Consider the following 72,089-nt stretch of genomic DNA (forward strand, 5'->3'; position numbering starts at 1 on the left):
GTGCAGTGGCCCTATAGAGAGCACTGCAAGACAACCCTCTGCCATAGCCTGGGAAGGGTGGAGTGGGTGAAAGCACAACCAGGCAACAACTCTCAGGACTGATTCCCAGTAAAGGACAGTACTAGAGGACTTTCTGCCATCCTCCAGGAGGAACACATGATCCAGTGGCTGCTCTTAGGCCTTTTGTAAAGGGCAATAACTTGGGGCGTAATGACTCCCCCTGGGAGAATTGCTAAGAGCTCTCACCACAGAATTCTGCAGAGTAGAGCACACACAAAACTGAAAACTGTTTATCCCAAAGGGTTTGTCAAGGAGACGGGATTGATATCTTTCAGCTCTAGACCTGAAGATCTGGGTATGGCTATTTTTATTTTGACCTTTAAAGAGGCTAGGAGATAGGGGGACAAGATGGTGGAGGAATAGGAGACCCTGTTTCACCCAGTCCCGTGAATGGAACTAAACATCTACCAGAACACTTTGAACACCCATGAAATCAGCCTAACATGTAACTGCACACTTCTAGATCTCTACGGGAGCAGAAGATCATCAGTGGATAAGTACAGAGGAGTGGGAGTGCTCAGAGAGCTGTTGGAGGATAAACAGAAAGGGGAGGGAGCCACCAGAAATGACCCATTGGAAAGTAAAACCCCACTATGAAAGTGCCCTGTGCTTGGGGACCAGCATTAACTTAGAGACTGCTTAACAACACTCAAAAAGAGAAAAGAGTCCTAAGGGGCAAGTGGTGGTAACAGGTGACCAAAGGCAAAGAACTAAGTTCACTGTCCCAGGGCGGACAGAGCCAGTGCTTGCCAGTGCTCACCCATGCCTGAGAGAGCCCATCAGGGGCTCCAGTCAGGGGTGCTTAGGCCCACAGCTTTCCGCAGCCTGCTCCACCTGCCTCACTGAGTCAGAGCACACCCGGCATGGGCTGGGCTCCAGATAGTAGTACCGGCAATAACAGCCAAGGGGATTGGGCTCACCCAGATTATTATCGCTTCTGGTATTAGTGGCACACTGGTGCAGAGAGTAACAGAAGACTCGGGCAACCAATGGGATGGTGGCTGGGGTGCCCACGGCTGGTGGGAGGTTGCAGTGTTCAGAAGAATTTGCAGAGGTAAAATCTGTGTTTCTGAACCATTCAGAGGGGAGCAGACTGAGGATTATCTGAGACGGAGCTCTGGGTGCAGACAGTTTACTTTGCTCTGACCCTCCAAAAAGGCACAAAAAGCTGCCAAAGAACAAAAACCTCCAGAAAACAAAAGCCTGAAAAACCAGTTTCCACAGAGCCCAGCCACTTGATAGGGGCAGGGTAACTCAGCCCAAGCAAGATGGACTGAAATACAACACAGCAGGCCCCTCCCCAAGAAGACAAGCCAAAAGAACAAGAGGACAACAACCCTGGGGTCCTCATAAAACAGTAAAACCCCAACATCAGGGGAAAACGATATATTAAGCTCCTGGTATTGCCCCCAAAGCTGTGTATTTCATAGGTGAAACTTCTCTTTTTCTTTTTCTCTTTTTAAACTCATTATCACGATTCTTGTCCTTTTATTTTTAACCTGCTTACCATTACAACTAGATGCTTAATCTAGTTTTAATATCCCTGTATCTCTGGAAAGTTGAGTCCTTTAACAAAGATAACAAGATACACCCAGGAAGAACTGAAATAACCTTCCTCGCTCGCATCAAGGTTTTATAACCACCTTGCCATTGTATTCTTCTGCCAATGTTTCTGTGTATTTGTTTTATATATAAATCTTATTCATGAAGTTCATTTTGGCTGCGTTTTTCTTTTCTTTTTTTTTCTAGTCTGTTATGTTTTTCTTTAAGATTTTATTTATTTATGTGACAGAGAGAGATCACAAGTAGGCAGAGAGGCAGCAGAGAGAGAGGAGGAGGAAGCAGGCGCCCTGCTAAGCAGAGAGCCCAATGCAGGGCTCGATCCCAGGACCCTGAGATTATTACCTGAGCCAAAGACAGAGGCTTAACCCACTGAGCCACCCAGGCGCCCTAGTCTGTTACTTTTGTCGGTCCTTTTGTTTGTTTGTTTTTCGTTATGTACCTTATAAATCTTACTTTGGGGGTTCATTTTGCCTGGGTTTTTTTTTTCCTTTTTTTTTTTTCACTTTCTCTCTCTCTTTTTTTTCTTTCATTCTGGTGGGGACTGCCGATTGCTCTGAAACTTTCCAGGGTGCACCTTGCCTGGATCATGGCTGATATATTCAGCTATACATCCCTTCAACCACCTCTCACCAAAATGACTAGGAGGAGGAACACCCAATAGAGGAAAAACCAGAGACTGTGATTCCTGCCACAGAACTATTGGACATGAACATAAACAATATGTCAGAAAGGGAATTCACGGCAACAGTTATCCAGGCAATGGCTAGGTTGGAGAAGACAACATAGCCAGCTAGGTTGGAGTGGCAACATAGAATCTCTAAGGGTGGAAGTGAGGGCTGATCTGGCAGTACTAAAAAATGTTATCAGTGAGATCCAATCTAATGTAAATACTCTAACAGCGAGGGTAACCGAGGCAGAGGACAGAATTAGTGATTTGAAGACAAACTGATAGAAAAGAAGGATCAGGGGGAGGCCTGGGTCAAACAGCTTAGAAGCCATGGAAACAGAATTAAGGAAATAAGTGATGCCATGAAATGTTCCAATGTCAGGATTATTGGGATCCCTGAGGGGATGGAGAGGGGTGGCGGTGGGGGGGGGCTAGAAGATATAGTTGAACAAATCCTGGATGAAAATTTCCCTAATCTGGGGAATGGAACAACTGTTCATGTCCTAGAAGCAGAGAAGACAGCCCCCAAAATCGATGAGGGTAGAAAGACCTCCAGGCACGTGATTGTGAACTTCATGAGTCATAAATTCAAAGAACATGACTTAAGGGCAGCTAGGGGGAAGAGATCCTTACTTAAAGAGGGAGGACCATCAGAATAATGTCAGACCTTTCCACAGAAACCTAGCAAGTCAGAAAGGGTTGGCAAGACATATTTAGGGCACTAAATGAAAAGAACATGCAGAGAAGAATACTTTATCCACCAAGGCTGACATTCAGAATGGATGGAGAGATGAAGAGCTTCCAAGACAAGCAATGTTTAAAAGATTATGTGACCACCAAGCCAGCACTACAAGAAATATTAAGAGGAGTTCTATAAAAGGAGAAAGAACCCAAGAGTGACATAGAACAGAAATTTACGGAGACGATCTATAGAAACAAGGACTTCACAGCCAATATGATGCCAATAAAAGCTTATCTGTCAATAATCACTCTCAACATGAACTGCCTAAATGCTCCCAGCCCAAATGCAACAGCATTGCAGACTGGATAAAATGACAGGACCCATCCGTATGCTCTCTACAAGAGACACATTTGGTACCTAAAGATACATGCAGACTGAAAGTGAAGAGATGGAGAAGCATCTATCATGCCAATGGGTCTCAAAGAAAGCTGAGGTAGCAATCCTCATATCAGATGAATTAGATTTTAAGCTAAAGACTTTAGTCAGAGATACAGAAGGACACTACACCATTCTTAAGGGGTCTATCCACTAAGAAGATCTAACAATTGTAAATATTTATGCCCCCAGCATGGGAGCAGCCAACGACATAAGCCAACTGTTCAACAAAATAAAGCATCATAGTGATAAGAATACACAAATTATAGGGGATCTTAACACAGCACTCTTAAGCAATAGACAGATTATCTAAGCAGAAAATCAACAAAGAAACAAGAGCTTTGAAAGACACATTGGACCAGATGGACCCCATAGATATATACAGAACATTCCATGCTTTAACAACAGAATACTCATTCTTCTCGAGCGCACATGGAACTTTCTCCAGAAGAGACAATATACTGGGTCACAATTCAGGTCTCAGCAGATACCAGAAGACTGAGATTATTCCCTGCATATTCTCAGACCACAATGCTTTGAAACTGGAACTCAACCACAAGAAAAAGTTCAGAAGGAATTCAAACACTTGGTAGCTAAGGACCATCTTCCTCAAAAATGTTTGGATCAACCAAGAAATCAAAGAAGAACTTAATTCATGGGGACAAATGAGAATGAAGACACATGGGTCCAAAATCTATGGGATATGGCAAAGGTGGTCCTAGGGGAGAAATACGTAGCCATCCAAGCCTCACTCAGAAATATTGAAAAATCCAGAATACACCAACTCACTTTACACTTAAAGAGCTATAAAATCAAGAACTAATTAAACAAACCCCACACGGAAGAAGGGAAATGATTAAGATTAGAGCAGAGATCAATGAGTTAGAAATTAGAGATGAGGTAGAATACCATCAATGAAACTAGAAGCTGGTTCTTTGAAAGTATTAATAAGATCGATAAACCACTAACCAAACTAATCCAAAGGAAAAGAGAGAGGACCCAAATTAATAAAATTATGAATGAAAGGGGAGAGGTCACGACTTACACCAAGAAAATAGAAAAATTCATCTGAAATTATTAGCAGCAGTTATATGCCAATAAGTTAAGCAACCCAGAAGAAATGGATGCATGCCTGGGAAACCTATAACCTTCCAAGACTAAAACAGGAATAAATTGACAACCTGTATAGACCAATATGTAGTAACGAGATTGAAGCAGTGATCAAAAACCTCCCAAAAAACAAGAGCCCAGTACCTGATGGATTCCCTGGAGAATTCTGTGATTCAAAGAAAGAATAATACCTATTCTCCTGAAGATGTTTCAAAACACAGAAACAGAAGGAAAACTTCCAGATTCTTTCTATGAAGCCGGCATTACTTTAATCCCAAACCAGGGAAAGACCCCATCAAAAAGGAGAATTTCAGACCAATATCTATGATGAATATAGATGACAAGATTAACAACAAGATCCTAGTTAACAGGATCCAATAGTACATTAAAAACTTTATCCACCATGACTAGGTGGATTTTATCCCTGGGAAACAACAGTGGTTCAACATTCGCAAATCAAATGATGTGATAGAACAAATCAATAAGAGAAGAACAAAGAACCACATGGTTCTCTCAGTTGATGCAGAAAAAGCATTTGACAAAATACAGCAGCCTATCCTGATTAAAACTCTTCAAAGTATAGGGATAGAGGGAACATTCTTCAACTTCATAAAGTCTATCTATGAAAAACCTACAGTGAAAATTATTTTCAATGAGGAAAAGCTGACAACCTTCCCATTGAGATCAGGAACACGACAAGCATGCCCACTCACACCACTGTTGTTCAACATCGTAATAGAAGTCCTAGCAACAGCAATCAGACAACAAAAAAGAAATAAAAGTTCATTCAAATTGGCAAAGTAGAAGTCAACCTCCCTCTCTTCGCAGATGCTATGATAGTTTATATGGAAAACCCAAAAGACTCCACCCCCAAACTTCTAGAACTCATACAGCAATTCCTTGATGTGGCCGGATACAAAATCCATGCACAGAAATCAGTTGCTTTCTTATACACTAACAATGAAACTATAGAAGGGAAATTAGGGAATTGATTCTACTTACTATATCTCCAAGAACCATAAGATATCTTGGAATAAACCTAAGCACAGAGGTAAAGGATCTGTACTCGGGGAACTACAGAACAGTCGTGAAAGAAATTGAAGAAGACACAAAAAGATGGAAAAGCGTTCCATGCTCATGGATCAGAACAATAAACATTGTTAAAATGTCTATACTGCCCAGAGCAATCTATACTTTCAATGTCATCCTGATCAAAATTCCACTGGCACTTTTTAAAGTGCTGGAACAAACAATCCTAAAATGTTTATGGAACCAGAAGTGACCCCTAATCACCAAGGACACGTTGAAAAAGAAAAACAAAGCTCGGGGCATGATGTTGTCTGATTTCAAGCTTTATTACAAAGCAGTGATCACCAAGATAGCATGGTACTGGCACAAAAACAGACACTTAGTCCAATGGAACAGAGTAGAGAGTCCAGATATGGGCCTACAACTCTATGGTCAAATGATCTTCGACTAAGTAGGAAAAAATATCCAGTGGAAAAAAGACAGTCTCTTCAATAACTGGTGCTAGAAAAATTGGACAGCTATGTATAGAAAAATGAAACTTGACCATTCACTTACACCATACACAAAGATAAACTCTACATGGATGAAAGACCTCAACATGAGACAGGAATCCATCAAAATCTAGAGGATAACATAAGCAGTAACCTCTTTGAGATCGGCCACAGCAGCTTCTTTCAAGGCACGTTTCCAAAGGCAAAGGAAACAAAAGCAAAAATGAACTTTTGGGACTTCATCAAGATCAAAAGCTTCTGCACAGCAAAGGAAACAGTCAACAAAACAAAGAGACAACCCACAATGTGTAAAGATATTTGCAAATGACACTAGAGATGAAGGGCTGGTATCCAAGATCTATAAAGAACTCCTCAAACTCAACACCCCCCAAAAACCAGATAATCATGTCAAAAAATGGGCAGAAGACATGAACAGACACTTCTCCAATGAAGACATACAAATGGCTAGGAGACACATGAAAAAAATGTTCAACGTCATTAGCCATCAGGGAAATTCAAGTCAAAACAACATTGAGATACCACCTTACACCAGTTAGAATGGCAAAGATTAACAAGGCAGGAAACAACAAATTTTGGAGAAGATGTGGAGAAAGGGTAACCCTCTTACACTGTTGGTGGGAATGCAAGTTGGTGCAGCCACTTTGGAAAACAGTGTGGAGATTCCTCAAAAAAAAAAAAAAATAGAGCTACCCTACGACCCTGCGATTGCACTGCTGGGTATTTACCCCAAAGCTATGGATGTAGTGAAAAGAAGGGCCATATGTACCCCAATGTTCATAGCAGCAATGTCCACAATAGTCAAACTGTGGCACGAGCCAAGATGCCCTTCAACAGACGAATGGATAAAGAAGATATTGTCCATATATACAATAGAATATTGTGCCTCCATCAGAAAGGATGAATACCCAACTTTTATATCAACATGGTTGGGACTAGAGGAGATTATGCTGAGCAAATAATTCAATCAGAGAAAGTCAGTCATCATATGGTTTCACTTACTTGTGGTACATAAGGAATAACATGGAGGACATTAGGAGAAGGAAAGGAAAAGTGAATTGGGGGAAGCCAGAGGGGGAGACAAACCATGAGAGACTATGGACTCTGAGAAACAAACTGAGGGTTTTGGAGTGGAGGGGTGTGGCAGCATGGGTGTGGGTATTAAGGACGGCACGTATTGCATGGAACACTGGTTGTGGTACATAAAAAAATGAATCTTGGAACACTGAAAAAATAAAATAAAGTTGAAAAAATAGATTAAAATAAATTAAAGAGGGAAAGAGTCTTTGGGAAAGAAAAGCCACATGAGGACCAGCTCACACTGAGCCCAGCCCCCCTTCAAGTGGTGGTGCAACTCTGCCAAGGCAATGACACCAGAGAAGCAGTGAAGCAGGCCCCACCTCAGAAGACTAAGTGGAAGAACAGGTGCACAGCTAGTTTACTGACCCCACAGGACTTTAACATTCCAGAGCTAGGGGAAAAGAGTATATAGAATTTGAGGCTTTTTCTTATGATTCGTTTATATTTCGCTTTAAATTTTTCCATTTCTTTCTTTTCTTTTTTCCCTTTTCACTGTTTTTTATTTTATCAGCTCTCTGTTTTTAAGTATATTTTATCTTCCATTTTTTACCTTTATATTTTATAGCTATATTCTTCATTTTTGCTTCTTTTCACTCTATTCAATTTTATTTATTTATTTATTTATTTATTTATTTTAATTTTTTATTTATTTTCAGCGTAACAGTATTCATTGTTTTTTCACCACACCCAGTGCTCCATGCAATCTGTGCCCTCCCTAATACCCACCACCTGGTTCCCCCAACCTCCCACCCACCGCCCCTTCAAAACCTTCAGGTTGTTTTTCAGAGTCCATAGTCTCTCATGGTTCACCTCCCCTTCCAATTTCCCTCAACTCCCTTCTCCTCTCCATCTACTCTTGTCCTCTATATTATTTTTTATGCTCCACAAATAAGTGAAACCATATGATACTTGACTCTCTCTGTTTGACTTATTTCACTCAGCATAATCTCTTCCAGTCCTGTCCTTGTTGCTACAAAAGTTGGGTATTCGTCCTTTCTGATGGAGGCATAATACTCCATAGTGTATATGGACCACATCTTCCTTATCCATTCATCCATTAAAGGGCATCTTGGTTCTTTCCACAGTTTGGCGACCGTGGCCATTGCTGCTATAAACATTGGGGTACAGATGGCCCTTCTTTTTTCACTACATCTGTATCTTTGGGGGAAATACCCAGTAGTGCAATTGCAGGGTCATAGGGAAGCTCTATTTTTAATTTCCTGAACAGAAATATAGAGACAATCGACAGAAAGAAAGACTTCAAAGATAACACAATGTCAATAAAAACGTATCTCTCAATAATCACTCTCAATGTGAATGGCCTAAATGCTCCCATAAAACGAAACAGGATTGCAGATTGGATAAAACGACAGGACCCATCCATATGTTGTCTACAAGAGACCGATTTTGAACCTAAAGATACACCCAGACTGAAAGTGAAGGGATGGAGAAGCATCTTTCATGCCAGTGGGCCTCAAAAGAAGGCCGGGGTAACGATTCTCATATCAGATAAATTAGATTTTAAACTAAAGACGGTAGTCAGAGATACTTAAGGACACTACATAATTCTTAAAGGGACTATCCACCAAGATGATCTAACAATTGTAAATATCTACGCCCCCAATATGGGAGCAGCCAATTACATAAGAAAACTATGAATCAAGATAAAGAGTCATATTGATATGAATACATTAATAGTAGGAGATCTTAACACGCCTCTCTCAGAAATAGACAGATCATCGCAGCAGAAAATCAATAAAGAAACAAGAGCATTGAATGACACATTGGACCACATGGACCTCATAGATACATACAGAACATTCCACCCTAAAACAACAGAATACTCATTCTTCTCAAGTGCACATGGAACCATCTCCAGAATTGACCACATACTGGGTCACAAATCAGGGCTCAACCGATATCAATTTTATTTTTGTATATATGTATATGTATATCTATATCTATGTAGATATAGATACAGATATAGATAATTTTCCTTACAATTTTCCTTACAATTCTGGACTTAATGTCTTCTAACACAGAGATCAAAATATTCTCTAGACCAACTAGATCACCCAATTTTGACCACCTTGAGAAATTACACACTTTCTTCTCCTCCCATTTTTTTTACTTTTTCTGTATTTTTTTTTAATTTTGCTTCTCCTTTTATTTTTTGTTTTCTGACCTGTTCAGATTTGTCTAGTGTGTGTTTTGCTTGGGTCATGGTTGATATTGTTGATTATGCTCATGGGGAACATGACTGGAAGGAGGAATGCACAAGAAAAAGAAGAACTAGAGGTAATACCCTCTGGAACACATATAATCAATATGGATATAGTAAAATATCAGAGTTGGAATTCAGGATAGCAACTACAAAGTCACTAGCTGGACTTGAAAAAAAAAAAAAAACATGAAAGACACCAGAGAAAATATTAGAGCACAAATGAGATCTAATCAGGCTGAAATTAAAAATAACTGAGATGCAGTCTAAATTGAATGCTTAAACAAGAGGGTAAATGAGGCAGAAGAATCAGTAACATAGAGGAAAAATTGATGGAAAGGAAGGCAGCTGAGGTAAAGAAAATAAAACAATTAGCAGACCATGAAGAAAGGCTTCAAGAAATCAGTAATACTATAAAATGTACCAACATCAGAATTATTGGGGTGCTGAGGGTGAAGAGAGACAGAGGAACAGAGGTGTATTTGAGAAAATCATAGCTGGGAACTTCCCTATCTGGGGAAAGAAACAGGCATTCATGTCCAAGGGATAGAGAGGACCCCTCCCAAAATCAATCACCCTGGCATATATTAGAGAAGTTTGCAAATTCAGAGATAAAGACGAAATCCTGAAAGCAGCTTGAGACAAGGGGTTCAAAACCTGTAGACGTAGGAATATTACACTTAAATCAGACCTATTTACAGAGATCTGGCAGGGCAGAAAGCATTGGCGTGATATATTCAGGGTACTCAGTGAGAAAAAAAAAATGCATCCAAGAATACTTTATCCAGCATGGTGTCATTCAGAATGGAGGAGAGAATAAGAGCTTCTATGACAAACTGAAAGAATATGTGACCGTCAAGCCAGCCCTGCAAGAAATATTAAAGGATATCCTGTAAGTGAAGAGAAAGCCCAGGAGTCACATACACCAGAAAGAATCAGAGACAACCTACAGAAACGGTGACCTTACAGGTAATACAATTGCACTAAACTGTACTTTTCACTAGTTACTCTGAATGTAAATGGGCTAAATGCTGCAACCAAAAAAACACAGGGTATCAAATTAGAATATTTAAAAAGGGAGGGGAGGAAGGTAAGATGTAGGAGAAGTAGGGGACCCCATTTAAAGTGATTCCTTGAATTTAGCTGGATATCATTCAACCCTTTGTGAACACCCACAAAATCAACCTGAGATGTAAGAATATTTCTCTGGTCCTCTGCAAGAGAAAAGCAGCTGCTTTTTGCAAGGTGGGAAGTGCAAAGTTGTGAATCTGCAGGGAGATATTGTACAATAAACAGAAAAGGGATGGAGCTGTCATAAGCTGGGGCCTGGAAAGTCATGTAACACCTGAGTTCAAAATCGGAACCCTTAGAAATCTGCTCTAGTAAGGGACACCGGACTTCTGAGTGTTTTTGTACCTTGGGGTCTGTTCACACCACTTCAGTTGAAGTACGGTTTCCACTGAGCCCATGCCCCAGCAGAGGGTGGTACAACTCTGCACAGACAGGATTAATTGAGAAAACAGAGCAGACCCATTCCCTAGAAGACAGGCTGGAAGAACAGGTTGATGACAATCTTTTGGATCCTAAAAGACTGTAAAATCCCAACACAAGGGGAAAATTGTATATTGAGCTCCAGGTGTGGCCTCACAACTTGTTTATTTTCAGTTGTAATTTTCCTTTCCTTTCCTTTCCTTTCCTTTCCTTTCCTTTCCTTTCCTTTCCTCTCCTCTCCTTTCCTTTCCTTTCTTTTCCTTTCCTCTCCTTTCCTTTCCTTTTCCTCTTTTCTTTCTTTCTTCCTTCCTTCCTTCCTTCCTTCCTTCCTTCCTTCCTTTCTTTTCCCTTTTCTCATGTTGTTTCCCCCTGCTGTATACTTCTTTATGCTTTCTCCTCACTTCAACTAGATGTCTATTGTACCAACTCATTTTTATAGGTGCTTTTTAACTTGTATTTCTACACACCTGTATTTTTTTAGATATATGCTTTATTTTAGGCCATTATTCACTCTACTCTATTGTACCTTTTTATATATACAAATTTTACCTTCCTAGTAATTTGAGGACATAATATCCTCTAACACACAAACCAAAATACATCCAAGAACAACTGAGGCACCCTGATTTGTCCACACTGAGAGATTATAGCCCCCCTTTTGCTCCCACTCTTTTTAAATATATATATATATATATTTATTTATATATATATATTATATATATAAATATATTTATATATATTATATATATATATAATAAATATATAAATATAAATATATTTAAATATAAATTTATATAAATATATAAATAAATATATAAATATATTTATATATATAATATATATATATAAATAAATATATATATATATATTCAAAAAGAGTGGGAGCAAAAGGGGGGCTTTTATATATATATATTATATATATATATATTTATATTTATATATATATATTTATATTTATATATATATATATATATATATATTCAATCTTTAAAATTTATTCTTGTGTTTCATTTTGGCTTTTTCTTTTCTGTGGTTGTGTCTGACCACTACAGATTTTGATAGGGTGCATCTAAGTTGGGTCGTGGTTGATATTGTGGACTCTATCCGTTTGTTCAACGATCCATCCACAGAAAGACTAGGAGGAGGAACTCTCAACAAAGATAAGAACCAGAGAAAATGTCTTCCACCAAAGAAATAATGGATATGGGGGCGCCTGGGTGGCTCAGTGGGTTAAGCCTCTGCCTGCAGCTCAGGTCATGATCACAGGGTCCTGGGATCAAGCCCCGCATTGGGCTCTCTGCTCAGCAGGGAGTCTGCTTTCCCCTCTCTCTCTCTGTCTGCCTCTCTGCCTACTTGTAATCTCCATCTGTCAAATAAATAAATAAAATCTTTTAAAAAAAGAAATAATGGATATGGATATAAGCAAAGTGTCAAGAACAGACTTCAGGAGAGTGATCATGAAGTCAATAGCTAGGCTTGAAAAACGCATTAGTGACAATAGAGAATCTCTAAGGGCAGAAATGAGATAAAATTAAGATGAACTTAAAAGTGCTATAAATAAGAGGCAGTCTAAACTGGATACTCTAACAGCCAGGGTAAGTGAGGCAAAAGAATGAAGATACCTAGAAGATAAGCTGATAGAAAGGAAGTCAAAGAAAATAGGGATAGGCAGCTAGTGGCACATGAGATTAGACTTAGAGAGATTAATGATGCCACAGAACACTCCAATGTGAGAATTATTGGGATCCCTGAGGGGGTGGAGAGAAAGAGGGGACTAGAAGGTATATTTGAGCAAATCAAACTTCCCTAATCTGCAAAAGGAAAAAAGAAAAACATTCGAGTACAAGAACCAGAGAGGACCCCTTCCAAAATCAATAAAGTAGATCAACACCCCAACAAGTAATAATGAAGTTTGCAAATCTTAGAGTCAAGGAAGCTATCCTAAGAGAAGCTAGAGGGAAAAGATTCTTCAGAAACAGAGGAAGGAACGTCAGAATAATATTAGACCTATCCATAGAGACCTGGCAAGCCAAAAAGGACTGGCAGGACATATTCAGCATACTAAATAAGGAGAACATTCAGCCAAGAATACTTTACCCAGGAAGACTGTCATTCAGAATGGATGGAGAGTTAAAGAGCTTTCAGAACACGAGGAAATGAAAGAATATGTGACCACCAAGCCAGCCCTGCAAGAAATATCAACAGAAATTCTGTAAACAAAGAGAAAATCCACGAGTCACATAAACCACAAAGAAACAGAAAATCTACAGGAACAGGGAACTTACAGACAGTACCAGGACACTAAATCCATATCTCTCAATAGTTATTCTTTTTTTAAAGATTTTATTTATTTATTTGACACAGAGAGATCACAAGTAGGGAGAGAGGCAGGCAGAGAGAGGGGGAAGCAGGCTCCCCGCTGAGCGGAGAGCCCGATGTGGGGCTCGATCCCAGAACTCTGAGACCATGACCTGAGCTGAAGGCAGAGGATTAACCCACTGAACCACCCAGGCGCCCCAATTGTTATTCTTGATGTAATCTGGTTGAATGTTTCCATCAAAGACACAGGGTTTCAGATTGGATTTAAAAAAAAAAAAAAAAAAAAACAAGACACATCCATTTACTAACTACAAGAGACACATTTTGAACCTAAAGACACTTACAGATTGAAGGTAAGGGTATGGAGAACAAATTACAATGCAAATGAACCTCAAAAGAAAGCTAGGGTAGAAAAGGATGAAGTATAGTAAAGTATAATAAATAGTAAAGATAAAGGCTTGAGTATTCTTGGATGCATTTTTTTTTCCTCACTGAGTACCCTGAATATATCACGCCAGTGCTTTCTGCCCTGCCAGATCTCTGTAAATAGGTCTGATTTAAGTGTAATATTCCTACGTCTACAGGTTTTGAACCTCTTGTCTCAAGCTGCTTTCAGGATTTCGTCTTTATCTCTGAATTTGCAAACTTCTCTAATATATGCCAGGGTGATTGATTTTGGGAGGGGTCCTCTCTATCCCTTGGACATGAATGCCTGTTTCTTTCCCCAGATAGGGAAGTTCCCAGCTATGATTTTCTCAAATACACCTCTGTTCCTCTGTCTCTCTTCACCCTCAGCACCCCAATAATTCTGATGTTGGTACATTTTATAGTATTACTGATTTCTTGAAGCCTTTCTTCATGGTCTACTAATTGTTTTATTTTCTTTACCTCAGCTGCCTTCCTTTCCATCAATTTTTCCTCTATGTTACTGATTCTTCTGCCTCATTTACCCTCTTGTTTAAGCATTCAATTTAGACTGCATCTCAGTTATTTTTAATTTCAGCCTGATTAGATCTCATTTGTGCTCTAATATTTTCTCTGGTGTCTTTCATGTTTTTTTTTTCTTTTCAAGTCCAGCTAGTGACTTTGTAGTTGCTATCCTGAATTCCAACTCTGATATTTTACTATATCCATATTGATTATATGTGTTCCAGAGGGTATTACCTCTAGTTCTTCTTTTTCTTGTGCATTCCTCCTTCCAGTCATGTTCCCCATGAGCATAATCAACAATATCAACCATGACCCAAGCAAAACACACACTAGACAAATCTGAACAGGTCAGAAAACAAAAAATAAAAGGAGAAGCAAAATTAAAAAAAAATACAGAAAAAGTAAAAAAAAATGGGAGGAGAAGAAAGTGTGTAATTTCTCAAGGTGGTCAAAATTGGGTGATCTAGTTGGTCTAGAGAATATTTTGATCTCTGTGTTAGAAGACATTAAGTCCAGAATTGTAAGGAAAATTGTAAGGAAAATTATCTATATCTGTATCTATATCTACATAGATATAGATATACATATACATATATACAAAAATAAAATTGATATCGGTTGAGCCCTGATTTGTGACCCAGTATGTGGTCAATTCTGGAGATGGTTCCATGTGCACTTGAGAAGAATGAGTATTCTGTTGTTTTAGGGTGGAATGTTCTGTATGTATCTATGAGGTCCATGTGGTCCAATGTGTCATTCAATGCTCTTGTTTCTTTATTGATTTTCTGCTGCGATGATCTGTCTATTTCTGAGAGAGGCGTGTTAAGATCTCCTACTATTAATGTATTCATATCAATATGACTCTTTATCTTGATTCATAGTTTTCTTATGTAATTGGCTGCTCCCATATTGGGGGCGTAGATATTTACAATTGTTAGATCATCTTGGTGGATAGTCCCTTTAAGAATTATGTAGTGTCCTTAAGTATCTCTGACTACCGTCTTTAGTTTAAAATCTAATTTATCTGATATGAGAATCGTTACCCCGGCCTTCTTTTGAGGCCCACTGGCATGAAAGATGCTTCTCCATCCCTTCACTTTCAGTCTGGGTGTATCTTTAGGTTCAAAATCGGTCTCTTGTAGACAACATATGGATGGGTCCTGTCGTTTTATCCAATCTGCAATCCTGTTTCGTTTTATGGGAGCATTTAGGCCATTCACATTGAGAGTGATTATTGAGAGATACGTTTTTATTGACATTGTGTTATCTTTGAAGTCTTTCTTTCTGTCGATTGTCTCTATATTTCTGTTCAGGAAATTAAAAATAGAGCTTCCCTATGACCCTGCAATTGCACTACTGGGTATTTCCCCCAAAGATACAGATGTAGTGAAAAAAGAAGGGCCATCTGTACCCCAATGTTTATAGCAGCAATGGCCACGGTCGCCAAACTGTGGAAAGAACCAAGATGCCCTTTAATGGATGAATGGATAAGGAAGATGTGGTCCATATACACTATGGAGTATTATGCCTCCATCAGAAAGGACGAATACCCAACTTTTGTAGCAACAAGGACAGGACTGGAAGAGATTATGCTGAGTGAAATAAGTCAAACAGAGAGAGTCAAGTATCATATGGTTTCACTTATTTGTGGAGCATAAAAAATAATATAGAGGACAAGAGTAGATGGAGAGGAGAAGGGAGTTGAGGGAAATTGGAAGGGGAGGTGAACCATGAGAGACTATGGACTCTGAAAAACAACCTGAAGGTTTTGAAGGGGCGGTGGGTGGGAGGTTGGGGGAACCAGGTGGTGGGTATTAGGGAGGGCACAGATTGCATGGAGCACTGGGTGTGGTGAAAAAACAATGAATACTGTTACGCTGAAAATAAATAAAAAATTAAAATAAATAAATAAATAAATAAATAAATAAAATTGAATAGAGTGAAAAGAAGCAAAAATGAAGAATATAGCTATAAAATATAAAGGTAAAAAATGGAAGATAAAATATACTTAAAAACAGAGAGCTGATAAAATAAAAAACAGTGAAAAGGGAAAAAAGAAAAGAAAGAAATGGAAAAATTTAAAGCGAAATATAAACGAATCATAAGAAAAAGCCTCAAATTCTATATACTCTTTTCCCCTAGCTCTGGAATGTTAAAGTCCTGTGGGGTCAGTAAACTAGCTGTGCACCTGTTCTTCCACTTAGTCTTCTGAGGTGGGGCCTGCTTCACTGCTTCTCTGGTGTCATTGCCTTGGCAGAGTTGCACCACCACTTGAAGGGGGGCTGGGCTCAGTGTGAGCTGGTCCTCATGTGGCTTTTCTTTCCCAAAGACTCTTTCCCTCTTTAATTTATTTTAATCTATTTTTTCAACTTTATTTTATTTTTTCAGTGTTCCAAGATTCATTTTTTTATGTACCACAACCAGTGTTCCATGCAATACGTGCCGTCCTTAATACCCACACCCATGCTGCCACACCCCTCCACTCCAAAACCCTCAGTTTGTTTCTCAGAGTCCATAGTCTCTCATGGTTTGTCTCCCCCTCTGGCTTCCCCCAATTCACTTTTCCTTTCCTTCTCCTAATGTCCTCCATGTTATTCCTTATGTACCACAAGTAAGTGAAACCATATGATGACTGACTTTCTCTGATTGAATTATTTGCTCAGCATAATCTCCTCTAGTCCCAACCATGTTGATATAAAAGTTGGGTATTCATCCTTTCTGATGGAGGCACAATATTCTATTGTATATATGGACAATATCTTCTTTATCCATTCGTCTGTTGAAGGGCATCTTGGCTCGTGCCACAGTTTGACTATTGTGGACATTGCTGCTATGAACATTGGGGTACATATGGCCCTTCTTTTCACTACATCCATAGCTTTGGGGTAAATACCCAGCAGTGCAATCGCAGGGTCGTAGGGTAGCTCTATTTTTTTTTTTTTTTGAGGAATCTCCACACTGTTTTCCAAAGTGGCTGCACCAACTTGCATTCCCACCAACAGTGTAAGAGGGTTACCCTTTCTCCACATCTTCTCCAAAATTTGTTGTTTCCTGCCTTGTTAATCTTTGCCATTCTAACTGGTGTAAGGTGGTATCTCAATGTTGTTTTGACTTGAATTTCCCTGATGGCTAATGACGTTGAACATTTTTTTCATGTGTCTCCTAGCCATTTGTATGTCTTCATTGGAGAAGTGTCTGTTCATGTCTTCTGCCCATTTTTTGACATGATTATCTGGTTTTTGGGGGGTGTTGAGTTTGAGGAGTTCTTTATAGATCTTGGATACCAGCCCTTCATCTCTAGTGTCATTTGCAAATATCTTTACACATTGTGGGTTGTCTCTTTGTTTTGTTGACTGTTTCCTTTGCTGTGCAGAAGCTTTTGATCTTGATGAAGTCCCAAAAGTTCATTTTTGCTTTTGTTTCCTTTGCCTTTGGAAACGTGCCTTGAAAGAAGCTGCTGTGGCCGATCTCAAAGAGGTTACTGCTTATGTTATCCTCTAGATTTTGATGGATTCCTGTCTCATGTTGAGGTCTTTCATCCATGTAGAGTTTATCTTTGTGTATGGTGTAAGTGAATGGTCAAGTTTCATTTTTCTATACATAGCTGTCCAATTTTTCTAGCACCAGTTATTGAAGAGACTGTCTTTTTTCCACTGGATATTTTTTCCTACTTAGTCGAAGATCATTTGACCATAGAGTTGTAGGCCCATATCTGGACTCTCTACTCTGTTCCATTGGACTAAGTGTCTGTTTTTGTGCCAGTACCATGCTATCTTGGTGATCACTGCTTTGTAATAAAGCTTGAAATCAGACAACATCATGCCCCGAGCTTTGTTTTTCTTTTTCAACGTGTCCTTGGTGATTAGGGGTCACTTCTGGTTCCATAAACATTTTAGGATTGTTTGTTCCAGCACTTTAAAAAGTGCCAGTGGAATTTTGATCAGGATGACATTGAAAGTATAGATTGCTCTGGGCAGTATAGACATTTTAACAATGTTTATTGTTCTGATCCATGAGCATGGAACGCTTTTCCATCTTTTTGTGTCTTCTTCAATTTCTTTCACGACTGTTCTGTAGTTCCCCGAGTACAGATCCTTTACCTCTGTGCTTAGGTTTATTCCAAGATATCTTATGGTTCTTGGAGATATAGTAAGTAGAATCAATTCCCTAATTTCCCTTCTATAGTTTCATTGTTAGTGTATAAGAAAGCAACTGATTTCTGTGCATGGATTTTGTATCCGGCCACATCAAGGAATTGCTGTATGAGTTCTAGAAGTTTGGGGGTGGAGTCTTTTGGGTTTTCCATATAAACTATCATAGCATCTGCGAAGAGAGGGAGGTTGACTTCTACTTTGCCAATTTGAATGAACTTTTATTTCTTTTTTGTTGTCTGATTGCTGTTGCTAGGACTTCTATTACGATGTTGAACAACAGTGGTGTGAGTGGGCATGCTTGTCGTGTTCCTGATCTCAATGGGAAGGTTGTCAGCTTTTCCTCATTGAAAATAATTTTCACTGTAGGTTTTTCATAGATAGACTTTATGAAGTTGAAGAATGTTCCCTCTATCCCTATACTTTGAAGAGTTTTAATCAGGATAGGCTGCTGTATTTTGTCAAATGCTTTTTCTGCATCAACTGAGAGAACCATGTGGTTCTTTGTTCTTCTCTTATTGATTTGTTCTATCACATCATTTGATTTGCGAATGTTGAACCACTGTTGTTTCCCAGGGATAAAATCCACCTAGTCATGGTGGATAAAGTTTTTAATGTACTATTGGATCCTGTTAACTAGGATCTTGTTGTTAATCTTGTCATCTATATTCATCATAGATATTGGTCTGAAATTCTCCTTTTTGATGGGGTCTTTCCCTGGTTTGGGATTAAAGTAATGCCGGCTTCATAGAAAGAATCTGGAAGTTTTCCTTCTGTTTCTGTGTTTTGAAACATCTTCAGGAGAATAGGTATTATTCTTTCTTTGAATCACAGAATTCTCCAGGGAATCCATCAGGTACTGGGCTCTTGTTTTTTGGGAGGTTTTTGATCACTGCTTCAATCTCGTTACTACATATTGGTCTATACAGGTTGTCAATTTATTCCTGTTTTAGTCTTGGAAGGTTATAGGTTTCCCAGGCATGCATCCATTTCTTCTGGGTTGCTTAACTTATTGGCATATAACTGCTGCTAATAATTTCAGATGAATTTTTCTATTTTCTTGGTGTAAGTCGTGACCTCTCCCCTTTCATTCATAATTTTATTAATTTGGGTCCTCTCTCTTTTCCTTTGGATTAGTTTGGTTAGTGGTTTATCGATCTTATTAATACTTTCAAAGAACCAGCTTCTAGTTTCATTGATGGTATTCTACCTCATCTCTAATTTCTAACTCATTGATCTCTGCTCTAATCTTAATCATTTCCCTTCTTCCGTGTGGGGTTTGTTTAATTAGTTCTTGATTTTATAGCTCTTTAAGTGTAAAGTGAGTTGGTGTATTCTGGATTTTTCAATATTTCTGAGTGAGGCTTGGATGGCTACGTATTTCTCCCCTAGGACCACCTTTGCCATATCCCATAGATTTTGGACCCATGTGTCTTCATTCTCATTTGTCCCCATGAATTAAGTTCTTCTTTGATTTCTTGGTTGATCCAAACATTTTTGAGGAAGATGGTCCTTAGCTACCAAGTGTTTGAATTCCTTCTGAACTTTTTCTTGTGGTTGAGTTCCAGTTTCAAAGCATTGTGGTCTGAGAATATGCAGGGAATAATCTCAGTCTTCTGGTATCTGCTGAGACCTGAATTGTGACCCAGTATATTGTCTCTTCTGGAGAAAGTTCCATGTGCGCTCGAGAAGAATGAGTATTCTGTTGTTAAAGCATGGAATGTTCTGTATATATCTATGGGGTCCATCTGGTCCAATGTGTCTTTCAAAGCTCTTGTTTCTTTGTTGATTTTCTGCTTAGATAATCTGTCTATTGCTTAAGAGTGCTGTGTTAAGATCCCCTATAATTTGTGTATTCTTATCACTATGATGCTTTATTTTGTTGAACAGTTGGCTTATGTCGTTGGCTGCTCCCATGCTGGGGGCATAAATATTTACAATTGTTAGATCTTCTTAGTGGATAGACCCCTTAAGAATGGTGTAGTGTCCTTCTGTATCTCTGACTAAAGTCTTTAGCTTAAAATCTAATTCATCTGATATGAGGATTGCTACCTCAGCTTTCTTTGAGACCCATTGGCATGATAGATGCTTCTCCATCTCTTCACTTTCAGTCTGCATGTATCTTTAGGTACCAAATGTGTCTCTTGTAGAGAGCATACGGATGGGTCCTGTCATTTTATCCAGTCTGCAATGCTGTTGCATTTGGGCTGGGAGCATTTAGGCAGTTCATGTTGAGAGTGATTATTGACAGATAAGCTTTTATTGGCATCATATTGGCTGTGAAGTCCTTGTTTCTATAGATCGTCTCCGTAAATTTCTGTTCTATGTCACTCTTGGGTTCTTTCTCCTTTTATAGAACTCCTCTTAATATTTCTTGTAGTGCTGGCTTGGTGGTCACATAATCTTTTAAACATTGCTTGTCTTGGAAGCTCTTCATCTCTCCATCCATTCTGAATGTCAGCCTTGGTGGATAAAGTATTCTTCTCTGCATGTTCTTTTCATTTAGTGCCCTAAATATGTCTTGCCAACCCTTTCTGACTTGCTAGGTTTCTGTGGAAAGGTCTGACATTATTCTGATGGTCCTCCCTCTTTAAGTAAGGATCTCTTCCCCCTAGCTGCCCTTAAGTCATGTTCTTTGAATTTATGACTCATGAAGTTCACAATCACGTGCCTGGAGGTCTTTCTACCCTCATCGATTTTGGGGGCTGTCTTCTCTGCTTCTAGGACATGAACAGTTGTTCCATTCCCCAGATTAGGGAAATTTTCATCCAGGATTTGTTCAACTATATCTTCTAGCCCCCCCCCACCGCCACCCCTCTCCATCCCCTCAGGGATCCCAATAATCCTGACATTGGAACATTTCATGGCATCACTTATTTCCTTAATTCTGTTTCCATGGCTTCTAAGCTGTTTGACCCAGGCCTCCCCCTGATCCTTCTTTTCTATCAGTTTGTCTTCAAATCACTAATTCTGTCCTCTGCCTCGGTTACCCTCGCTGTTAGAGTATTTACATTAGATTGGATCTCACTGATAACATTTTTTAGTACTGCCAGATCAGCCCTCACTTCCACCCTTAGAGATTCTATGTTGCCACTCCAACCTAGCTGGCTATGTTGTCTTCTCCAACCTAGCCATTGCCTGGATAACTGTTGCCGTGAATTCCCTTTCTGACATATTGTTTATGTTCATGTCCAATAGTTCTGTGGCAGGAATCACAGTCTCTGGTTTTTCCTCTATTGGGTGTTCCTCCTCCTAGTCATTTTGGTGAGAGGTGGTTGAAGGGATGTATAGCTGAATATATCAGCCATGATCCAGGCAAGGTGCACCCTGGAAAGTTTCAGAGCAATCGGCAGTCCCCACCAGAATGAAAGAAAAAAAAGAGAGAGAGAAAGTGAAAAAAAAAAAAGGAAAAAAAAAACCCAGGCAAAATGAACCCCCAAAGTAAGATTTATAAGGTACATAACGAAAAACAAACAAACAAAAGGACCGACAAAAGTAACAGACTAGGGCGCCTGGGTGGCTCAGTGGGTTAAGCCTCTGTCTTTGGCTCAGGTAATAATCTCAGGGTCCTGGGATCGAGCCCTGCATTGGGCTCTCTGCTTAGCAGGGCGCCTGCTTCCTCCTCCTCTCTCTCTGCTGCCTCTCTGCCTACTTGTGATCTCTCTCTGTCACATAAATAAATAAAATCTTAAAGAAAAACATAACAGACTAGAAAAAAAAAGAAAAGAAAAACTCAGCCAAAATGAACTTCATGAATAAGATTTATATATAAAACAAATACACAGAAACATTGGCAGAAGAATACAATGGCAAGGTGGTTATAAAACCTTGATGCGAGCGAGGAAGGTTATTTCAGTTCTTCCTGGGTGTATCTTGTTATCTTTGTTAAAGGACTCAACTTTCCAGAGATACAGGGATATTAAAACTAGATTAAGCATCTAGTTGTAATGGTAAGCAGGTTAAAAATAAAAGGACAAGAATCGTGATAATGAGTTTAAAAAGAGAAAAAGAAAAAGAGAAGTTTCACCTATGAAATACACAGCTTTGGGGGCAATACCAGGAGCTTAATATATCGTTTTCCCCTGATGTTGGGGTTTTACTGTTTTATGAGGACCCCAGGGTTGTTGTCCTCTTGTTCTTTTGGCTTGTCTTCTTGGGGAGGGGCCTGCTGTGTTGTATTTCAGTCCATCTTGCTTGGGCTGAGTTACCCTGCCCCTATCAAGTGGCTGGGCTCTGTGGAAACTGGTTTTTCAGGCTTTTGTTTTCTGGAGGTTTTTGTTCTTTGGCAGCTTTTTGTGCCTTTTTGGAGGGTCAGAGCAAAGTAAACTGTCTGCACCCAGAGCTCCGTCTCAGATAATCCTCAGTCTGCTCCCCTCTGAATGGTTCAGAAACACAGATTTTACCTCTGCAAATTCTGCTGAACACTGCAACCTCCCACCAGCCGTGGGCACCCCAGCCACCATCCCATTGGTTGCCCGAGTCTTCTGTTACTCTCTGCACCAGTGTGCCACTAATACCAGAAGCGATAATAATCTGGGTGAGCCCAATCCCCTTGGCTGTTATTGCCGGTACTACTATCTGGAGCCCAGCCCATGCCGGGTGTGCTCTGACTCAGTGAGGCAGGTGGAGCAGGCTGCGGAAAGCTGTGGGCCTAAGCACCCCTGACTGGAGCCCCTGATGGGCTCTCTCAGGCATGGGTGAGCACTGGCAAGCACTGGCTCTGTCCGCCCTGGGACAGTGAACTTAGTTCTTTGCCTTTGGTCACCTGTTACCACCACTTGCCCCTTAGGACTCTTTTCTCTTTTTGAGTGTTGTTAAGCAGTCTCTAAGTTAATGCTGGTCCCCAAGCACAGGGCACTTTCATAGTGGGGTTTTACTTTCCAATGGGTCATTTCTGGTGGCTCCCTCCCCTTTCTGTTTATCCTCCAACAGCTCTCTGAGCACTCCCACTCCTCTGTACTTATCCACTGATGATCTTCTGCTCCCGTAGAGATCTAGAAGTGTGCAGTTACATGTTAGGCTGATTTCATGGGTGTTCAAAGTGTTCTGGTAGATGTTTAGTTCCATTCACGGGACTGGGTGAAACAGGGTCTCCTATTCCTCCACCATCTTGTCCCCCTATCTCCTAGCCTCTTTAAAGGTCAAAATAAAAATAGCCATACCCAGATCTTCAGGTCTAGAGCTGAAAGATATCAATCCCGTCTCCTTGACAAACCCTTTGGGATAAACAGTTTTCAGTTTTGTGTGTGCTCTACTCTGCAGAATTCTGTGGTGAGAGCTCTTAGCAATTCTCCCAGGGGGAGTCATTACGCCCCAAGTTATTGCCCTTTACAAAAGGCCTAAGAGCAGCCACTGGATCATGTGTTCCTCCTGGAGGATGGCAGAAAGTCCTCTAGTACTGTCCTTTACTGGGAATCAGTCCTGAGAGTTGTTGCCTGGTTGTGCTTTCACCCACTCCACCCTTCCCAGGCTATGGCAGAGGGTTGTCTTGCAGTGCTCTCTATAGGGCCACTGCACTGAAAACTTTTGCCCAGTCATGCATGTACTCATTCCATCCACCCCTCCTGCGGGATGGCAGAGTGTCCCAGCATTCCAGTGCTCTTCAGGGTTCCCAGGCAGAAAGCAGTAACCTTATCAGTTCTGGCTCACAGTTTATGGTGAAACGAGCTGAGAACCACCTTGTGGGCTCACTGGCCATAACCAGTTTCCCTGCTCCCCTTCTTGGGATCTCTATTGGCTCAGATAACCCCATTAATTCTATTATTCTGGGGTCCTGAGGCCACAGTGTCTCACCTAGAAATCTGCCTGTTTCATCCCCTGCATGCCTTTCCTGCAGGTATGTCTCTCACTGGAGCAGATTTCTAAGGATTCAGACTTTGCCCTCCAGGACTATTTATCACTTTTCAATAGCTGGTTTATGGAGGATCCCTCCCACCTCCATTTATCTTCCAACAGTTCCCCTCAAATTCACTTCTCTGAACCTCGTACCTTGCAAAAAATGGTTGTTTTTCTACTTGCATGGTTCCAGATATTCTTTTCTTATGTCTCAGGTTGAATTCATGGGTGTTCAGAATGATTTGGTAGTTATCTATCTAAATTCAAGCAACCGGATGAAATGAGGTCCCCTTCTCTTCCACCATTTTGTCTCAGAATGATGCATCCTCGTTCTTATGGCCTCCACCTTGGATTGCACCTTGGTTATAACATTTTTAATTTTAGCCTGCCTAGACTTTAGTTCTTTTATCTCTGCTGTAATTAATTCTCTAGTACCTTCTATGCTTTTTTTCAAGCCCAGGTAGTGTCTTTATAATCATTGTTTATATTCTAATTCAAACATCTTACTTACATCTTTATTGATTACATGTATGGCCACGAGTTCTACTTCCTGTTTTTTTCTTTTAGGCTCAGTTTCTCCATCTCATCATTTCTTTTTCCAGAAAATAAAAGAAAACAAAAAAGACAGAGAGAGGAGAAAAACAAAAAAACATTGGACTTTGGCGTCTTTTGGTCTGCTTGCTATAACGAGATTAAAATGTGGAAAATGCTGGGACGCCTGGGTGGCTCAGTTGGTTAAGTGGCTGCCTACAGCTCAGGTCATGATCCCAGCGTCCTGGGATTGAGTCCCGCATCAGGCTTCTTGCTCGGCGGGGAGCCTGCTTCTCCCTCTGCCTCTGCTGCCACTCTGCCTGCCTGTGCTCTCTGTCTCTTTCTCTCTCTAAAAAAAAAAAAAAAAAATGCGGAAAATGCTTCTTTTTGTCTTGTCTTTATTTGCTTTCCACGATTTTGAATTTTATTTAATCCCTCTAAGTGTTAGCAGTGTCTTATGAAACATGAATTTGCCTAAAGTTGTAACATTTTTGTGTTGAACCCAGATACCTTACTATAAAAACTTGTAAATCTGCTCCTTATTCACTAATGATCACTACAAAAATCACTAGAAATGACATTGTACATATGGATGATCAGGATATATTTTGCAAAGCTCCCAAACTTTCCTAATATTATGATGATAAAATTCAGAGTACTTTATTGTTTCCCAAGTTTGATAATTTTAGTGTTGTGTTTTTTGATGCATGGGAGGTTGGCAATATAGACAAAGTGGAATGTCTTTGTATGTGAGCACCTTGGTTCTTATGTAATATATTACCAATGATTAATTCACGAAAAAATTAAATTAAAAGTAGGCAAAAATAAAGTATATACAGTATATATAAAATATATATAAATATATATATAAAATATATATAAAATATATATATATAAAAAATATATATATATCAAAATTTCAAAAAAATAAAATATAAAAAAGAAATTAAAATAAGAAAATAAATGAAGAAATAATAATAAAACAATAAAAAATAAAAGCAAAAAGGAAACTAGATCCTATTTTCCCCTAGAGCTCAAACTTTGGAGCACCCTATGATCATTAAATTTGGTGCAAGCTGGCACTCTATGATCACTAAATTTGGTGCAAGCTAGCTGTTTGTGCTGATCTTCTCTGGGAAGGGCCTGTAGTGCTGATTTTTAGGTGGACTTGTTCTAGTGGAAATGCAACTCCAGGGTGCAGGGCAGCAGAACTTGGTGCAAAGGGCTCTGGCCTCCACTAGGTAGTGCTGTATTGCTCCCTTGAAAGTTTTCCAAGCTGATGGGTGGAGGGATATGGCAGCACCCCACTCTCTAGCTCCGGAATTGAAAGTCATTTGTCTCACTATTCAGTGGGCCTTCACTGAAGAAGAATCAATCATTCTTGTGTCCCCAGTTTCTGTCAGAACCCTGTGGTCACCCTGCCTATGTCTGAGCTTTTTTATGTCAGGCATGCAACTGAGTTTCAATACTCCAAATTTTAAGGACTCCTATGGTGTGGACCCACACTGTTCCTCTGGGGGAGTGTCTTGCCTTGCTTTTGCCATTTGCTGGCCCATCCCAGGAAAGAAGTCACAGGACTGTGCAGCAGTTCTCAGTTTATGTCAAAACAGAGCAAAAAACCAGCATTAAGACCCACTGTTCTCAGCTGGTTTCCATGTTCCTATGCCTGGGAACAGTGTAGCACTCAGTCACCAACCTTTCTTCTTGTAACCCCGGGGATCCTCAGACCATGATGTTACACCTGGAATTCCACCCTGCTTTGCCACTTGAGCACCTTTAAGCCAGGAACGTCCCCCAATGTAGCAGACTTCTAAAAGTTCTGATTTTGCACTCTGCTGCTAATAATACTTTGCAATAGCCTCTGTGAGCAGGCTCTCTCCCTGCCACCATATCCACAACTATATTGCCCCCAATTCAGCTCTCCACACTTTCTACCTTCCAAAACGTGGCTGCTTTTTTACTTCTAGACTTGCAGTTTTTGTTCTCTCCTTCCTCTGATTGTTTTTTTTGGTGCTCAGAGGGACTTGATATCTATCTAGCTGTGCCTGAGGGACTAGATAAGCTTAGGGTACTCCTAATCCTCCACCATCTTAAGTCCTCCTCTATAACATAGGTATTTTGAAGAAACTAGGTCAATTGTTTTATAAAATGTTGCACATTTCAGCTAAGAAGAAATTTAGCTAGAGAAATTTGAAATTTAGCTGAAATTTGGTAGAGGAAGAAAATAACAAAGAAAAATCAGAAACAAATAGGGACCAGAATAAACAATAATATAACATTGAAAATAATGACCAATTTTTCAAAAAGAAAGAAACAAAATTGTCAATGCTCTAACTACATTAACTAAGAAAAAAAAAAAAGAAATCTCAAAATCCAAAATGAGAAACTGAAGAGAAAACAGTACAACAGATAACCACAGAAATATATCATATAACAGATTACTATAAATAATTTTATATTAACAAATCAGGTTAATTTAGGAAAGAAATCCAGATAATTCCTAAAGACACCCAAGTTACCATGATTAAATTAGGAATCTTGAATCTAAGAAATAGGAAATCTTCTTAGACCAATAACAAGAATGAAAGTTGAATTAGGAAACAAAAACCTCCCAGCACAGAAAAGCCCAATACCACATTGTGTCATTGTTGAATTCTACCAAACAATAAAAAAAAAATCCTTAATGACAATATCTATCAAAATCTTACAAAATATCTATCAAAATCTTTTTTTAAATTTTTTATTTCTTTTCAGCGTAACAGTATTCATTGTTTTTGCACCACACCCAGTGCTCCATGCAATCCGTGCCCTCCCTAATACCCACCAACTGGTTCCTCCGACCTCCCACCCCTCGCCCCTTCAAAACCCTCAGGTTGTTTTTCAGAGTCCATAGTTTCTCATGGTTCACCTCCCCTTCCAATTTCCCTCAACTCCCTTCTCCTTTCCATCTCCCCTTGTCCTCCATGTTATTTGTTACGCTCCACAAATAAGTGAAACCATTTGATAATTGAGGGCTAGAAGGAACACATTCAAAATCATTCCATGAGGTCAGTACTACTCTGATACCAAAGCAGGATAAAAACAATACAAGAGAAATAGATAGATAAATAAATAATCCCAGAGAAGAAAAATACAGTATAGGGAATAGTAAGATTGTAATAATGTTGTTTGGTGACACCCAGTGACTACACTTATCATGGTGAACACTGAATAATGTGTAGAATTGTTGAATAATTATGTTGTCCACCTGAAACTAATATATCACTGTCTGTTAATTATACTGTGATACAAATATTTTAAAAAACAATACGTGGACAAAATTCTAGTTTGTCCCATATAACTATTGCTACTTGGACTTTTTTTTTTTTTACATCCATTTGTATGATAAATATTTCTCCATCCCCTCACTTTCAATCTGCAAGTGTCTTTAGGTATAAAATGAGTCTTTTGGAGGGAACATATAGATGGGTCTTTTTTTTTTTTTTAATTCATTTTGACACCCTATGTCTTTAGATTGGAGCTTTTAGTCCATTTACTCTCAAAGTAATTAGTGGTCTGAACCCTTTTTGTCTGGGACACTATCTCTTCTTCTCTTCTAAATGATAGTTTTGCCAGATAGAATATTCTTGGCTGAAGATTTTTCCCAATCAGCACATTGAATACATCATGCCACTCTCTTATGGCTTGACAAGTTTCTGTTTGAGAACTGCAGATTTACGGGTCTTCCCTTGAAAGTTAAGGGCTTCTTTTGTCATCCTGCTTTTAGGATTTTTTTCTTTATCACTATGTTTTGTGAAGTTAACTATGATATGTCTTGGTGTTAGCCTGCTTTTGTTGATTTTGATGGGAATTCTCTGCGCCTCCTGGATCTGGATGTCTGTTTCCTTCCCCAGATCAGAGGAGTTTTCTGTTATTATTTCTTGATATAAATTTTCTGCCCCATTTTCCCTCTATTCTTTTTCTGGAACTCCTAGAATACAAATGTTAATGGAGTCTCTGACTTCCCTCAGTCTATTCTCATGTTGCATACAGTTCTTTCTCTCCTTTGTTCAGCTTTATTATTGTCCATTATTGTAACTCTAGGTCACTAATTCATTCATCTGTTTTTTCCATCCTGTAGTTCTTTGCATCAAACCTGTTTCCAATCTTGTTTATTGCATTCTTTATCACTGATATGTTCTTTTTAAACTCATTTATCTCTGTTGTAAGGATCTCATTGATATCTTCTATTCTTTTCTCAAGCCCAGTGAATATTTTATGATTTTTGCTTTAAATTCTCCATCAAGCATGTTATGTATACCTGTTTCCCTTAGATTTCTGGTTGTGGCCTTGTCTTGTTCTTTTGTTTTTGATAAATTCCTCCCTCTTGGCACTTTGTCTAACTTTCTACCTTCTCTATTTTAGAAAAGCCAGTTATATTCCTGCTCTTGAATGTAATGGCCTTATGAAGAAGAGGTCATGTAGTGCCCGGGGTCTGGCACTTCAGGGAGTGTCTCTGATGTGTGTTGTGTGCACTCTACTGTTGTGTTTTGACTGCTCTATCCTTCAGGCCAGTCATCTGCAGAGACTCTCCTTGTCTCCTGTGGGCACTGTTTGGTCCCTGGACTAATTGTGGCAAGTTTTAAATAGGTGTGTTCTGGTCTGCTTGTGAAATGAGACTTGTCACTAACTGCAGCAAAACGGTCCCTACTGAACTCTCTAGTTGAGAGATGTGGTGTGGGCATGGGTTTGTGCTGGACTTCTGGGGGAGGGACTTACCATACTGGGTCTGAGGCAAGCTTGACTGAGAAGGGCAGTCCTGCCAGAGCACACGGGGATGGGGCTTGGAATAAGCAAGTTAGGTAGTCAGTTTCTTAGCTGAGCTTTTTCCCTCAGGTAGCTCTGTGTTTATGCTGAGGGATGGGTGAGGGAAATGGTGCCAGCCAAATCCTTTGTTCCTTGGAGAGGCATCTCTGTGAATGCTGCCTCCCAGGGACACTCTCTAAGATGAGGGAATAATCTCTCCAATGTGTGCCCCAGGTGTTCTTCAGATTGCTGTTTCCATGCTGTCTGCCCCGGGGTTGTTTGCCTGCCTTCCCTCCAGGAGCAGCACAGTGCCATCTTGGCTCTACCCCGCCCGAGTCTGTTCTTTAAAACTCCAGGTTTTAGAGACGTGGTGTGGGCAGAGGTCTGCAGTAATCTTTTGGGGGAAGGGGCATGCCAAGCTGGGACTGAGGCAAACTTGATCAACAAGGCAGTCCCTCCAGAGCACAGGGGGGCAAGAAGGGTGGTGTGGGGGCCCTTAGGCAGTGCCCTCTTGACTCTATCCCAGCCAAGCCCACTGACCTTTAAAATTCCAGGCTTTAAGTCCTGGTGGTTGCAAGAACTTGCAAAATTCAGCCCCTCTCGTTTTCTAAGTCATTGGCTTTGGGGAAAAGTTCTCCTTGTGCATTGCTCTGTGTGTTCCTCTCTTTTTCTCACCCTTCTCCATGACAATGGCTCCCTCCCCTCCATAGCATCCATGATCGGTTTCTCCCCTAAATCAATCATCTTTCTGTACTTCCTACCTTCTTCAACGTGGCATCTTCTGTCCCTTTGGTTGTGGAGTTTTTTTGGTTTCTTTTCTTTTTCTTTTCTCTCTCTCTCTCTCTTTTTTTTTTTTTTTGTCAGGCTTTAGGCTGATTTTTGTGGGTATTTAGGATGATTCGATAGTTATCTAGCTGTGTTCATGGGACACTCCTAATTTGCTGCCATCTTCCCATTGATCATTCTTGATTTTTTTGTCAAATATTTATTGAATATGCACTTGGGTATATTTCTGAGGTTTCAGTTCTGTTCCATTGATCTATTTGTTTTTCTGCCTTTGCTATACTATTTTATTTCTTTTCTTTTTTTTCTGAACTCAATTAGCAAACATATAGTACATCATTATTTTTTGATATAAAGTTCAATGATTCATTAGTTGCACATAACACCTAATGCCCATCACATCACATACCCTCCTTAATGCCCATCATCCAGTTATCCCATCCCCTCACCCTCCTCCCTATCCACAACCTTCAGTTTGTTTCCTGGAGTCAAGAGTCTCATATTGTTTGTCTCCCTCTGATTTCTTCCCATTCAGTTTTCCCTCCCTTCCGCTATGATTTTCTGTGCTATTTCTTATATTCCACATATGAGTGAAACCATATGATAACTGACCTTCTTTGACTGACTTATTTCACTTAGCATAATACCCTCTGGTTCCATCCATGCCAGTGTAAATGGCAAGCATTCATCCTTTCTGATGGCTGAGTAATATTCCATTTTACATATTAATCACATCTTCTTTATCTATTCATCTGTTGAAGGATATCTCGACTCTTTTCACCTTTTGACTATTGCGGACATGGCTGTTATGAACATTGAGGTGCATATGCCCTTCCTTTTCACTAATCTGTATCTTTGGGGTAAATACCTAGTAGTGCAGTTGCTGGGTAACTGGGTAGCCCTATTTTTAACTTTCTGAGGAACCTCCATACCGTTTACCAGAGTTCCTGTACCAGCTTGCATTCCCACCAAAAGTGTAAGAGGCTTCCCCTTTCTCCACATCCTCACCAACATTTGTTGTTCCATCTTGTGCCATACTGTTTGAATTACCATAGCTTTATAGTATCTTGAAGTCAGGAAGTGTGGTGCCTCCTACTTTGTTTTTCTTTTGCAGAAAAAAAAAAATAGCCTTGGCTACTCAGGGCTTTTTATGGGTCCATACAAATTTTAGATTTCTTTTTTCTCCCTCTGTAAAAAAATGACATTGAAATCTTGATAGAGATTGCATTGAATCTATAGATCATTTTTGTAGTATGGCTATTTTAAAAATATTAATTCTTCCAATCCACGGAAGTGGGACAGCTTCTGTTTATCTGTGTCTTTATAGAGTAGAGATTTTTCACCTTCTTGGTTAAGTTTATTCCTAAGTATTTTATCATGTTTATACTATTGTAAATGAAATCATTTTTAAATTTCATTTTTAGATGATTTGTTACTGTACAGAAACACTCTTGACTTTTTGCATGTTAATTTTTTATCTTGCAATTTTACTGACTTTGTTGATGAGATATAACAACTTTTTGATGGTATCTTTAGAATCTTCTATATATAAAATCATGCCATCTGCAAATAGTCAATTTACTTCTTCCTTTCAGATTCTGGTGGCTTTTATTTCTTTTTCTTGACATTGTTCCAACAAAGATTTCCAGTATTATGTTGAATAGGAGTGATAAGAATGGGCACCATTGTCTGCTTCCTGATCTAAGGTGAAAATTTTTCAACATTTCACTATTGAGTATATTAGCTGTGGGCTTATTATATATGCCCTTTAATATGTTGAGGGATGCTCTCTCTATATCTAATATCTTGAGAGTTTTTATTATGAACAGGTGTTGAATTTTTCCAGATGTTTTTTCTGTGTCTATTTTTTAAAAAAAAAATATTTATTTTTTAAATTTCTTTTCAGTGTTCCAATATTCCTTGTTTATATAACACACCCAGTGCTCCATGCAATACTGCCCTCCATAATACCCACCTCCAGGCTCACCCAACATCCCACCCCCTGCCACTCCAAAACCCTCAGATTGTTTTTCAGAGTCCATAGTCTCTCATGGTTCACCTCCCCTTCCAATTTCCCCCAACTCCCTTCTCCTCTCCATCTCCACATGTCCTCCATGTTATTCCTTATGCTCCACAGAGAAGAAAAACCATATGATAATTGACTCTCTCTGCTTGACTTATTTCACTCACTGTAATCTCTTCCAGTCCTGTCCATGTTGATACAAAAGCTGGATATTGGTTCCTTCCAGTTTGGGGACTGTGGCCATAGCTGCTATGAACACTGGGGTACAGATGGCCCTTCTTTTCATTACATCTGTATCTTTGGGGTAAATACCCAATAGCGCAATTGCAGGGTCATCAGGAAGCTTTATTTTTAATTTCTTAAGGAATCTCCACACTGTTTTCCAAAGTGGCTGCACCAACTTGCATTCCCACCAACAGTAAAGGAGGGTTCCCCTTTATCCACATCCTCTCCAACACACATTGTTTACTGTCTTGTTAATTTTGGCCATTTTAACTGGAGTAAGGTGGTATCTCAATGTGGTTTTGATTTGAATCTCCCTGGGCTAGTGATGATGAACATTAACTCATGTGTCTGTTACCATCGTTATGTCTTCGTTGGAGAAGTATCTGTTCATGTCTTCTGCCCATTTTTTTAAACATTTTCTTTATTTGACAGAGAAAGAGAGACATCGAGAGAGGGAACACAAGCAGGGGCAGAGGGAGAGGGAGAAGCAGGCTTCCCGCTGAGCAGGGAGCCTGACGCGGGGCTCGATACCAGGACCCGGAGATCATGACCTGAGCCGAAGGCAGACATTTAACAACTGAGCCACGGAGGTGCCCCTGTTCTGCCCATTTTTTGACAGGATTATCTGTTTTGTGTGTGTTGAGTTTGAAGAGTCCTTTATAGATCATGGATATCAGCCCTTTGTCAGTATTGTCATTTGCTAATATCTTCTCCCATTCCATGCATTGTCTCTTTGCTTTGTTGGCTGTTTCCTTCGCTGGGCAGAAGTTATTGATTTTTTTTTAAATTTTTTTATTTCTTTTCAGCATAACAGTATTCATTGTTTTTTCACCACACCCAGTGCTCCATGCAATCCGTGCCCTCCGTACTATCCACCGCCTGGTTCCCCCAACTTCCCACCCCCTGCCCCTTCAAATCCTCAGGTTGTTTTTCAGAGTCCATAGTCTCTCATGGTTCACCTCCCCTTCCAATTTCCCTCAACTCCCTTCTCCTCTGAATCTACCCTTGCCCTCCATATTATTTGTTATGCTCAACAAATAGGTAAAACCATGTGATACTTGACTCAATCAGCTTGACTTATTTCACTCAGCATAATCTCTTCCAGTCCTGTCCATGTTGCTACAAAAGGTGGGTATTCGTCCTTTCTGATGGAGGCATAATACTCCATAGTGTATATGGACCCCATCTTCCTTATCCATGCATCTGTTGAAGGGCATCTTGGTTCTTTCCACAGTTTGGCTACTGTGGCAATTGCTGCTATAAACATTGGGGTACAGATGGCCATTCTTTTCACTACATCTCTCTCTTTGGCGTAAATACCCAGTAGTGCAATTGCAGGGTCATAGGGAAGCTCTACTTTTAACTTCTTGAGGCATCTCCACACTGTTCTCCAAAGTGCCTGCACCAACTTGTAAGTGCCTGCACCCACCAACAGGGTAAGAGGGTTCCCCTTTCTCCACATCCTCTCCAACACACGTTGTTTCCTGTCTTGCTAATTTTGGCCATTCTAACTGGTGTAAGGTGGTATCTCAATGTGGTTTTGATTTGAATCTCCCTGATGGCTACTGATGATGAACATTTTTTCATGTGTCTGATCGCTATTTGTATGTCTTCATTGGAGAAGTGTCTGTTCATATCTTCTGCCCATTTTTTAACATGATTGTCTGTTTTGTGTGTGTTGAGTTGGAGGAGTTCTTTATAGATCCTGGATATCAACCTTTTGTCTGCACTGTCATTTGCAAATATCTTCTCCCATTCCGTGGGTTGCCTCTTTGTTTTGTTGACTGTATCTTTTGCTGTGCAGAAGCTTTTGATCTTGATGAAGTCCCAGAAGTTCACTTTCGCTTTTGTTTCCTTCGCCTTTGGAGACATATCTTGAAAGAAGTTGCTGTGGCTGATATCAAAGAGGTTACTGCCTATGTTCTCCTCGAGGATTCTGATGATTTCCAGTTTCATGTTGAGGTTTATTATCCATTTCGAGTTTATCTTTGTGTACAGTGTAAGAGAATGGTCGAGTTTCATTCCTCAACATATAACTGTCCAGTATTCCCAGCACCACTCATTGAAGAGACTGTCTTTTCTCATCTGGATATTTTTTCCTGTTTTGTCGAAGATTATTTGACCATAGAGTTGAGGGTCCATATCTGGGCTCTCTTCTCTGTTCCACTGGTCTATGTGTCCGTTTTTATGCCAGGACCATGCTGTCTTGGTGATCACAGCTTTGTAGTAAAGCTTGAAATCAGGTAACGTGATGCCGCCAGGTTTATTTTTGTTTTTCAACATTTCCTTAGCAATTCTGGGTCTCTTCGGATTCCATACAAATTTTAGGATTATTTGCTCCAGCTCTTTGAAAAATACCGGTGGAATTTTGATCGGAATGGCATTAAAAGTATCGAGTGCTCTGGGCAGTATAGACATTTTAACAATGTTTATTCTTCCGATCCAAGAGCATGGAATGGTCTTCCATCTTTTTGTGTCTTCTTCAATTTCTTTTAGGAGTGTTCTGTAGTTCCTCAAGTACAGATCCTTAAGCTCTTTGGTTAGGTTTACTCCGAGGTATCTTATGGTTCTCGGTGCTATAGTAAATGGAATCGATTCTCTAATTTGCCTTTCCGTATTTTCATTGTTAGTGTATAAGAGAGCCACTGATTTCTGTACATTGACTTTGTATCCTGCCACGTTACTGAATTGCTGTTTGAGTTCTCGTAGTTTGGGGGTGGAGTCTTTCGGGTTTTCCATATAAAGAATCATGTCATCTGCGAAGAGAGAGAGTTTGACTTCTTCCCTGCCAATTCGGATACCTTTTATTTCTCTTTGTTGTCTGATTGCTGTTGCTAGGACTTCTAATACTATGTTGAACAAGAGTGGAGAGAGTGGCCATCCTTGTCGTGTTCCTGATCTCAACGGGAAGGCTGCAAGCTTTTTCCCATTGAGGATGATATTTGCTGTGGGTCTTTCATAGATAGATTTGATGAAGTTCAGGAATGTTCCCTCTATCCCTATACTTTGAAGCGTTTTAATCAGGAACGGATGCTGGATTTTGTCAAATGTTTTTTCTGCATCCATGGAGAGGACCATGTGGTTCTTCTCTCTTCTCTTATTGATCTGTTCTATCACATGGATTGATTTCCGAATGCTGAACCATCCTTGTAACCCAGGGATGAATCCCACCTGGTCATGGTGGATAATCTTTTTAATGTGCTGTTGGATCCTGTTTGCTAGGATCTTGTTGAGAATCTTAGCATCCATATTCATCAGGGATATTGGTCTGAAGTTCTCGTTTTCGGTAGGGTCTTTGCCTCTCTTTGGGGATCAGGGTAATGCTGGCTTCATAAAAAGAGTCTGGGAGTTTTCCTTCTGCTTCAATTTTTTGAAACAGCTTCAGGAGAATAGGTGTTCTTTCTTCTTTGGAAGTTTGTTAGAATTCCCCAGGGAATGCGTCAGGTCCTGGGCTCTTGTTTTTTGGGAGGCTTTTGATCCCTGCTTCAATCTCGTTACTAGTTATTGGTCTGTTCCGGTTGTCAATTTCTTCCTGTTTCAATTTGGGCAGTCTATAGCTTTCCAGGAATGCATCCATTTCCTCTAGCTTGCTTAGCTTATTGACATATGACGGTTGATAATAACTGCTGATGATTGTTTCTACTTCCTTGGTTTTAGTTGGGATCTCTCCCTTTTCATTCATAATTTTATTAATTTGGGCTTTCTCTCTTTTCTTTTGGATTACTGTGGCCAATGGTTTATCGATCTTATTGATTCTTTCAAGAAACCAGCTTCTAGTTTCATTGATACGTTCTACTGTGTCTCTGGTTTCTACCTCCTTGATCTCTGCTCTAACCTTGATTATTTCCCTTCTTACGTGTGGAGTTGGTTTGATTTGTTGTTGATTCTCCAGTTCTTTAAGGTGTAGAGACAGCTGGTGTATTCTGGATTTTTCCATTTTTTGGAGGGAGGCTTCGATGGCTCTGTGTTTCCCCCTTAGGACCGCCTTTGCTGTATCTCATAAGTTTTGCACCGAACTGTCTTCATTCTCATTGGTTTCCATGAATTGCTTAAGTTCTTCTTTGCTCTCCTGGTTGATCCAAGCCTTCTTAAGCAAGGTGGTCTTTAGCCTCCAGGTGTTTGAGTTCCTTCTGAACTTTTCCTTGTGATTGAGTTCCAGTTTCAAAGCATTGTGCTCTGAGAATATGCAGGGAATAATCTCAGTCTTTTGGTATCGGTTGAGCCCTGCTTTGTGACCCAGTATGTGGTCTATTCTGGAGAAGGTTCCATGTGCACTTGAGAAGAATGAGTATTCTGTTGTTTTAGGGTGGAATGTTCTGTATATATCTACGAGGTCCATCTGGTCCAATGTGTCATTCAAAGCTCTTGTTTCTTTATCGATTTTCTGCTGCGATAATCTGTCTATTTCTGAGAGAGGCATGTTAAGATCTCCTACTATGAATGTATTCATATCAATATGACTCTTTAACTTGATTAATAGTTTTCTTATGTAATTGGCTGCTCCCATATTGGGGGCGTAGATATTTACAATTGTTAGATCATCTTGGTAGATAGTCCCTTTATGAATTATGTAGTGTCCTTCTGTATCTCTGACTACTGTCTTTAGTTTAAAATCTAATTTATCTGATACGAGAATCGCTACCCCGGCCTTCTTTTTTTTTTTTAGTATTATATTTTAAATTTTTTAAAAATTTCCTCATGTCTTCCTTTTTTAATGTTTTTATTTTTTTATTTTTTCTTTTCTTTTCTTTTTTTTTTTTTAAGGATTAGAATATATATATATACTTAAGTCTCTACACCGGAAAGTGTTTTTAAAAGACAGTTATATTTTTTTTAAAAGACAGTTATATTCAACACTTTATTGAATTCCCTTTACAAGGCATCATGCTAACAACAATACCTACATAACCAATACAAAAGCACTGTAATTATCCATCCTTGGTTTATTTCAGTGGTCTTAGCATCTTCTTTTAGTTACTCAGTTCATAATGAATATTATTGGATACTACCTTGATAAATAGCATAACATTTTTATTTTGAAAGACCATATTTTGGAAGTCCTGCCAGTCTAGTTTAAATTCTTTCATAACGTTTTGTAGGCCCTGAACATCACTATATCCATGAAACCTAAATGTAAATGTTTTATTTGTTTTGCTAATTAAAGCTAACCTTCAAAATTACTTTCCATTTGCCTCCTGTTCTGTAAACTTTCCCTTTTAGAACTACTGTGCAGAGATCTAATTAAAGTAGTGCAGAGAAAAACATCTGGCTCTGTTGACTTAATATGTCATTTTCATATCATTATTTGCTGTGGCATAACTGGCACAAAAATGGAAATCATTTTAAACCAAGGCTCAGCTCTCTCCATCTTTCTCTGCGTGGCATAATGCCCTTCAACATTTGCACACATTTAATATTTTCCAAACATAGCAGAAGTCTTTTAAAAAATTTTCATAAAAAAGAAAATTTCTTACCCTTTTTAGTTCACAAAGATTTTTCCCCAAAAGTCTCAACAATGAGGCTAAAGTTCTCAAAGAGGAAATTTATGCCCAATGAAGCCACTCTTGTGTTGATGTTCTGCTGTTCACTTCTCTGATGGTGCAAGAATTTAAACTCTACTTCAGCTCTTCATAGCCAATCAACCTCAGGCTGGGGGTGACTGATATCACAAGGTGTCACTGGGACTCCAGTACACCCACACTTCCTCCAACTTGCAGAGGCAGACTTTCCCTAAAAAGCTCTTGTGGTTCTCAAATGACTAGATTAGTTTCCATTAAATTGAAGATCTTCCTAAAGCTTTATTTTGATTTTTAAATATATGTCATTCACTTCCATGCAGGCTTATGAGCATTATAAACAATGACAGTGTCTTCCACCCCACCCACTGATAGATCCCAGCAGACACATGGATGGGAAAAGGAGAGTCAAGGAGTGGGTAGCAAGTTTCCTGTTACTGTACATTTCCAGATTGTACATGAAGAACTTCCTAAAATACTAGATTTGCCTAAATTGTTGGTGTTGAGAATATGAGCGTTTATCCTTTCCCTTCTCATCTTTTAACAACCACTACTTCTCTTCTTTACCTTGCATCTCCCTACCCCCCATATACACAAAAAGGTCCAAAATTCTTAGTAACCTAGTGAAGTATTACAGAATTCTGTGGTGATTAGGAATATTAAAGCAACACCCCAAGCTACTTTTGTTTTTAACCAAAAATAATATAAATCTAACACCTCATTATTCCTCCAACTGCTTGCCATGATTTGATTTAACTCTTCTCTTTGAAATCAGAATTGGTTTATGAGGAAGCCTAGTTGGGTGACATACAGAGAAACCAATTTCCAAGAAACTCTCTGCCATCACTGAAAATGTAATGAAACAGATGAAATAGTATTTACCAGGGCTCTTCCGGGTGTGTACTGAAGATTGTTCTAGGGAGCTGGAAGTGAGTTGGCACCTTCCAAGGAGCTTACTCAAGTAACAATAGAATGGCCACTGAATATGTTACCAGGGGCATTGGGTGGCTCAGTTGGTTAAGAATCCAACTCTTGATTTTGGCTCAGATCATGATCTCAGGGTCATGAAATCAAGCCCCCTGTTGGGCTTCACACTGAGCATGGAACCACGCTGAAGACTCTCTCTCTCTCCCTCTCCCTTCACCACTTCCCACTCTGAAAAAATAAAAAAATAAAAAGAAAGAAAAAATATGTTACAAGAATGGGGATGTTTGCTTTGTTTACTAGTGTATACCCAGGGCCCTGGTGCCCCGTCTTCTGGGTCATGAAGAGCACTCAGTAAATGCTTTTATGAATGAATGAATAGAATGGTTTCAAAATGGGCCAATTTATTCGTTTTTGCAGAACCTGTATGACTCACTCTAATTTTTCTGAACGTGTTAATAATTGTTGGAATTTTTAACTGATACTCCTACCAACCTCGTTCCAGAAGATTGGGATATCCAAATTTATCCAGAAAACAAATATCAAATATATGGATTTTTAACTTATTCAGTGTGAACTTCAATGAGGTGGGAAGGGGCAAAATATGAGAAGAAAGGAGTCTACTTTTATATAAGCTTGATTAGAAGACCAGAGTTCATATGAGGAAACTAGAAATTCCCAATAATCTGCTCTGGTTCTCAATTACACTGCCAGGTGGTTTTACAGGTCTTGACTGAGGTGTATCATAAAGAACCTTTTAATCTTATGTCAGAGTGGATTCTGGGAAGATTTTAGTGGGGGATATTACAGGACATTATTTTAGAATCTCTCTAAATCCCTTCATAAAAATAGTGCAACTTTGTGTGCCTGGGTGTCTCAGTGGTTTAAGCATCCAACTCTTGATTTCAGCTCAGGTCATGATCTCAGGGTCCTGAGGTGGAGCCCACATGGGGTAGTCTGCTTGAGACTCTCTCTCTCTCTCTCTTTCTCTCTTTGTCCCTCCCCCCGCTATAGCACATGAACTGTGCTCCCTCTCTCTCGCTCAAGTAAATAAAGCTTTTTAAAAAATAGTGCAACTAGATAATACAACAAAAAACAAGGAACAACATTTACAGCAAATATAAATGTTGTAGTTACCCACTGTTCTGTTAAAAACCATTACAATACTTTGTGTCTTAAAAAAACAACCATTTTATTATGGTTGTTGGGGCTGCAGTAATCTGGGGACTTAACTGGAATAGAATATTCAGGATAGCTCTCTTATGTGGTTGTTGTCTAGGAGTTCAACTGATACTGTTATTCTGAAAACTTCAGTACTATGGCCTCTTTTTTTTTAAGATTTTATTTACATATTTGATAGAGGGAGACAGTCAGAGAGGGAACACAAACAGGGGCAGTGGGAGAGGGAGAAGGCGGCTTCCTGCCGAGCAGGGAGCCCGATGGCATCATGACCTGAGCCAAAGGCAGACCCCTAACAACTGAGCCACCCACGTGCCCCTATATGGCCTCTTTTTGTGGCTTGGCCTTTTCACGTGTTGGCTGGGGTCCAAGAACTGCCCCAAATGTCACTGTCTACATTCTATGTTCAGATCAGTCACAGGGCCATCCCAGATTCAGACGGAGAAAAAAAAAAAAATGTCTCCGCCTATTGATGTGAGGATCAGAGTGAATACAGGAAACACAGGAAATGTGAGGCCATTTTGGAGACTGGTTACAAGACTACATGACAGGTTATACCCACAAACTCCAAACAAAGTGGCTGAAGACAAACGGCCAAATGCCGCAAGAGCTACATAATACTGTGCAAGAGTAAGCAGATGGAAGCATTCATAATAATACCAAAACCAAAACAATATCAAAAGAATCCCTAATTACCCAATATTGGAGGATGATAACAATTCATTATTTTCTTAACTGAAGTATAGTTGACATACAATATTATATCAGTGTACAGACATAGTGTGTACGAACATTAAGTATACAAACATAGGTGTACAACATAGTAATTCAGCATTTATATACATTATGAAGTCATCACCATAATTTAGCTACCATTGGTCCCCAAACAAAATTATTACATATTATTAACCATATTCCCTATCCGGTACATTGTATATCCATGTCTTATTTACTTTATTTTATAACTGGAAGTGTGTACCTTTTACTCTCCTTCCTCTATTTTCTCCCTAAAAAAGATTCCCCCAACAACCTCTAGATTGTTCACTGTATCTATTTCTGTTTTGTTTTGTTTGCTTTGTTTTTTAGATTCCATGTATAAGTGAAATCATATATTTATCTTTCCTTGATTTATTTCACTTAGCATAATAATGTCTAGGCGCAACATTTTATTGGAAATGGCAAGACTTCATGGGTGAGTAATATTCCGTTGTGTATATACACCACATCTTTTTTTTTAATAAATTTTTTATTTATTTTCAGCATAACAGTATTCATTATTTTTTCACCACACCCAGTGCTCCATGCAATACGTGCCCTCCCTAATACCCACCACCTGGTTCCCCCAACCTCCCACACCCCGCCCCTTCAAAACCCTCAGGTTGTTTTTCAGAGTCCATAGTCTCTCAGGGTTCACCTCCCCTTCCAATTTCCCTCAACTCCCTTCTCCTCTCCATCTACCCTTGTCCTCTATATTATTTGTTATTCTCCACAAATAAGTGAATCCCTATGATACTTGACTCTCTCTGCTTGACTTATTTCACTCAGCATAATCTCTTCCAGTCCCGTCCATGTTGCTACAAAAGTTGGGTATTCGTCTTCCTGATGGAGGCATAATACTCCATACTGTATAAGGACCCCATTTTCCTTCTCCATTCATCCATTGAAGGGCATCATGGTTCTTTCCACAGTTTGGCGACCGTGGCCATTGCTGCTTTAAACATTGGGGTACAGATGGCCCTTCTTTTCACTACATCTCTCTCTTTGGCGTAAATACCCAGTAGTGCAATTGCAGGGTCATAGGGAAGCTCTACTTTTAACTTCTTGAGGCATCTCCACACTGTTCTCCAAAGTGCCTGCGCCAACTTGCATTCCCATCAACAGGGTAAGAGGGTTCCCCTTTTTCCACATCCTCTCCAACACACGTTGTTGCCTGTCTTGCTAATTTTGGCCATTCTAACTGGTGTAAGGTGGTATCTCAGTGTGGTTTTGATTTGAATCTCCCTGATGGCTAGTGATGATGAACATTTTTTCATATGTCTGATCGCCATTTGTATGTCTTCATTGAAGAAGTGTCTGTTCATATCTTCTGCCCATTTTTTAATATGATTGTCTGTTTTGTGTGTGTTGAGTTGGAGGAGTTCTTTATAGATCCTGGATATCAACCTTTTGTCTGCACTGTCATTTGCAAATATCTTCTCCCATTCCGTGGGTTGCCTCTTTGTTTTGTTGACTGTATCTTTTGCTGTGCAGAAGCTTTTGATCTTGATGAAGTCCCAGAAGTTCACTTTCGCTTTTGTTTCCTTCGCCTTTGGAGACATATCTTGAAAGAAGTTGCTGTGGCTGATATCAAAGAGGTTACTGCCTATGTTCTCCTCGAGGATTCTGATGATTTCCAGTTTCATGTTGAGGTTTATTATCCATTTCGAGTTTATCTTTGTGTACAGTGTAAGAGAATGGTCGAGTTTCATTCCTCAACATATAACTGTCCAGTATTCCCAGCACCACTCATTGAAGAGACTGTCTTTTCTCATCTGGATATTTTTTCCTGTTTTGTCGAAGATTATTTGACCATAGAGTTGAGGGTCCATATCTGGGCTCTCTTCTCTGTTCCACTGGTCTATGTGTCCGTTTTTATGCCAGGACCATGCTGTCTTGGTGATCACAGCTTTGTAGTAAAGCTTGAAATCAGGTAACGTGATGCCGCCAGGTTTATTTTTGTTTTTCAACATTTCCTTAGCAATTCTGGGTCTCTTCGGATTCCATACAAATTTTAGGATTATTTGCTCCAGCTCTTTGAAAAATACCGGTGGAATTTTGATCGGAATGGCATTAAAAGTATCGAGTGCTCTGGGCAGTATAGACATTTTAACAATGTTTATTCTTCTGATCCAAGAGCATGGAATGGTCTTCCATCTTTTTGTGTCTTCTTCAATTTCTTTTAGGAGTGTTCTGTAGTTCCTCGAGTACAGATCCTTAAGCTCTTTGGTTAGGTTTACTCTGAGGTATCTTATGGTTCTCGGTGCTATAGTAAATGGAATCGATTCTCTAATTTGCATTTCTGTATTTTCATTGTTAGTGTATAAGAAAGCCACTGATTTCTGTACATTGACTTTGTATCCTGCCACGTTACTGAATTGCTGTTTGAGTTCTCGTAGTTTGGGGGTGGAGTCTTTCGGGTTTTCCATATAAAGAATCATGTCATCTGCGAAGAGAGAGAGTTTGACTTCTTCCCTGCCAATTCGGATACCTTTTATTTCTCTTTGTTGTCTGATTGCTGTTGCTAGGACTTCTAATACTATGTTGAACAAGAGTGGAGAGAGTGGCCATCCTTGTCGTGTTCCTGATCTCAACGGGAAGGCTGCAAGCTTTTTCCCATTGAGGATGATATTTGCTGTGGGTCTTTCATAGATAGATTTGATGAAGTTCAGGAATGTTCCCTCTATCCCTATACTTTGAAGCGTTTTAATCAGGAACGGATACTGGATTTTGTCAAATGTTTTTTCTGCATCCATGGAGAGGACCATGTGGTTCTTCTCTCTTCTCTTATTGATCTGTTCTATCACATGGATTGATTTCCGAATGCTGAACCATCCTTGTAACCCAGGGATGAATCCCACCTGGTCATGGTGGATAATCTTTTTAATGTGCTGTTGGATCCTGTTTGCTAGGATCTTGTTGAGAAACTTAGCATCCATATTCATCAGGGATATTGGTCTGAAGTTCTCGTTTTCGGTAGGGTCTTTGCCTCTCTTTGGGGATCAGGGTAATGCTGGCTTCATAAAAAGAGTCTGGGAGTTTTCCTTCTGCTTCAATTTTTTGAAACAGCTTCAGGAGAATAGGTGTTCTTTCTTCTTTGAAAGTGTGATAGAATTCCCCAGGGAATGCGTCAGGTCCTGGGCTCTTGTTTTTTGGGAGACTTTTGATCACTGCTTCAATCTAGTTACTAGATATCGGTCTATTCCAGTTGTCAATTTCTTCCTGGTTCAATTTTGGCAGTTTATAGCTTTCCAGGAATGCATCCATTTCATCTAGTTTGCTTAGCTTATTGGCATATGACTGTTGATAATAACTACTGATGATTGTTTCTACTTCCTTGGTGTTAGTTGTTATCTCTCCCTTTTCATTCATAAGTTTATTAATTTGGGCTTTCTCTCTTTTCTTTTGGACTAGTGTGGCCAATGGTTTATTGATCTTATTGATTCTTTCAAGAAACCAGCTTCTAGTTTTCCTTGATACGTTCTACTGTGTCTCTGGTTTCTACCTCCTTGATCTCTGCTCTAACCTTGATTATTTCCCTTCTTACGTGTGGAGTTGGTTTGATTTGTTGTTGATTCTCCAGTTCTTTAAGTTGTAGAGACAGCTGGTGTATTCTGGATTTTTCCATTTTTTGGAGGGAGGTTTGGATGGCTCTGTGTTTCCCCCTTAGGACCGCCTTTGCTGTATCCCATAAGTTTTGGACCGAACTGTCTTCATTCTCATTGTTTTCCATGAATTGCTTAAGTTCTTCTTTGATCTCCTGGTTGATCCAAGCATTCTTAAGCAAGGTGGTCTTTAGCTTCCAGGTGTTTGAGTTCCTTCTGAACTTTTCCTTGTGATTGAGTTCCAGTTTCAAAGCATTGTGCTCTGAGAATATGCAGGGAATAATCTCAGTCTTTTGGTATCGGTTGAGCCCTGCTTTGTGATCCAGTATGAGGTCTATTCTGGAGATGGTTCCATGTGCACTTGAGAAGAATGAGTATTCTGTTTTTTTTAGGGTGGAATGTTCTGTATATATCTACGAGGTCCATCTGGTCCAATGTGTCATTCAAAGCTCTTGCTTCTTTATCGATTTTCTGCTGCGATGATCTGTCTATTTCTGAGAAAGGCATGTTAAGATCTCCTACTATGAATGTATTCATATCAATATGACTCTTTATCTTGATTAATAGTTTTCTTATGTAATTGGCTGCTCCCATATTGGGGGCGTAGATATTTACAATTGTTAGATCATCTTGGTAGATAGTCCCTTTACGAATTATGTAGTTTCCTTCTGTATCTCTGACTACTGTCTTTAGTTTAAAATCTAATTTATCTGATATAAGAATCACTACCCCGGCCTTCTTTTGAGGCCCATTGGCATGAAAGATTCTTCTCCATCCCTTCACTTTCAGTCTGGGTGTATCTTTAGGTTCAAAATGGGTCTCTTGTAGACAACATATGGATGGGTCCTGTCGTTTTATCCAATCTGCAACCCTGTGTCGTTTTATGGACACATTTAGGCCATTCACATTGAGAGTGATTATTGAGAGATACGTTTTTATTGACATTGTGTTATCTTTGAAGTCTTTCTTTCTGTCGATTGTCTCTATATTTCTGTTCAATGCTATTCTTAGGATTTTTCCTCTTTTGTTGAACCCCCCTTAATATTTCCTGCAGTGTCGGCTTGGTGGTTGCATAGTGTTTTCAGCCTTGCCGCTCTTGGAAATTCTTTATCTCTCCATCCATTTTGAATGTCAGTCTTGCTGGATAAAGTATTCTTGGCTGCATGTTCTTCTCATTTAGTGCCCTGAATATATCTTGCCAGCCCTTTCTGGCTTGCCAGGTCTCTGTGGACAGGTGTGACGTTGTTCTGATGGGCTTTCCTCTTTACGTAAGGAGCTTCTTTGTCCTAGCGGCTTTCAAGAGATTGTATCTACAATTATGATTTCTTAATTTTACTATCAGGTGCCTGGATGTTTTGTTGGAATCTATAATCTTGGGGGAAGCCCTTTCTGCCTCTAGTACATGAACACTGGTTCCATTCGCAAGATTGGGAAAATTTTCATGAAGAAGTTGTTCCACTATATCTTCTAGACTTCTTTCTTTCTCCTCCCTTTCAGGGATTCCAATAATTCTGACGTTGGAACGTTTCATGGCATCATTTATTTCCCTGATTCTGTTTTCGTGGCTTCTAAGCTGTTTATTCCATGCTTCCTCCTGATCCTTTCTCTCTATCTGTTTGTCCTCCAGATCACTAATTCTATCTTCTGTCTCCGTTACCCTAGCTTTTAGAGAATTTAGATTAGATTGGAACTCATTGAGAGCATTGTGAACCTCATCCCTGGTGGCTTTCAGCTCTGCCCTAACATTGTGAACATCATCTCTGGTCGCTTTCAATTCTGCCTTAATCAATTCTGTTTTTTCATCCATGGCTTTCTCCAACCTAGCTATTGCCTGGATAATTGTTACCCTGAATTCTCTTTCCGACATATTGTCTATGTTGATAGCCATTAGCTCTGTTGCGGAAGGCCCATCCTCTGTATTTTTCTTCTGTTGGGGATTCCTCCTCCTAGTCATTTTGGTGAGTGATAACTGAACAGATGTAGCTGGATGTATCGACCGTGGTGCAGTCAAGGTGCATCCTGGAACACTTTTGAGCACTCAGGATTCCCCACCCAAATGAGAGAAAAAGAAAAAAGAGAGAGAGAGAGACCGGAAAAACAGGGAAGAAAAAAAGAAGGTTCAGCCCAAATGGACCCACGATTAGATTTATGAGGTATACAAACAAAAACAGACAAACAAAAAGACTGATAAAAGTATATGAGAAGATCAGGAATGTTCCCTCTATCCCTATACTTTGAAGCGTTTTAATCAGGAACGGATGCTGGATTTTGTCAAAAGCTTTTTCTGCATCAATGGAGAGGATCATGTGGTTCTTCTCTCTTCTCTTATTGATTTGTTCTATCACATTGATTGATTTGCGAATGTTGAACCATCCTTGTAACCCAGGGATGAATCCTACCTGGTCATGGTGGATAAACTTTTTAATGTGCTGTTGGATCCTGTTTGCTAGGATCTTGTTGAGAATCTTAGCATCCATATTCATCAGTGATATCGGTCTGAAATTCTCCTTTTTGGTAGGGTCTTTGCCTGGTTTGGGGATCAGGGTAATGCTGGCTTCATAAAAAGAGTCTGGAAGTTTTCCTTCTGCTTCATCAAATCTATCTATGAAAAACCCACAGCAAATATCATCCTCAATGGGAAAAAGCTTGCAGCCTTCCCATTGAGATCAGGAACACGACAAGGATGCCCACTCTCACCACTCTTGTTCAACATAGTATTAGAAGTCCTAGCAACAGCAATCAGACAACAAAGAGAAATAAAAGGTATCCAAATTGGCAAGGAAGAAGTCAAACTCTCTCTCTTCGCAGATGACATGATTCTTTATATGGAAAACCCGAAAGACTCCACCTCCAAACTACTAGAACTCATACAGCAATTCAGTAATGTAGCAGGATACAAAGTCAATGTCCAGAAATCAGTGGCTTTCTTATACACTAACAATGAAAATACAGAAAGACAAATTAGAGAATCGATTCCATTTACTATAGCACCAAAAACCATAAGATACCTCGGAATAAACCTAACCAAAGAGGTTAAAGATCTGTACTCGAGGAACTACAGAACACTCCTAAAAGAATTTGAAGAAGACACAAAAAGATGGAAGACCATTCCATGCTCTTGGATGGGAAGAATAAACATCGTTAAAATGTCTATACTGCCCAGAGCAATCTATACTTTTAATGCCATTCCAATCAAAATTCCACCAGTATTTTTCAAAGAGCTGGAGCAAATAATCCTAAAATTTGTATGGAATCAGAAGAGACCCTGAATTGCTAAGGAAATGTTGAAAAACAAAAATAAAACTGGTGGCATCACGTTACCTGATTTCAAGCTTCACTACAAAGCTGTGATCACCAAGACAGCATGGTACTGGCATAAAAACAGACACATGGACCAGTGGAACAGAGTAGAGAGCCCAGATATGGACCCTCAACTCTATGGTCAAATAATCTTTGACAAAACAGGAAAAAATATCCAGTGGAAAAAAGACAGTCTCTTCAATAAATGGTGCTCGGAAAACTGGACAGCTATATGCAGAAGAATGAAACTTGACCATTCTCCGTACACAAAGATGAACTCGAAATGGATAAAAGACCTCAACGTGAGACAGGAATCCATCAGAATCCTCGAGGAGAACATAGGGAGTAACCTCTTTGATATCAGCCACAGCAACTTCTTTCAAGATATGTCTCCAAAGGCGAAGGAAACAAAGGCAAAGATGAACTTCTGGGACTTCATCAAGATCAAAAGCTTCTGCACAGCAAAAGAAACAGTCATCAAAACAAAGAGGCAACCCACGGAATGGCAGAAGATATTTGCAAATGACAGTACAGATAAAAGGTTGATATCCAGGATCTATAAAGAACTCCTCCAACTCAACACACACAAAACAGATAATCATATTAAAAAATGGGCAGAAGATATGAACAGACACTTCTCCAATGAAGACATACAAATGGCTACCAGACACATGAAAAAATGTTCATCATCACTAGCCATCAGGGAGATTCAAATCAAAACCACATTGAGATACCACCTTACACCAGTTAGAATGGCCAAAATTAGCAAGACAGGAAACAACGTGTGTTGGAGAGGATGTGGAGAAAGGGGAACCCTCTTACACTGTTGGTGGGAATGCAAACTGGTGTAGCCACTTTGGAGAACAGTGTGGAGATTCCTCAGGAAATTAAAAATAGATCTTCCCTATGACCCTGCAATTGCACTGCTGGGTATTTACCCCAAAGATACAGATGTAGTGAAAAGAAGGGCCATCTGTACCCCAATGTTTACAGCAGCAATGGCCATGGTCGCCAAACTGTGGAAAGAACCAAGATGCCCTTCAACGGATGAATGGATAAGGAAGATGTGGTCCATATACACTATGGAGTATTATGCCTCCATCAGAAAGGACGAATACCCAACTTTTGTAGCAACATGGACAGGACTGGAAGAGATTATGCTGAGTGAAATAAGTCAAACAGAGAAAGTCAAGTATCATAGGGTTTCACTTATTGGTGGAGCATAACAAATAATATAGAGGACAAGGGTAGATGGAGAGGAGAAGGGAGTTGAGGGAAATTGGAAGGGGAGGTGAACCATGAGAGACTATGGACTCTGAAAAACAACCTGAGGGTTTTGAAGGGGCGGGGTGGGAGGTTGGGGGAACCAGGTGGTGGGTATTAGGGAGGGCACAGATTGCATGGAGCACTGGGTGTGGTGAAAAAACAATGAATACTGTTACGCTGAAAATAAATAAAAAATTGGGAAAAAAAAAAAAGATCTTAACACAGAAAAAAAAAAAAGTATATGAGAAGAGAAAAAAATATATATATATGAAAGCAAAAAAAGTAAGAACCTCATCAGAAAGAACCCCAAGTATAAGATTTATATACTATCAGGACAACCACAAATACACAGAAACACTGGTGGAAAAAAAAAGATGGGAGCGTGGTTATAGATTCTCAGTGTGGGCAAGGAAGGTTATTGTGATTCTTCCTGGATGTATCTTGATATCTTTGTTAAAGGACTCAACTTTCCTAAGATAAAGGGGGATTAAAAATTGGTTTACCTATAGGAGTAGCATTGATTGGAGAAAGGGGGTTACCTTGAATTTTAACTTTGTATGAATATTATTAAATAAAAATAAAAAAGGAATAAAATGCACTAAACTAAACTAAAATTTAAAAAAAATTTTTTAAAACATAGAAAAGCAAAAGAAAAACACAGGTGTATGTATCAAAAAGTTCAGGTTAGAAGTTTATTGTGGAATTTGATGTACTGGACATCTCACTGTGATGGTAAATAGGTTAAAAAATTATCAATATAAAAAAAGAAAGAGAAATGAACCAGAATAGTGGGAATGAGTTAAAAATAAAAGTTGTATCTATGAAGTAGTGGTGGTTGTTCTCTTGTAGTTTTTTTTTTTCTTTTCTTTCTTGGTTGGTTTTCTGGGGGAGCAGTCTGCCACGTGGGTTTTCAGTCAATAATGTTCCCTGAGTTAAGTCCTCCCGCCCCCCTCAAGGGCGTGTGCTCTGAGGAAACCAGTTTTTTCAGGCTTTTGTTCTCTGGAAGTCTTTATGTTTGTTCACTTCTTTTCTCTCGCCTTGACAGCTTTTGATGGTTTTTGGAGGTTTAGGGGAACGCAGACCACCCTGACCTCCCTCTCCGAGAGAAGCCTCAGTCTGCTCCCCTGTGGGTGCTGCAGAGCCCATATAAATTCCCCCTTGGCCGCTGGCAGAGCAGGTTCCTAGTTGGGGTCCCTGGGGATGCAGGATCTCCTGCTTGTATGCAAAACCAGGGCAGCAGCAGCTATCTGGGCAGCTCCAGACTGCCAGAGAGGTTCCAAGCAGCGATCATACACTGAGATTTTCCCACTGGCCGGGGCTGGGAGTGCCTGGTCTTTCCAGGTCTAAGAGCGCCAGGCTTGCACGCACCTCTCCCAGTGGAGTGTGTGGGGTGCATGTGTCTCAGGCTCTAGCTTGGCGCAGGTCCAAGAGCACCAGGCTGGGCCTTCGCGCACCTCTCCCAGGGGAGTGTGTGGGCGTGCACCTCTCAGGCTCTAGCGCAGCAAAGGTCCGAGAACACCAGGCTGGGCCTTCGTGCACGTCTCTCAGGGGAGGGTGTGGGGCACGTGCATCTCAGGCTGATAGCCCGGCGTGGGTCTAAAAGCTCCTGGCTGGGCCTTCGCACACCTCTCCCAGGGGAGTGTGTGGGGTGCGCACATCTCAGGCTCTAGCTTGCTGTGGGTCCGAGAGCACCAGGCTGGGCCTTCGTGCACTTCTCTCAGGGGAGGGTGTGGAGCGTGGGTGTCTCAGGCTGATAGCAAGGTGCGCATTCTGCCATCTGGCGTGGCTCCCAGCCCCTCACGGGAGCCGGACTCCACGCGTTCTTGGGCGCGCTGGCGGCTCCGGGACCAAGACCCGGTTTCTCTGCTGCACTCTCTCTGGCTCAGCGCCAGGGGAGTCTGTCCTGGGTCCAGGGACTTAAGCCCCTGTCCCTAGCCGTCCTGATTCCCACAATTTCCCCCCACGATCCTTTGCTCTTTTTGAGTGCTTTCAACCAGACTCCAAGTTAATGCTGGTCCCCAGATGCAGGGCACTCTCATACTGGGGTATTCCTTTCCAGTGGGTCACCTCTGGGGCTCCCTCCCCCTTTTGTTTATCTTCCGATATCAGTCCGATGTTCCCACTCTGCTTTACCTGCCCACTGGCGTCTTCTGACCCTGTTGAGATCCAGATGCATATAATTCTGATCTCATGCTGATTTCATGGGTGATCGGAGTTCTTTAGTAGGTAATCAGCTCTCTTTAGGGTACAGGTTGAAATGGCGCCTCCACCTACTTCCCCGCCATTTTGTCTCTCCGAAATCTGCCATTTAAAATGGTTCAACTAAAATTCAAATATATACACAAATTTCTCAGAAAATTTCTCAGAAAATTTCTCAGAAAATCTTCATGGACAATATGGAAAACAATAGATAATATTACGGTTTAGTGAATTTAGCTTGTTAAACAAGCGTACTTAAGGGAGTTCAAGATTAGCCCAACAGAAAAATGAAAAACAACAATATGAAATCCAAAAAGAATATGGTGTAATATTGAACTTGTTATTAAAATAAATAGGGGTGCCTGGGTGGCTCAGTGGGTTAAGACCTCTGGCTTCGTCTCAGGTCATCATCCCAGGGTCCTGGGATCGAGCCTGGCATCTGGCTCTCTGCTCAGCAGGGAGCCTGTTTACTCCTCTCTCTCTCTGCCTGCCTCTCTGCCTACCCGTGATCTCTGTCTGTCAAATAAATAAATAAAATATTTAAAAATAAAATAAAATAAATCAATTGTACTATTACAGAATGAGGAATACCTGACTTGACAGAATCTCAGGAGGAAAACAGAATACAAATCTAGGCTCTTTACAAAAATAAACCCACAAACATGGAGTCAACTAGTTCTCAACAAAGGTGCCAAGAATACACAACAGAGAAAGCATATTTTTTTTCAGTAAGTGATGTTGGAAAATTCAATATTCATATATAAAAGAATAAAATCTTACACAATGCACAAAAGTTAACTTAAAATGAAGTAGAGACTTAAAGCTAAAACCCGAAACATAAAACTCCTGGAGGAAAACGTAGGGTAAAATCTTCTTATCATTGGTATTGACAGTGAAATGGAATTGACCACAAATACAGGCAATGAACACAAACAAACAAGCAGAACTACATCAAACTAAAAAGGCTCTGCACTGCAAAGGAAACCCTCAACAAAATGAAAAGACAATCTACAGAGTGGGAGAAAATATTTGTAAATTATATATCTGTTATATAAGGGCTTAACATTCAAAATATATAAGGAACTCATACAACTCAATAATTTTCAGGGAAATTCAAATCAAATATAAAATGAGATACATCTCATACCAATTAGTATGGCTATTATCCAAAAGACAAAAGATCACAAGCGTTGTCCAGGATGTGAACAAAAAAGAACACTTGTACACTGTTGATGTCAATGTGAATTAGTACAGAATGTGAATTATTATAGAAAATAGTATGGAGTTGTCTAAAATATATAAAAATACAACTAATACATGATCTAACAATTCCACTTGGGTATATATCCAAGGAAAAGAAAACCACTATTGCAAAGATATGGATATAGATAGATAGATAGATATAGATATAGCTACAGTTAAGATGATATAGTTGTTATTTGTAGCATTATACACAATAGACAAGTTGTAGAAATAATCTGTGTCCAGTGGATAAAGGGAATATCACACACACACACACACACACACACACACACACACACATACAGGAATATTATTCAACCATAATAAGAATGAAATCATGCCTGGTCATCTGGGTGTCTCAATCAGTTAAACATCTGCTTTCAGCTCAGGTCATGATCCCAGGGTCCTGGAATGGAGTCCCACATTGGGATCCCTGCCCTGTGGAGAGTCTGCTTCTCCTTCTCCCTCTGCCTGCTACTCCCTCTGCTTGTGTTGTGTGTGTGTGTGTGTGTCAAATAAATAAAATATTTTAAAAAAGAATGAAATCCTGCCATTTGTCACTGTATAGATGAATCTGGAGCATATTATGCTAAATTAAATAGACCAGACACAGAAAAGCAAATATCACATGATCTCATTTATTTGTAGAACCTAAAATTTTAAAAAAAAGTTGAACTCATGGTACAGAGAATAGAAGGGTGATTACCAAAGCCTGAAACATGGGACGAAAGGAGAGATATTGATAAAAGACTGTGAACTTTTGGTTATAAAAGAAAGAAGTTTTGGATACCTAATACCTAATATACAAGATATTTACTATAGTAAATATATTCTATATTAGAAATTTGCTAAGACAATGTATCTCAAGTTATCTCATAACAAAAAAGGACAACTATGGGAGATGATGGATGTTAATTACTTTGTGGTAAATATTTCACTATATATGTGTGTGTGTGTGTATATATATATCGCCTTACACACCTTAAATATATGAAATTTCATTGGCCATATATATTATATTTTATATTTAATATTTATATATATTTATATTTTATATATTTATATTATATATATTTGTGTGTGTGTGTGTATGTACACATTTTCATATATTTTTTTAATCTAGGCTTTCTGGTGGACCCAGGTGGGAATTTCAAGCAACATTGCAGTGCAATCTAATTACACATCAAGGATTTGATGGGAGTTCTGGCTCAAGATGGATGATTCAGGATGATCTTGAACACACCTCCTCCAAGGGACACCCCAAGTCTACAGCTCTATTATGCAAATATACAGCTATATATCCCTTGAACAAAACTCAAAAACTATCTAAGTGACTCCTACACATGAGTTGAATGAAGAAAAAGCCCCACATCAAAGTGGTAGATGAGGCTGAGACACAATTGTTCCCTAAACAGTCCTTGGTATGGCAACCCACACTGGGATGGAACTCACAACCTTGGACTTCCCCCTGAGGAATGAGAGATTTGAATCCCACAACCAGAACCCCAGCTTTTAAGACCTGCACTTGTGAGCCCTCAAAACATCTAACTTTGAGAGCCAATGGGGCTTGCTTCTACTAGGCCCACAAGGGTATAGCAAACTGAACAAAACAATTATTAAAGGTCTCACATGGACTTATCCACCCTCTGTAGAAGTAGCCAACTGAAAAGTGACCAGACTTGAAGGAGACTGAGAAGATGGCAGAGTATAAGGACCCTAAACTTGTCTTGTCCCAAAGATACAACTAGATAACACCCACATCAGTATAAATAACCCAGAAAACAACCTGAAGACTAGCATAATGAACTCCACAACTAAAGGTAGAGAGAAGGTCAAATCAAAGAAAGGAGAAAAGGTGGAGACACAGTTTGGGAGCAAAACAGACTGAGGCCATCCCAAATAGGAAAGGCTCTAAGAGCACAGTGAAGGGTGAGAAACGGACTGTCACACTGGGGACCCTGCACAAGGAAAACAAATCCCCATAACATTTGGCTTTGGAAAGCAAGAGGGGAAGACTTTTGTAATTTCTTAAAACCAGTGGGACTTAAAACCTGGAATTTTAAAAATCAGGGAGATTGGCCCTGGGAGAACTTGGAGGATGTTAGAAAGTTGAGTCACAGCCCTTAAAGAGACAGCACAGTAAACTGCCAGTGGAGATACACTGTAGAATCAGCAGCCTGAAAAACTCCTGGGACATATGGGGGATAGAGTGATTTATTAATCTCAGGGCATTCCTGGAGAGGCAGGGATCACATACAGACCCTTCCTAGAACAAAGAAATTGGCATGAAGTGTTTCCCCCTCCTCCACCCCAGCATGCACTATGCCTATCTGCATAAACCAGTCCAGCACTTACACTCTTTACCTAACTTGCCTATACCAAGCCCCACCCCCCATGCTTTGGGGATCCGCCCTTCCCAGTCACACTTGCCACAGTCCCAGTTATATTGCTCTCCACTCTCAGAAGACCTGTTCAAACCCCAGCAACACCATATCTCTTGAACTGGATGCTTTATGCGGCTTCAATTCCAGTAGCAGTGGCAGCAAGTCTCATTTCAGAAGCAGACTGTAGCACACCTTGTTAAAACATGCCCCCCCCCAGGTGGGGATAAAATATGGCTAATAAACAGGCAAAGAAAGGCTCCACAGATAACTGGACCAAATCCAAAAGCAGCGAGTACTTAATGTCAGGACACATGCAACACACATAGGAGATACCCTCAAGCACCAGAGGCTCGGCAACAGGGGATAATGCATTACAGATCACTATAGGACCTTTTATTCATAAGGCCATTACCTGCAAGTGCAGGAGACATAGCTGATTTTCCTAACAGAGAGAAACAGACCCAGAGAGTTAGACAAAATAAGGAGACAAAGAGAAACATCCCAAATAAAAGAACAGGACAAAACCACAAGAGACCTAAGCAAAATGGATGTAAGTAATATTCTTGATAGAAAATTTAAAGTAATGATCATAAAGGGACTCTTGAGGAAGGAGGAGTTAAGATGGTAGAGAAGTAGGAGAATACTGGGCTTCCTCAACCCTGGAACACAGCTGTATACAGATCAGATCACTTGGAACACTCAAGAAATTGTTCTGAGTATTGGAAAAAATATCTCCAGGATTGGAGGAAGACATCATGGCAGGTGCAAGGTGCGTGGAAGTGAATTGTGGAAGAGAAAAGCTGTCATGCCATGGCGGAAAGGGAACACTTTCCACAGGGAGAGAAAAGGGAGAGAGGGGTTGAGAGTGTAGCATCAGATTTACACAAGAGGTAAACTTCTCTGACCACATACTGGGGAGCCATGGGAAATGAGTGGCTCAGTGTTTTGTTTTGTTTTGTTTTGCAAACAGTGAGTGGAGCACAAACTCTGAGGTTTTGGAAGGGCATGACTTTTGCCAGAGTGGAGCTGTAACATATTCTCCTGGAGAGAAGGAAGGCTCTGACCAAGGAGAATGCACAAAGTGGTATAGAGATCCCCTGGGTTTCACTGGGAGAGATTATTCCACCTCTTGGAGTACATTTGGAAGAGTGTATATTGCCTCTCCAAGGACAAAAGACACTGCAGGCACCAGGAAAAGGCCTTTCATCAACAGGGGACAAAGGCATGTGCAGAGGATAGATCACCTGATCACTGCTTTTCTTGGTGACACACCATAAATTGTGCACATTGTGCAGGTGGGGGAATTTTGCTGGTACAACGTTAGAGCACAACAAAGCTCCATACTGGAGGAGGGAGGGAGTGGATCTGAGCAGTGCTCGATCCTTTAATATTTAGAGTATTGAATCCCAGACTCACACTAAGATAAAATTCAAGTGAATTTACAAATCACTAAATCCCAGCCCAGCCAAAGGTAAAATGGAGGAGAGCTGGGCAGCAGGCAGGCTGACAGCCCTGAATTTTCTGTGAGGGCATCCTGAACTGTGGAGTGTGTGAGATTCCCCCTGTCTGAAGATAAGAGAATAGGCTGGTACCATTTTACCTTCACTATCAACACAGTGGGAGTTCAGAGAGGAACACAGCAGTCCCCAGTGGAGGTGGGAGCTCTTACATCAAACTAAGTGCACCCATGCTTGACAAGTACTTTTTTTTTAAAGATTTTATTTATTTATTTGACAGACAGAGATCACAAGTAGGCAGAGAGGCAGACAGAGAGAGAGGAAAGGAAGCAGGCTCTCTGCTGGGCAGAGAGCCCAATGCGAGGCTCGATCCCAGGACCCCGGGATCATGACCTGAGCCAAAGGCAGAGGCTTTAACCCACTGAGCCACCCCGGTGCCCCACTTTTTTTTTTTTTAAACTGGGACAGAATTGACTCTTAGCCAGCACAGTGGACCTCTCCCTCAGAAGAGGAACGCAGAACACCATATGCAACAAGTCTACTGTGCTTCAAAGCATCCCCTTCAGTTCTAGGGGAAATACGATAAAGCTATATTTTTCTTTTCCTTATTCTTTTCCCCCTCTTTGAATCAAGCTTTTCATTTGTTTGCAGTTTTGTTGTTTGTTTGTTAGTTTATTTTTTCATTTCCTTCACCCGCCCCCCCTTTTTTTGGACCAGGCTTCTTTTTTTCCCTCTTTTCTTTTTCTTTATTTTTTTCCTTTTCATTTACTTTGGAATCAGGCTTATGGTATTTTCGATTGGGACTTTTTGTTCCTTTTCACTTTTGGGGGGGACCAAGATTTTTTCTTACTTTTTCTATTTTTTTTTCTTTTTTCCCTCTCTTTCTTTTTTACCAAGCTTTTTTTAAAAAGATTTTTAATTTATTTGACAGAAAGAGAGATCACAAGTAAGCAGAGAGGCAGGCAGAGAGTGGGGGAAGCAGACTCCCTGCTGAGCAGAGATTCCCGATGCAGGGCTCAATCCCAGGACCCTGAGATCCTGATCTGAGCCAAAGGCAGGGGCTCAACACACTGATCCACCCAGGTGCCCCTTTACCAAGATTTTTTGAAATTAATTTCAGAGATTGACTTCAGTGATCCGTCAGTTGCTTATAACCCAGTGCTCATTATATCAAGTGCCCTTCTTAATGCCCATCACCCAATTATCCATTCCCCCACTCTCCTCCTTTCCAACAACCTGCAGTTTATTTCCTAGAGTTCAAGATCTCTTAAACTCTCCCTCTCAAATCAAAGCACATCTAGAAAAAGTTCCAAACACTCCCCGCTGGAAGTAATGAGGAATTCTGCACAGGAGTGACCAGTGGGAAGCAACAGTCAAAACATAATAGCAGAGTACACACAGCATACACCAGAACTACTTCCAAAAGTGTCAGGTCATGGATGATGTATGACCTCATTTTAATACAGCATTACTCTGAAATACAGGAAACATAACAAGTTTCATAACATGGAAAAGATTGAAACTTATCCAAAATGACAAAACAGAGGAATTTTCCTCTGCCAAAAAGGTCAGGAAGATCTAACAGCCAGGGTCTTCCTGAAAACAGATATAAGCAATATATCTAAATAAGAATTTAGACCAAGAGTCATAAGACAATTAGCTGGACTTAAAAAAAGCATAGAAGACACCAGAGAAATCCTTGCTGTAGAGATAAAACACCTAAAATCTAGTGAGGCTAAAATAAAAATTGCTATGACTAAGATACAAAACAGACTGAATAATATCATAATGAGGGTTGAAGAAGCAGAGGACGGAATAGGCAATATAGTAGATAAAATTATGGAAAATAATGAAGCTGAAAAGAAGAGGAAAAGAAAACTATTACATCATGAAGGTAGACAGGGAACTCAGTGATTTCATAAAGTGAGATAATATCTGTATCATAAGAGTCTAGAAGAAGAGTGGGAAAGGAGGACAGAAGGTTCGTTTGAACAAATTATTGCTGAGACCTTCCCTGATCTGGGGAAGGAAACAGACATTCAAGGCCAAGAAGCACAGAGAATTTCTTACAAAACAAACCAACCAACCAAACAAACAAACAAACAAAAAAAAACAGGTCAACACCACGACAAATCATAGTGAAACTTGGAAAATAGAAAGAAAAGAGAGAAATCTGAAAGCTACCAGGGAGACAAGGTCCTCAACCTACAACAGTAGAAACACAAGACTAAAAGCAAACCTGTCCACAGAGACCTGGCGGGCCAGAAAGAAGTGGGATGATATATTCAATGTACTAAATGGAGTAATATGAGCCAAGAATACTTTATCTAACAAGGCTAGCTTTCAGAACAGAAAAAAAATAAAACTAAAACTGAAGGATTTTTGTGAACACTAAGCCAGCTCTTCAAGAAATATTAAAGGGGACTCTTTGAGCAGAAAAGAGAGACCAATAGGAACAAAGACTAGAAAGGAGCAAAGACAATCTAAAGGAAAATGACTTTACAGGTAATAAAATGACATTCAATTCATATCTTTCAATAATTACTCCGAATGTAAATGAACTAATGCTGAATGTAAATGCTCCAATCAAAAGACACAGGGTATCAGAATGGGTTTTAAAAAAACAAGACCTGTTGATATGCAGTTTACAAGAAACTCATTTTAGACACAAAGGTACATCTAGGTTGAAACTGAGGGAGTAGAGAACCACTTATCACACTAATGGAGATTAAAACAAAGCTGAAGTAGATGTACTTATATCAGACAACTAGATTTTAAACCAAAGATTGCAACAAGATGTGAGGAAGGACACTACATCATAATAAAGAGATCTACCAAACAAGAAGAGCTAACAATTGTAAATGTTTATGCCCCTATCTTGCAGGAACCAAACATATAAATCAATTAATAAAATAAAAGAAACTCATTGATAATAATACAATAATAGTAGGGGACTTTAACACCCCACTAACATCAATGATATCATCTAAGCAGAAGATCATGAAGGAAACAGGACTTTAAATGAGTCACTGGACCAGATGGGCTTAACAGATACATTCAGAGCACTGTATACTAAAGCAGCAGAATACACATTGCTTTTGAGTGTACATGGAATAGTCACCAGAATATATCACATACTGGGACACAAATCAGGTCTCAACCAGCACAAAAAGATTGAGATCATGCCATGCATATTTTCAGACCAGAATACTATGAAACTTGAGGCCAACCACAAGAAAACATTTGAAAAGACCACAAATATATGGAGGTTAAAGAATATCCTATCAAAGAATGGAGAAGTTTCCTGGGAAATTATTTTTAAAAATGTGGAAATAAATTAAAAAGAAAATGTGACAGTCCAAAACCTTTGGGGTGGAACAAAGGTGGTCCTAATAGGGGACTATAGAGAAATACAGGTCTTCCTCAAGAGCAAAAAAAGTCTCAAATACACAAACTAACAATACATCTAAAAGCTGGAAAAACAACAGCAAACAAAGCCAAAATCCAGGAGGAGAAGGGAAATAATAAAGATCAACAAATGAGATCAACAAATAAAGATCAACAAGAACAGATCAACAAATCTAGGAGGTTTTAATTTTTCAATTTAAATTAAATTTAATTAATATATAGTGTATTATTAGTTCAGAGGTAGAATGTAGTGATTCATCAGTTACATATAACACCCAGTGCTCATTACATCAAGTGTCTTCCTTAATGGACATCACCCAGTTATTCTTTTCCCCCAACCCATGTCCCCTCCAACAACTCTGTTTCTTTCCTAGAGCTCAGCATTTCTTATGGTTTGCCACCCTCTCAATTTTCATCTTAGCTTATTTTTCCTTCCCTTCTTTATCCATTTGTTTTGGTACTTAAATTCTACATATGAGTGAAATCATATGGTACTTGTCTTTCTCTGACTGATGTACTTTGCTTAGCATAATACCCTCTAGGTCCATCCATACCATTACAAATAACAATATTTCATTCCTTTTGATAGCTGAGTAATATTCCATTATGTATAGGTATAGATTAGATAGATATAGATATAGGTACCACATTTCTATCCATTTACTTGTCAATGGACATTTGGGTTCCTTCCATATTTTGGCCACTGTGGACATTTTTTGGCCACTGTGCCCCTTTGAATCACTATTTATGTGTCCACTGACTAAAACCTAGTAGTGCAATTGCTGGGTCACAGGTGACCTCATATGGTTCTTGCCCTTTCTTTTATTAATGTGGTATATCATATTGACTGAGTTGTGGGCGCTGAGCCACCTTACAGTCCCTAAATAAATAAATAAACCCCACTTGGTCATGGTGAAAAATTCTTTTTACATACTGTTGGATCCTATTAGCTACCATCTTGGTGAAATACTCTTGTACTGTTTTTTTTTTTCTTATTTCTAATTTCTATGTCATTGATTTCTACTCTAATATTTATTATTTCTCTTTTCCTGCTGGATTTAGGCTTAAATTGCTGTTCCTTTCCCAGCTCCATTACGTGTAAGGTTAGGTTTGGTATTTGAGACTTTTATTGCTTCTCGAGAGGGCCTGGATTGCCATATACTTCCCTCTTCGAACTGCCTTTGCTGCACCCCAAAGGTTCTGAACTATCGTGTTTCATTTTCATATTTCCATATTTTTAATTCTTCTTTAATTTCTTGTTGAGCTATTCAACTTTAGTAGGATGCCCTTCAGCTTCCATGTATTTTTGTTCCTTCAAAATTTTCTCTTCTGATTGAGTTCAAGCTTTAAAGCACTGTGGTCTGAAAATATGAAGGGAATTATCCCAGTCTTTTGGTACTGGTTGAGACCTGATTTGTGACCCGGTTATGTGATCTTTTCTGAAGAATGTTCTATGTGCACTTGAGAAGAATATGTATTCTGTTGCATTAGGATGGAATACTCTGAATATATATGTGAAGTCCTTCTGGTCCAGTGTATCATTCAAAGTCCTTGTTTCTTTGTTGATCTTCTGCTTAAATGATATGTCCATTGATATGAATGGGGTGTTAAATTTCCCTACTATTATTATATTATTATTAATTTGGTTTTTTAAAAATTTAATACTAATTGGCTTATATAATTGGCTGCTTCCAAGTTAGGGACGTAAATATCTACAGTTGTTAGATTTTCTTGATGGGTAGACCTTTTAATTATAACATAATGTCCTTCTTCGTCTCTTATGACATTGACCTTGATGATGATTTTTTAGATTTGGTACTAAAATAAAGGCAAAAGAGCATAAATAAATGGGACTACATCAAACCACAAATCTTCTCCACAGCAAGAAAAGCCATCAACAAAATGAAAAGACAACTTACCAAATGGGAGAAAACATAAATATCATATAACTGATTATATATATATATATATATATATATATATATATATATTCAATATATATCAAGAATTCATAGAACTCAATATCAAAAAAACCCAAAAACAATGCAATTAAAAAACAGGCAGAAGACCTGAATAGACATTATCCCAAAGGCATACACATGGCCAATAGGCACATGAAAAGATGATCAATATCACTAATAATCAGAGAAATGCAAATCAAATGCACAATGACATATCACCTCACACCTGTTAAGATGGATAGTATCGAAAAGACAAGAGAAAAGGGAACCCTCATGCACTGTTGGTGGGAATATAAATTGGTGCAGCCACCATGGAAAACAGTACAGAAGATCCTCAAAACATGTAAAAACAGGGACGCCTGGGTGGCTCAGTTGGTTAAGCAGCTGCCTTTGGCTCAGGTCATGATCCCAGCATCCTGGGATCGAGTCCCACATCGGGCTCCTTGCTTGGCGGGGAGCTTGCTTCTCCCTCTGCCTCTGCCTGTGCTCGCGCTCTCTCTCTCTCCCTCTCTCTCTCTGACAAATAAATAAATAAAATCTTAAAAAAAATGTAAAAACAGAACTATTGTATTTAGCAATTCTGTTCATTGGTATTTATCCAAAGAATATGAAAATATTAAGTCAAATTAGGGCACAAAAGAAATCTCAATAAATTAAAAAATGGGGGCACCTAAGTGGCTCAGATGGCTAAGCATCTGCCTTCAGCTCAGGTCATGATCCCAGGATCCTGGGATTAAGTCCCGCATCGGGCTCCTTGCTTGGTGGGGAGCCTGATTCTCCCTCTCCTTCTACCGCTCTCCCTGTTTGTGTTGTCTCACTCTTTCTTTCAAATAATTAAACAAAACTTTTGAAAAATAAGTAAATAAGTAAGTTAAAAATGATTGAAGTTATGTCATACATGTGTTCTGACCACAAGAGTATGAAACTAGAACTCAATCACAAGAACAAATCCAAATACATGGAGACTAAATAACATACTACTAAAAAATAAATGGGTCAACCAAGAAATCAAAGAGGAAATTTTTTAAAAATACACAGAGATAAATTATAATGAAAACACAGTGATCCAAAATATATGGGATGCAACAAAAACTGTTTTGAGAGGGAAGATTATAGTAATACAGGTCTACCTCAAGAAGCAAGAAAAATCCAATGAACAACCTAATCATATACCTAAAGGAAATAGAAAAAGAACAAAGAAAACACAAAGCCATTAGAAGAAAAGAAATAAAAAAGATAAGAGTAGAGACAAATAAAATAGAAACAAAAAACAAAGAACAGATCAATGAAACCAGGAGCTAATTCTTTGAAAAGATAAGCAAAACTGACAAACTTTAAAACAGATTCATCAACAAAAAAGAAGAGAACTCAAATCATATAAAATCAAATCATATAAATCAAATCATATAAAATGAAAGCAGAGAAAGAGCAACAGACATCACAGAAATACAAAAGATTATAAAAGGTTGATATCCAGGATCTATAAAGAACTCCTCCAACTCAACACACACAAAACAATCATATTAAAAAATGGGCAGAAGATATGAACAGACACTTCTCCAATGAAGACATACAAATGGCTATCAGACACATGAAAAACTGTTCATCATCACTGGCCATCAGGGAGATTCAAATTAAAACCACATTGAGATATCACCTTACACCAGTTAGAATGGCCAAGATTAGCAAGATAGGAAACAACGTGTGTTGGAGAGGATGTGGAGAAAGGGGAACCCTCTTACACTGTTGGTGGGAATGCAAGTTGGTGCAACCACTTTGGAGAACAGTGTGGAGATTCCTCAAGAAATTAAAAATAGAGCTTCCATATGGCCCTGCAATTGCACTACTGGGTATTTATGCCAAAGATACAGATGTAGTGAAAAGAAGGGCCACCTGTACCCCAATGTTTATAGCAGCAATGGCCACGGTTGCCAAACCGTGGAAAGAACCAAGATGCCCTTCAATGGATGAATGGTTAAGGAAGATGTGGTCCATATACACTATACAGTATTATGCCTCCATCAGAAAGGACGAATACCCAACTTCTGTAGCAACATGGACGGGACTGGAAGAGATTATGCTGATTGAAATAAGTCAAGCAGAGAGAGTCAAGTATCATATGGTTTCACTTATTTGTGGAGCATAACAAATAATATGGAGGACAAGGGTAGATGGAGAGGAGAAGGGAGTTGAGGGAAATTGGAAGGGGAGGTGAACCATGAAAGACTATGGACTCTGAAAAACAACCTGAGGGTTTTGAAGGGGCGGGGGGGGAGGTTGGGGGAACCAGGTGGTGGGTATTAGGGAGGGCACGTATTGCATGGAGCACTGGGTGTGGTGCAAAAACAATGAATACTGTTACGCTGAAAAGAAATAAAAATTTTTTTAAAAAGAATATTATGAAAATTATATGTCAACAAATTGGACAAGATAGAAAAAATGGATAAATTCCTAAAACATATAACCTTCCAAAAATGAATCAGGAAGAAATAGAACACTTAAACAGACCAATTGCCAGCAATAAAATTGAATCAGTAATAAAAAACAAAAACTCCCAAGAAACAAAAGTCAAAGACCAGATGGCTCACAGGTGAACGTTAAAGTTAATAACTATCCTTCTCAAACAATTCCAAAAAACTGAAGAGGAAGGGAAGCCTCCAAATTCACTATAAGAAACCAGCATTACCCTAATACCAAAACCAGATAAAGACCCTTCAAAAAATAATACTACAGACCAATATGTCTAATGAATGTAGATGTAAAAATCCTCAACAAAATATTAACTAATTTAATCCAACAATATATTAAAAATATAATTCACTACAATCAAGTGGGATTTATTCCAGGCATACAAATGTGGCTCGATATTTACAAAATAAATTAATGTGATACATCACATTAATAAGAGAAAGGATAAAAGCCATATGATCATCTCAGTAGATGCAGAAAGAGATATCTGCACTTTCATGTTCATTGTAGCATTATTCACAATAGCGAAGACATGAACAAAAACTTAATATCCATTGATGGACAAATAGAGAAAATATGGTACCTATATGAATGGAATATTATTCAGCCATAAGAAGATGATAATCTTTTAAAATTTTATCTTATTTTTTCAGTATTTCAAGATTCATTGTTAATACACCACACCCAGTGCTCCCTGCAATAAGTGCCCTGCTTAATACCCATCACCAGGGTATTGGTAACCCAATTGGTATAGGGTAACCCCTACTGCCTCCCCCCCAAAATCTTCAGTTTGTTTCGCAAAGTCCACAGTCTCTCATGGTTTGTCTCTCCCTCTGATTTCTCCCAATTCACTTTTCCTTTCCTTTTCCTAATGTCCTCCATGTTATTCCTTATGAACCACAAGTAAGAGAAACCATATGATAATTGGCTCTCTCTGCTTGACTTATTTCACTTAGCATAATCTCCTCCAGTCCCATCCATGTTGATACAAAAGTTGGGAATTCATCCTTTCTGACAGAAGCATAATACTCCATTGTATACATGGACCATATCTTCTTTATCCATTCGTCTGTTGAAGACCATCTTAGCTAAAAGATGATAATCTTATCATTTTTGGCAACATGGATGAGACTTAGGGGTATTATGCTAAATGAGATAAGTCAGACAGAGTAAAACAAATATCATATGCTCTTACTTATATGTGGAATTAAAAACAAGAACAATGAATTCATAGATATAGAGAACAGATTGGTGGTTACAAGAGGCATGTGAGGAGAGCGGGCAAAATGGGTGAAGAGGCTCAACAGGTATAAATTTTCAGTTATAAAATGAGTTAAGTCCTGGGTATATAACGTACAGCATGGTGCCCACACCTAATAGTACTAAAGTATGAATATTTGGAAGTTGCAAAGAGATTGATCTTAAAATTTCTCATCACAAGAAAAAATGTAATTGTATTGTGTTGGATGTTACCTAAATTTACTGGACATACTGTAGTGATCGTTTTGCAATATACACAAAAAATCATTATCTTGTACTCTTAAAACAAATATAATGTTATATATCAATTATATCTCAACTTAAAAAAAAGGATTTGATGAACTTAGGGAATGACCAGATGTGAGATAAATGGTAGGGGAAAAGAGAAGAGAGAAAAGAGGAATTTGGGCTCAGGATTCAAATTGTTCCAGTCTTCTTTCTGACTCTGCTACTCATTAGCTATGGAAACATAGCAAGTCACTTTACCTCTCTGTGATTCAGTTCCCTCATGTGTAAAATGGGGTGATGACGGTACTTACCTCAGATGATTGCTATGACAGTTACATTGGACACTATAGGTAGAGAATGGTACCCAGAACATGGAAGACACTCACATCTGTGAATTATTATTTCTTCTTTTATTGAGAAGAAACAATTGTTCCCACTTTCTGTGCTTCTCACTTTGCCCAGTGCTTAGACAACTGGCTACAATAAAAGGCACATGTGTCTAGAATTGGTGGGGCTTAATTCAGTAACTATCTGGGACTATCTGTAAAATACAGAAACATTAGGTGATCTACAAGATCCTCTCAAGCACCATCTTCCTATGCTTTTGAGATTTTGTACCCACTACTTTGAGGTGGGGAAAGAGATTAGGTAAAATAATCTAGGGAAAGGCATGATAACTTGGAAAAACTTATAAAGCCCATATAAAGCCCTAGCCTACTGGAAACATGGTCTCTAGAGGGCACTCAAAATACACAAAGTATACCATTAAAGGTTCTTACAGCTATGAGAGTAATAAGAAGAGCTGGCGACTGTTGTCAAAAAGGTCTAATTGGAGACTGCTGGTCTAGATAGACCTGAGCTCTCCCGGAGTAGTTTGGGATGGAAAAAGTCCTCATTTGTCAGCCTGTGTCCCACAACTTAGCTGTGATCATACTCCCAATGTAGACATGAGCTGGTACTGAGGTTTCAACATCTCTTTTCCCCATAGCTTCTCTGCTGGGTCCCAGAGTCATATAGTAGAATCAGGAAATTTGGAAAGGGGTGATTTGAGGAGAGGTACAAAGGTGTTCACTTTTTTCTTTTCCTTTTTAAATTTTTATTCTGTTATAGTCACCATAAAATACATCATTAGTTTTTGACGCAATTTTCCAGAATTCATTGTTTATGCACAACTCCCAGTGCCCCATGCAATACATGCCCTCCTTAACACCCACCACCAGGCTCAACCATCCCTCCCAAAAACCCTTCAGTTTGTTTCTCAGGTGTTTAATTTCTAATTATATTTGTCGGTGGGGGCAGAGAGGAGAATATAAATGACCTAAGAGGGAGGACATATAGATATTCAAAACATCACTAAACTATGCTAAGTGACCGTAGAGCCCTCTGGAAAGAGATTCAAACTAATGACATCAAAGAGAGGCCTTGTGACAAAGTGGTCTTAAATATTCTTCAGTGACCTCTGCAGTGAGAGTTTGCAAGAGTCTGGTTTCTAGATAGGAGGCCCCAGCTTCCTTCTTCATTCCAAGACAGAGAAGGCCCCTTTCCTACTAAAGCCATCTCTGGCCCTCAAATGGCCCAATCACTGATAAAAGCCTCTGCTTACTTCCAATTTCTGTAAAACATAAAATCTTAGCACTTTGGGGTTTAATTAGGTAATCACCCACACAGTTTGATTGGTACCCATCCATCCCTACTATCCCCCTACCACCACCAAATAAGGACTCTAAAAGGCACAGGGAAAAGAAGCTATCTCCTAGCTAGAGATCACTCTCCAGGCCTGGTATCCTGTTTTGTTTTGCTTTGTTTTGTTTTCTCAGACATAAATCTCCAGCAGAACATAAATCTCAAGAAAGATGACTGTCTCTCTGGACCTGTCTTGCATGTTGAAAAGGAGAGTCTCAGTGGGTCCATGCTAGTGTTAAACCTTTTCTGGAATGCTAAAGACTGTCAGCTGAACTTTCCTGAGAGCCTTTTGAAGTAAGGAAAGGGATAAAGAAAACATGAGAAGGACATAGAGACCTTTAGAGAGATATTATCACAGAAGGACTCAACATTCTGGAAGCAGTGCTTACTTCTTGCAGTCTTCTACTGTCTGCAGGTGGTAATTGCAGATGCCCCAGAGCAGAAAATAAAGATAACCTTCCCATGTTTATCCCTCCACACTATTCCTGGTTCTGACTATATTTAAATGTGTACCCAGACAAGTGGGCATTTCTTTCCTCAGGAGTCCCTGCTCAAAGAATGGCTCCTAAAAAACAGTATGTAATTTTTCTGGGTCAACTTTTCTACACCTGCAGAATTGGGGTGGGGTGAGGGAGATATTGCCACTCAGAGGATACGTTGGTCTAAGTAGGTTTAAATCATGAATTTCCAGGGAGGAGTATTTATTATATCTCAAGAGGAAATGCAGGAAAAACCTATAGTTGGAGAAATCAGACATCTGATGATTTTAACAGCAGTTTGGAGACCAAGTTTGGTTTTATCCCAGTTGGCTCCTGAGTTTGATTTGTTCCAGAAAGTAAGGTTTGAAAGAGCAGTGAAGCCCTGGGCCCAGCCCCAGGCTCTAAGAGTGAGAGGGGAATAAACTGTTCACTCTGCCTGACCCAACTTTCCAAACCTAAATTACAGTCTGGACACACTGGGCAGAAAGGTCTTGCTACTTGCTACCTCTACCAAGGTCAAGTGTAGAAAGGGATTCCCATGCTAACACAGAACTCAGGACCATTTAAGTGTGGGTACCCAGTGCCACAGGAATAAAGTAGGGAAAGGGGAAAAAACACAAAGGCTCATTGATGGAGTCCAAATTGGCCACTGTAACTTCATTTTGACCCTCTGTCAATTCACATGCATGTGTGTATACAGATACATAACACACTCAGGCTGTGGGAGCCAGGAGACAGGAGCAAGGAGGGAAGATTTTTTTTTTAACCCAGGAGAGATTGTCTGATGGTACCTTATCAAAGAGAATTGGATAGGGAACCCAAAGATTTTCAGACTGAAAATGCTTTCACACCATTTGTCTGAAATCCCTGGGTCTTGGTCAGCTGAAGCTGCATCCTCCAATGGTCAGGGATATGGTCACCTGAAGGGCATAGTCTCCTTCCTGGGATCAAATAGCAAAGTGGGGGGGCATTTATTTATCCAACTGCCAAAAAAGTCTAAAGCACTGTATAAATATCAAGAAGAGCAATTTTTACTTCACTGAGTGGGTTCTGCTTATTGGACGTAAGTTCAGTCCTGAATATAATTGTTCCAAGTCCAATAAGTGTACTAGTTAATCTTTGTTGTTTTTTTTTTCCTTCTGACATTAGGGAGCTCTTTGGAGAAAACAATATTTTCTACAAATCAGCTGGAGTTATTTTTAACAGCTCCCAGATTTAACTGGGGATATTATATTTCTGTCACTGAAAGAGCCTTATGAAACCCTTTAGAAAAGCATCCTCATGTTATGAATAGAGAAAGTGAGGCACACAGGGAGAACACACGGGGTTAGAAAAGAAATCAAGTCTAAAGTAGTGAATAAAACAAAGATTTGACAATAGAAGTCTAGTTTTGATAAAATTTGGACTATTCCTTGGTCCAGTCCCCTCCCCAGGAATTAGGAAAGAAGAAGTAAGGATGTTGGAAGGACAAATCTTCACCCCTTTACCCAACCTAGACAATTCAGAAATAAAACTTCCATACCAGGAGGAACACCCTACCCTGATGTAAGAGGCCCTTAATTAGAGGCCGATGATAGTAAGATAAGAATTAGAGCAATAATAACAATAGCTCTAACTGTAACAGGTAATTGATTTGCTAACTTAAAGCATTCACACTATACTAAATGTTTTACACACAATTTATTATTTTTTTTTAATTTTTTATTTATTTGTTAGAGAGAGAGCGAGCGAGCACAGGAAGACAGAGTGGTAGGCAGAGGCAGAGGGAGAAGCAGGCTCCCCGCGGAGCAAGGAGCCTGATGTGGGACTCGATCCCAGGACGCTGGGATCATGACCTGAGCCGAAGGCAGCTGCTTAACCAACTGAGCCACCCAGGCATCCCCACAATTTATTATTTTATCCTCACATTCATTATTCAGGGTAGACTGGGATATCCCCACTTAATAGATGAAGGAACTGATATTTTAAAAGGTTGAGTAACTTGTCAAAGGGCACATAGCTGAAGACTAAATATGCTGGCTTTGGAAACCAAGTATAGCTGAATCCAAGGTCCAGGAGCTTAATTATTACAGTCTCCTTTATGGCAGCTCAAATGCCACCTCCATTTGACAGCTACCTTCCAATGAAAAACCTCTTTCTTCCTCTACTGAATTCCTGTGTCATGGCTTCCTGCCTTGTATTCTCATTATTTGTGTCTATGTCTTATTTCTCTGGTAGGATGTAAGATTCTTGAGAATATGAGCTGTGCCGTGTGTGTGTGTGTGTGTGTGTGTGTGTGTGTGTGAGAGAGAGAGAGAGAGAGAGAGAGAGAGTGTGTGTGTGTGTGACCAGCACTTAGCCCCAGCACACAGAAAGTACTTGTACTTGGTAAATGTTTGTCTATGACCAATTGACTGAAAGATATTGCCAAAGATACGAAGTTTGCAGAACAGCTATGAAAAAATTACAGTTTGAACTGGCATCCCTTTCTACAATTTGCTGTATAAAACCAGTCTTAAGCTCTACCTAAAGGCAGATCCCTGACATCAAACCTCCAGTGGTGAGATACCCCCTTCCCTCCTCCATCTCCATGAAAATCCTCATCCTATCCTTGCCTTCTTCTGGGTGAAAAAGGATGGTCACGAGTGGCTGTATGGCTCACAGAAGCAGAAAGTCTGTCCTAATTCTAAGCAGGAGACTTTGGGTCACCAAACACTCCTAGACATCAATGGCAGGTGCTGGTGACAGGCTGATCATCCCATTTGTCATGTCAGCCAAGTCATTGTGGGTCAGAGCTTAAAAATCTCCATAAGAAATGAGAGACTGGCCCCCTATATTTTACTTTACATGTAAACTAAAGCCCAAAGAGGGGAAAGGACTGCTCCAGTGTCTCAAGCTCATTTGATGGCCAAACCAAGGCTAGATCCATAGGCACCTAGTCACACAACATGGGGCTGTTTCCATCCAACCACTCTGCCTCTTTAATCAAAAGGCCTCTATTAATTGTCATCATGGATTGAATTTTTTGTCATAATGCTCCTTAAAGGAGATTTGAAAAATTGTACAATAGTTCCATTTTCTACAGTGAGAAAATTGAGACTCGGAGAGTGAGCTCCCTCATGTAAACCCATCTTTGATAAAGAGAAAATTATTTTATAAGGACAAGGAGGAGGAAAGAAAGGATTATAAATAAATATACCACTTTTCCATGTTTTTTCTTGGTCCTCCCCAACATTAATTGAAGATGGTAGTGGATCACCACCCCGAAAATATCTTAAAAATCATATGTCAAAAATGTGCAAACCTTCCAAGTTGAATGTTGCTACCACGCCTTATGTTCTCTATTAACATTTTGGGGATCTAGGGCATACCTTCAGCTCCACAACCAGGGGGCCATCATAGGATTATTGAAGTAACATTTTTTTTTCCTCTTCAGAAAAACAAGAACCTGTGTTGATAGTAAGACCTGTATAGTGACTCCAGAAAGAATCCATATTAAGCCACGTGCCACTGAACAGTTTATCTATCCTTTCTAAGCCTCAGTTTCCTCAACTATCTCTTGATATTCTTCTCATCCACCCATTTACCTGTCCAGTAATCTTTCATCTGTCTATCTACCAATCCATATATCCATCTGCCCTCCCATCTACTGCTTATCCATTATAGGTTAAGAGGTTAAGAAATATCTCTGGAGCCAAACTTCCTGAGTTTGAACCCTAGCTATCCTTACTTTCTGGCTGTGTGGTGTAAGGCATGTTACTTGGCTTCTCTGTGCCTCAGTTTTCTTATCTAGAAATTGGAGATTATAATAGTATCTGACATATAATAAGCACTTGAAAATAAGTGTTGACTGTTACAGTTGCATACGCACTAGTTTCTAGGCACTTTGCCAGGCTTTGGGAATTCAAAGTGAATAAGACATGTTCCCTAGATTTCCAGAGTTCCATGTAAAGGGGAAGATAGATACCAAAATCAATTAATTATAATTAAGTGTGAAAAGTATCTTAATATAAATATAAGTTTTTACATGTACAGTAATGGCAAAAAATTGAGGGGCCAAGATTTTGGGGGCTGGGATTGGGAAATGCCTAATAGAGAAGACAACACTGGAACTGGGTTTTAAAGGGCAAGATTCAAGAGGTGGTATGAGAACACAATACCAGCAAAGTGGGCAGAGGTGCCAAAGTGTGTGGAGCATTTGGAGAACTACAAATCACTCAGTATTGCTAGTGAGCTATGCCTAGGCTAGCAGGATAGATCAGATCAGGAAGACCTCATAAACCAAACTGAAGAGTTTGGCTTTTACTCTGACAGTAATGGGGAAAGAATGCAAGCTTATTTCTACCAAGTTAGGATCAAAGTTAG

The sequence above is a fragment of the Martes martes genome (assembly GCF_963455335.1).
Source record: "Martes martes genome assembly, chromosome: X".
Taxonomy (NCBI): domain Eukaryota; kingdom Metazoa; phylum Chordata; class Mammalia; order Carnivora; family Mustelidae; genus Martes; species Martes martes.